This window comes from Mercurialis annua, linkage group LG8 (assembly GCF_937616625.2).
Source record: "Mercurialis annua linkage group LG8, ddMerAnnu1.2, whole genome shotgun sequence".
Taxonomy (NCBI): Eukaryota; Viridiplantae; Streptophyta; class Magnoliopsida; order Malpighiales; family Euphorbiaceae; genus Mercurialis; species Mercurialis annua.
In genome coordinates this window covers 19,123,341-19,195,429 of record NC_065577.1, presented here as the reverse complement: position 1 = coordinate 19,195,429, position 72,089 = coordinate 19,123,341, and the positions used below count along the sequence as shown (strand labels likewise).

At 37.6% G+C, this 72,089-nt stretch overlaps 2 protein-coding genes and 1 long non-coding RNA gene across 5 annotated transcripts; 1 reads left to right on the top strand and 2 right to left on the bottom strand.

Moving 5' to 3' along the window:
- Positions 1-30,590: 30,590 nt before the first annotated feature.
- Positions 30,591-32,648, bottom strand: LOC126661736 (uncharacterized). Its single transcript, XM_050355601.1, has one exon. The coding sequence runs from the start codon at positions 32,646-32,648 to the stop codon at positions 30,591-30,593; it is 2,058 nt and encodes a 685-aa protein (XP_050211558.1).
- A 42-nt stretch (positions 32,649-32,690) lies between these two features.
- LOC126661734 (uncharacterized) lies at positions 32,691-33,527 on the bottom strand. The gene has a single exon (XM_050355600.1). The coding sequence runs from the start codon at positions 33,525-33,527 to the stop codon at positions 32,691-32,693; it is 837 nt and encodes a 278-aa protein (XP_050211557.1).
- A 1,084-nt stretch (positions 33,528-34,611) lies between these two features.
- On the top strand, positions 34,612-38,669 carry LOC126661219 (uncharacterized). Of its 3 annotated transcripts, XR_007635555.2 has the most exons (4): positions 34,612-34,884; positions 35,417-35,525; positions 36,194-36,309; positions 38,294-38,669. It is a non-coding gene; the product is annotated as an uncharacterized LOC126661219 (long non-coding RNA). The 3 variants fall into 3 exon arrangements; XR_007635556.2 differs by lacking the exon at positions 34,612-34,884 and having other exon boundaries at positions 35,242-35,525; positions 36,177-36,309; XR_008789720.1 differs by lacking the exon at positions 34,612-34,884 and having other exon boundaries at positions 35,260-35,525.
- Positions 38,670-72,089: the final 33,420 nt, after the last annotated feature.

Sequence of the window (72,089 nt, the reverse complement as noted above, 5' to 3'; positions counted from 1 at the left end):
GTCTAAATCGCTAAAAAGTTGAATTGTTTGGATTTGTTTCGTAGTGTTTGTTAATGTTTGGCTTAAATCGCTAAAAAGGTGAAACATTTGGATTAGTTTCGTACCGTTTGTAAACGTTTGGTTTAAATCGCTAATAGGTGAAACGTTTGGATTTGTTTCGTAACGTTTGTAAACGTTTGGCTTATATTGCTCAAAAGGTGCGTAAAAAGGTGAAGATTAGCATGAAACTCTATTTAATTAATTAAATTCGTATTTTGACTTGCTAGCTAAGTAAAAAGGTGTAAAAAGTCTATTTTGGTGCCTAAAAGTGCTAAAAAAGGATACTAAGGTCCTATGGGTTTGGTCACGGTCAACGGATGCTGGTGTCATTCTACTACCAGGTTTCGGTGTCTTTCTACCGTATGATGACATTTTTCATCAGGCTTTGGCGTCTTTCTACCATTTATGGTGTCTTTATACCATGTCTCAGCGTTTTTGTACCGTGTTTTAGCGTCTTTATGCCATCTGGGGTGTCTGGCTCTTTTGGATCCCGTCTTCTTGGTAACTCTCCGGGTTTGTTCTGAACGCTCTGGTTTTTGTCTGAAGGCTCCGCGTCTTGTTTGAAGGCCCCGGGTCATGTCTAAAGGCTCTGGGTCTTGTCTGAAGGCTCTGGGTCTTGTCTGAAGGCTCTAGGTTTTTTCCGAAGGCTTAGGGCCTAGTCTGAAGGCTCCATGTCTTTTTTGAAGGCTCTGGGTCTTGTCTGAAGGCTCTTGTCTGCTTTGAAGGCTTCGGGTCTTGTCTGAAGGCTCTGGGTCTAATCTGAAGGCTCTGGGTCTTGTCTAAAGGCTCTGGGTCTTGTTTGAAGGCTCTGGGATTTGTTTGAAGGCTCCGGGTCTCATCTGAAGGCTTTGGGTCTTACTCTGAAGGCTCTGGGACTTATCTGGATTTTTGTTTGTCTGTTTTAAGGATTGTCTGTCATTCTTGGCTGTTCGTCTTCTGGAATGTCTGCATCTTTCTGGTTGTTCACCCTCTGGGGTGTTTGTATTTTTATGGTTGTTCCTCCTCTGGGGTGTTTGTATTATTCTGGTTGTTCCTCCTCTGGGTGTCTGTATCTGTTCCGTCATATGGCCATGTATCCTTAGAGGTATCTTTCTGGCATATCCTCAAAGGATTTGATTTTTCGTCTTTTAGTGGCTTGCGCCTTTTAAGAGAGCCATACCCTCATTTCTCACTTTGCATTCTTTTTCTTCTTTCTCTGCTCTCTAAATTTGAGCACTTGAGCTATGGCACCACCCTGGACTTTTAGGGAACCGTGCATGGATCTTGATCGCCAGGCTGACCGGCATTCTGCTCTACTAGAAGCGGATGAAGAGGTTCCACTCTTGTTTCATCTGGAGGGACACTTGTGTGCCAAGGCTCATTGCGAGGTGCGTTTTTCATCATTTTTGGCTTGTAGATAAACCTTTTATTGTCTGTATGTTGGAAATATGTCCGTAATATTGTCGAAAGTGGGCCTAGTCCCAAAACAATTATCCCTGAGAGGGAAAGAAGTGGCGGTGGCACTAGGTTATAGTGGCGCTGCCGCCACTATTTACTGGCGGGGCCGCCAGGATAAGCTGGCGGCGCCGCCACTGACACTGGCGCCATGACAATGGCGCCAGTGCCTTTGTGGCACTCGACTCTTGATGCGTTTTTTTGTCTTTTATGGTTCGATTCTTGATGATTTTGACTCTGTTTTGATCTATTTGTGCTTTCAGGAGCGAGACGTGTTTCGTATGTCAAGGAACTTTGTGGATGCGCGTATATGGTACGATGCTTTTCCTGCTATTGATCGTTCCCGAGTAGATGCTACGGGTTTTTTGCCGTCTTGCTAGTGGTCTGTTTACTGTGACAAGGATCTGTGACAGCGCTTCTCTGCGTGCGCTAATGGAGCGGCAGATGGGTACTACCCACACTTTTCATTTACCGGTTGCGGAGCTGACAGTGACTCCTATGGACTTTTCGCTGATCACTTGGATTTTTTTTGGAGGTGCGCCTGTGCCTTTCTGACAGTGGTTTGGGATTCTATCCTCAAAGGGATGCGTACATCTTCGAAATGTTGGGTTTTGTTCCGGAGATGAAGGGTCGCAGCATTCGGCATCCTGAGTTGTATGACCGTTACAAGGAGAGCTTTCCCTGGACAGGCGAGGAGGTTGATCTAATTTCCTTAGCTTTCATCTGTTATCTGTTGGGGTCTACTCTATTCTGCAGTTCAGGTGCGACTCTCCCACTCTGTGTGTTGCCAGCCTTAGTGGACTTGGACGTGGTTAGTTCGTATGATAGGGGTTCCGCTTCTTTGGCCTATCTTTACACCAGCATGGACCGTGTGGTCCGTGGAGGATCCCGTCTTTCACGGACGTGGCATGTTGTACACGTAAGTCGTTTTATCCCTTTCAGCTGCTTTGTGCTTTTGATTTCGTTCTCTCAATTAGTGTCTATTCTGTTTTTCATATCTGGGCCATCCAGATGGGCCTGCTGACCGGCTTTGGTGTTCTTTCGGGGTTAGGATACCCTATGCTGAGATTCTGGGACTTCTCTCGCACTTTGGCGCAGAGCCAGGGTGCTGAGTGCACAAGACGGATGAACGAGCTGGCATGGACTGATGTGAGTATCGAACTCTATTTTTGAACTACTCTGGGTATCTTTTGTAGTGCTGACCACCGTTCTACTGATTGCAGGTGGATGCTTTTTGGAACACTCCTCATGGAGTTTGTTGGCCACGGTTGGTACAGGGCGATGTAGCGAGATCGGGATTGCGTTATCTGATGCATGGCCCGAGTTGTAGGTCTTGGTTTCTAGGGGGAGCATGTTCTCCATTGGTGGGGTGGCCCACGTGTTCGTATGATCCCGGTTGGACCTCCTTGGTCTATGTTGCGCGGCAGGGACGTGGTATCGCCTGCGCTTCGACTGGATCTGAGGGGCTACCCTGTTATTGATTTGGTATCTGTCCCTCAACTGAGCTATTTGGATGATTTCGCGAGGCATCATCTTCTGGGGAGGCTTCCGTTGGACGAAGTACCGGTTGTTCAGGTTCAGCAGGCGGCTGTGAGGCCTCAGGTATATGTCATTCTTCTGGTTTTTTCCATTTCTGAGTTTTTCCTTCTTCTTGAGTTCTCCTTTTGGTATTCTCTCAGGGAGGTGTTAGGCGTGGGTCTCGTTCTGTCCGTGATAGGGTAGATGGTCTGGGGTCATCTAGTCGGGTCCCATCTGGTAGGCGAGCTGGTGCTGGTTACATAGTCTCCGGTTCGTTAAGTCAGATGCCGGAGAGATATGCACGGTACGGTGGCGTGCGTGGGCCTGTGCAGGACTTTGTTCCTTTGTGCTACATGACGCATTCTTTTGCGCCTGCTGACTGTACCCATGTGAGTATCTCCCGTTTCTGTTCTTTTGTTCGGAGGGTCCGTTTCCCCTGTTAGACTGAGCGTCTTCTGTTGGTTTTCAGGTGCCGGTGTCTAACGTGGCTCAGTTGGCCGATGCTGCTTACTACTGGCGTGATCGCTTGTGCACTGTTTCTGCACAGATGAGGGTAATAATAAATATGCAATATTTCTATCCTATATGTATGCATGTATGCAATCCTATAGCTCTGACTGCTCTCTGGTTTCTTCTGTAGTTGCGCATTGATGATCTGGAGGAGCAGGTGCGTGTGACAGGGGTGGGTCCGGCTGACAGCGACATCCCTCTTGGGTTCCCTGGCGGTGGAGGTGGACTTCGTGCTGGTGATCGTGGGCGTGGAGCCCGTGGCAGGCGAGGATCTGACATCCGTGGTGGTCGTGGAGACTTTGCTTCGTCTTCTTGTGGCCAGCAGTTTGGGTGCTATTCTGGTGACACGCCCTCTGGGAGCCGTTACGGAGACTCAGAGACCTTAGAGCATGACTTGGACTCTGATAGTTAGGCTTGTATTGTATGTTCGTTACGTTTTGAACGTTTTTCTTTTATTGATGATTGTGTAGGTCGTCACAATATTTCGTACATTCAGCGTTCTAGACGCTTTATTTCCATAGTCCTGTTTCGTTTGCCATGTTTGTGTAGGTTGTCAGAATATTTTGTACATTCAGCGTTCTGGACGCTGTACTTTAATAGCTCTATTTTGCTTGCCATGTTTGTGTTAGCCCTTTCTGGCCTCTCCATTTCTGCTTCTGGTTTCTGGTTGATAAGACTTGATGCCCCCGGTTCTCTGACTAGTTTGGAGACCTGACGCCCCCGGTTCTCTGGCTGGTGGAGACCTGACGTCCCTAATTCTCTAGTTGTTGTAGACTTGACGCTCCCGGTTCTTCTGGCTGGTTGGAGACCTGATGCCCCCGATTCTGCTACTGGTGGAGACCTGATACTCCCGTTTCTTTGGCTGGTTGGATACTTGATGCCCCCGGTTCTCTGGCTGGTGGAGACCTGACTTTCTTTGTTCTCTGGCTGATGGAGACCTGATGCCCTTGGTTCTATGGATGGTGGAGACCTGACATCCCTTGTTCTCTGGCTGGTGGGAGACCTGATGCCCACGGTTCTTCTACTGATGAGGACCTGAATTCCCCGTTCCTTTGGCTGGTTGGGGATCTGATTTCCCCCAGTGTTTCGGAACTTGGTGCCCGTAGTTTCGCGGCGATGTAAGGCTAGCGCCTGTGGTTTCTGGCTGATGGAACCTTAAATCTCTCGAATATCGGGATGAGGAATTCTTCTGTTCCTTTTGTGTTGTTGGGGAAGTATTCTGCTTCTCTATTGGAGGACTTTCATGCCCCATGCTATCAAATTTTTGTTTCTGGGTAGCGGAGGCATGTCGCCTTTTCTGTAATTCATATGGAGGTAGAGGCTTGTCGTCCGTTGATCCTTGGATTTCTGGAGTTTTCTTTTGAGGGTACCGGCCTCGAGGTTGTCATTTCTGGAGTGTATTCCTACGGATAGCGGTCTGGCGGCTGTCATTTCATGAGTTTCTGGTGCTGATTCTGAAGGTAGCGGTTCGTCGGTCGCCGCTTCTTGAGTTTCTGGAGCCGATTCCTGAAGGTAATGGTCTGACGGTTGTTGCTTTTGGAGCCTAATTTTGCAAAAATTGATCGTATTTTCTGCTTTCTTGTGCTTCTTAAACCCGAATTTGCAAAAATTGGTCCCATTTTTCATTTTCTTGAGCTTGTCTGTTGGAGACTCGGTATTGACCCCTCATTGAAGCATTCAGTTTTCTGGTGGAAGACTGGATGTTTCAATGAAGAGTCTTGCTCTTAATTCGCTCAATCTGGCTCCTGTTGGCTTTGGATAGATCGATCTATGATTTCCATGTTAGTTTATGCATGTTTCAACAATTACGTGGCGCTACTGGGAAGTGTATTTGATTATAATTATCATTTCGTTATTTTCCATTGTCTCAAATATTGTGCTCTAGGATTTATGATCGTTTGTTTGTCCTTTCTAGGTACATGTGCTGGTCAATAATCATGGCATGCATGCTTGATAAGAGACCTATATTGCTTACTCATTGAACAACCGGTACAATTGTGATATTTTATGTTTCAAGGGGCCATACCCCGGTCTTTAATTAGTCCTTGCGGATTTTCTGGATTGACTATTTTTTATGAGCGTCTTATGCGGCTCACAAGCGTCCAGAGGAGGTCTTGTAGCACACTCCTTCTTCTACTCTTAGATCTTCCCGCTCTCGTAGATAGGTGGGCTGCTGCTTTGTGGTGGACTTCTTTGTTGGTGGTGATTCCTATCCGGGCTAGATGTCCATTCTAACGTGTGCCTCTACTGCTGGACGCCTTTGAGTCGCGTAAACCTTCCGGTTTGTGGCCAAATCTTTTTATACCAAGAGACCTGTGAGAGATCTTTTGTGGTTACTACCCCGCAAGCCGCTATCCCTTTAAGATAGCTTTCCGGTTTTTCTCATGATTCAAGTAAAGTCTTTTGCGACAGAATTATCTCTAGAAGTTATTCACTTCTTTGTACCTGTTATTGAATGAGCTAACGACATAGCTCGATCTTATCAATGCATTCATATATGGCTATTGAAAATAACATGTCCATCAGGCAAGACATCACACAAATGAGCAAAATATATTATATCATTGACTCTGGATTTTTAATGAAAAGTTTGAAAATAATCAAATGCAGGGAAAACATTATAAATAGATCTCCTAGAGTCTGAGACTTGGGATGGGTCCCAGTATCTGTCTTGTTGGAGATGCGTTCGGTCCGAACGCTAATTCCTCTTGCTTCTGATGCTTGGTCTCTTCTTGAGGTCGACGTAGGATACTGAGTGTAGAGTTGAACTTGCCCTGAAATTCTGCTGCTTTATTCGTCTGTTTGGAAATGGTTGGAACCCTTTGCTGTTCCATTCGATTGATCTGGAAAGCTAAGACCTCCGTTCTCCCGCTTAGTTGTTCCAGATAGATGGGATCCATGTTGTCCCGTATGCTTGTCCTGGATAGATTATACCCTCGCCATCTCGCTTCGCTATTCTGAGTTACTAAAACTTCCACTGTTCCATTTGGTTGTTCTAGAAAGCTGAAACGTCCATTGTTTTATCTGGTGGAAACCCTGACCGGTCTATTTGACCGTTCTGGATTATTGATTTTGGAGTCATAGAAGACTCGTTCTAAATCTGCAGGACACCGGAAGCCTATTTTGACTCTGTAGAAGGCCGGAAACCAGTTCTAACTATAGAAGGCCGGATGCCTGTTTTGACTCAGTAGGAGGCCGGAAGCCAGTTCTGACTCTGTAGGAGGCCGGAAGCCTGTTCTGACTTTGTAGGAGGCCGGAAGCCAGTTATGTCTCTGTAGGAGGTCGGAAGCCCATTCTGATTATGTAGGAGGCCGAAAGCCCGTTCTGACTCTGTAGGAGGCCGGAAGCACGTTTTGATTATGTGTTAGGCCGGAAGCCTGTTGTGATTCTTTAATAGGCCGAAAGCCTGTTCTAACTATGTTCTGGGGTTGTGGACGGCCTGGTAGAAACCCCCTTCTACTCTGTTGGTTGTCTGGGTTGCTGATTTTGGAGTTATAATAGAGCCACTTTTCTGGTCCGTTTGATTGGGGTCGTGGTAGGACCATTCTCATTTGTTTGACTGATTGCTTGACATTCTGGTGTTGACTGGGTACTTGATAGAGCAGTCAGTAGTATGGCTGCAAGGTAAGGGGTTAGTGCATGATGCATGTTGTTGCTTTCACAAGGGGATAGTATGATGTGATGCATGAAATGCATGATATGCAGATGTATGAGATGCAGGGTTAGTTTTGAACACATAGCACGTAGCAAGTTTAGCACATAGAACAATTTCATATCACAGAGACACGTTGTTCCTTCCAACCTTATTTCTCCACACACGCGTTCCAGGTGAGGTTTATCCCTAGGTGGTTTGGTCTGGACCCTCGCACCGCAATGCAAGAGTCGGTGTTCCTGCAGAAAAGCTCTCTTCTAGAAATTCAAAAACAGATAGGCGGCATTTGTTTATGTAATAACTTTAAATCCCTTTCTGGAAGGAGTTAAGAACATGTAGGGTGGACGTGGAAGTCCGTTTTGAAATCTGGAATTTGATTTAGCCTAGCGGCTGTATCTAGTGAAAGGAGTTTTCACTAAACTGGTTATTGGAGGTTTGATTAAGCGAAGGTGTATCACTTAATCAGATTCGTTTCTTTTAGGTCTAGCCTAACTGGAAGTTTTGAAAATTTGACTTTGAAACTGGAAAATTTGTTAGGCAGGACCTAAGACTGAGATTGAAATAGTAGTTTTTGAAAATATTTGATTTAGAATCATTACATTGACAGTCATGCCTTAAGTACAATCATTATATTGGGTTGATCCTAGAGTGTAGTGTCTAAGCTGGAATGCATGTGGGCTGAGTCATTGGGTTTTGGTAGTAACTGGTTTAGGGCTCCCACAGACATATATACCTTTGATAGGTCTCCTCAATCACGAGTACAATCGACCAAGGTACTGGGTTGTGAGTGATACTACTCCGCATAAGACGTTTTGGACAGTGGAGTGCAAAGCCAGAGCATGAGAGCGGCTATGAGTATCGGGGCCAGATAGGGACTCCTAGATAGTATGTGAGAAGAGAAATTTCTAATGCAATGCAGTAGGTGCGAATATGTCTGGAAAATATAGTCGGTGATCGATAAGGCGCAAACCGTGCGGTTTAGGTCCATGGCAACCGTTTTTGAAAACAATTCTGAAAACGTTTTTATGTTTATGTAAAAACAGTTGATTTTAGTCCCTAGTGGAGTCGCCACTGTGAGCGGAGCGGTGTTCGGGGGCCGCTCGCCCAAGGCTTATGGCTGACTTCGCGATCTGGAAATGGTTTGAAAAATGGAGTCGCCACCTAGTTAAACTAGGAAATGCCTTTTAACCGACTGGATAGCCTTACTCGCCTCTGGTAAGACTATCGTGCCTCGCACCAAAGACAAGGGTTTGTGGACCTCCCCGAGTCTCATGTGCTTGGTTTATCTGTGACCGGCTTTATTTTCTGGACATATTCGTTTTATATCTCATCTCAACAATATATGTAGTTCACAGGATATGAAAGCTGTAAATAAACAGTGATGAAAGCAGTAAGCACATTTGACGCGCATATGACTCGATCTGGACTGACATTTGAGGCAAGTAGCAGGTACTCCTAAGCATACATCTAATCTTATAGGTTTCTAGCAAATAGCATACGTCTGGCTGGTCTGGATTGATTACATGCACAAAGCCTAAAACCGGATGTAGAAGTGTGACCGATTGATTTTGTTAGGTGAGTCTTGAAAAACTTATACAACCGTTACAACATTTTCATATAGTCCTACGATGTCTAAGTGATGGGCTGGATTTGCATTAATGGGCCAATTTTGAGTGATTAGTACTTTAACCAGTTATTATTGTATTTGGACGCTTTTGGAAAGCAGTAAACAGGGCCAGCATGCTCATGGGCAGTTGGATATACATACAAGGTTATAAATGCTTTTAAACCTCGTTGACTTTAAGTGCCTGGCACTCGCGCGGGTATTGACCATCGGTCTGATCAGAATGGGCTTTTAGTCAGATTACAAGAGTTGTGCGTCTTGTCGATCTGGTTCTACTGGTTCGATCCGGAGTCGATTCTGAGTTTGGGTTAGCCCAGAATCGGCACTAGAAGTTGCTGGTTTGCTGGGCCTCGGGCTCGTGGGCCTGGTTTATACACTATGTTACATATTTGGACTTCTGGGTTCGTTTTTTATCGGGTCTAGCTACAGAATATGATTCTACACTCAATTATCTACGTCTGGGTTAAAACTGGGCCTGATGTGGAGTCCGGATTGGCCTGAAACACGTTTTGAAGTTTGGATCGCGTTTGGAAGGATCTGGGAACAAGTCTGGGGAGCTAAGGGAGGAAGAACACGGCGCCGGTTCATAGTGCCGGAGCCGGTAGTGTGACATGGCAGTGGCGGCGCCAGCGGTTCGTCGGCAATTTCTGGGTCGTTTTTGTTTTGCTTCGTTCTCACTCGTTTTAGCTCCATTTTTCATGCAAAAGTAGTCAAAACAGCATAAACTCGAACAAGGAATCCAAAAAATACATAATCGAAGTGTTTAAAGCTAATCGATGCAACAATATATTCTGGGCAGCAAGTACGATTTTAAGGTTTTCATGGCAAAACTAGCTAAAATCTCTTAGAAACATGCATTCTAAGAGTTCTAAATTGATTGTTTTCTGGTATTGAACATTAAAAACAACTAATTGCAGTGATTAACATGCTTTTTCATCGAATTTTATAGTCTTTATTGAAATCATCAAATTGATTGATTAAGGCTATTATATGGCAAATAAGAAATTCTAAGCTAAACATGCATCCTAAAGTTCACATATAAAGCAATTATAACTATTATACATGAAAAATATGGCAAACTCAAAAGAACAATATTGAGGGTCCTCAGAAATACCGTTCTAAGTCCTTGGCTTGTTTTTTGGCGAAGTGGCTGCGGAATCTAGCTTCGAATCTGTGTAGGGCTTGCGTTCTTGGAGAATCAACATGTGTTTTGTGTTTTCAGAACTGGATCTAGTGTGTGTGTGTGTGAGGTGGCCGAATTCTACTGGTTGATTTTAGGGTTTGTGTGCCACCGTGTCTGATTGCTAGGGTTTGTGTGCCACCGTGTCTGATTTCTAGAGTTTGTGTTCCACCCTTAGCCTGGCTGGCTTAAGGCTGTATTTATAGGGATTAGGAGTGACCTAGGGATTAGTTAGAGTCTTCTAGGGTTTAAACGGTTATGTGATAAGTCATTAGGTGTCAAGATTAGCATGAAACTATATTTTATTAATTAAATTCGTATTTTGACTTGCTAGCTAAGTAAAAAGGTGTTAAAAGTCTATTTTGGTGGCTAAAAGTGCTAAAAAGGCTACTAATGTCCTATGGGTTTGGTCAAGGTTAATTTCAGTCCGTCAAACTTTCAAATTGGCCCATAAACTTCTAAGATATGGCAATTAGTCCAATTTCTAGACTTATATTACAATCTCTTGATATTTTTATGGGCTATTCACGCCAAATTACGTTTTAATCCTCCAAGTTTACAGCTGTGCACAGATTACGCCAGCTTGGATTCCAGCAAGCAAATCAAAAACTCGTCACCCGGACAGATATCTCTGGATATAATCATTGGACGCTTCAGTTTCTTATCACTTTATACCTGTCCGAAAAATAAGTGTCTAAAGCATGGATTTGTTTCGTAACGTTTGTAAACGTTTTGCTTACATTGCTAAAAACGTGAAACGCTTGGATTTATTTCGTAACGTTTGTAAACGTTTCGCTTAAATTTCTAAAAAGGTTAAACGCTTGGATTTGTTTCGTAACATTTGTAAACGTTTGGCTTAAATTGCTAAAAAGGTGAAACATTTGGATTTGGTTCATATCCTTTGTAAATGTTTGGCTTAAAACGCTAAAAAGGAGAAACATTTGAATTTTTTTCGTAATGTTTGTAGACGTTTGGCTTAAATTTCTTAAAAGTTGAAACGCTTGGATTTGTTTCGTAACATTTGTAAAAGTTTAACTTAAATTGCTAAAAAGGTAAAGCGCTTTGCTTTGTTTCGTAACGTTTGTAAACGTTTGGCTTACATTGCTAAAAAGATAAAACGTTTGGATTTGTTTCGTAGTGTTTGTAAACATTTGGCTTTAATCGTTAAAAAGGTGAAACGTTTGGATTTGTTTCGTACCGTTTGTAACCGTTTGCTTGAAATTGCTAAAAAGGTGAAATGTTTGGATTTGTTTTGTAACGTTTGTAAACGTCTGGCTTAAATTTCTAAAAAGTTGAAACGCTTAGATTCGTTCCGTAACGTTTGTAAACATTTGGCTTAAATTGCTAAAAAAGTTAAACGCTTGGATTTGTTTTGTTACGTTTTTAAACGTTTGGCTTAAATTGCTAAAAAGGTGAAACAATTGGTTTTTGTTTCGTAACGTTTGGCATAAATTGCTTAAAAGGTGAAACGTTTGGATTTGTTTTGTAATGTTTGTAAACGTTTGGAATGAATTGTTGGCGCAGCGGGACGTGAGGGTCCGAATCGTATATTTTAATTCAAAATTGGAATTCCAACAATTCGGATCCATAAATTGATCATATCAATAACAAATGGATCGTCGTATCATCTAGTAATTAAAGCACGCATCTAGAAACCGTAAGAAGAATACCTATGTCGATTCTCCACGATTCTTGTAGTCCCGATAGTACGGCGACCTCAAGCTCGTCCACACGAGTATGCGTCCGATTGAATCCTCGCCTTGAAGTAATTTGCAAGAGTTTCTCTTGCCGAGCAACCCTAAGCTCAAACTCTCGCCTCGATTACGTCTTTGCTGGGATGTATGAAAAACTTTCTCCAAGCTTTTCTGTGATTGATGACTACTTGAACTCCTTTAAATATGGTCTCTTAAGTGTGGTGTGTTTAGAATGAGCAAAGGCAACCTCTATTTATAGGGTAGAGCTTTGCTTAAGAATGCAACACCTCACATGCTAGGTGTCACACAACAAGCAAAGGTGTTGCCACCATTCGACACCTCACATGCTAGGTGTCACACACCAAGCATAGGTGTTGCCACCATCTGACACATCACATGCTAGGTGTCACACATCGAGCATAGGTGTTGCCACCATCTGACACGTCGGATGCTAGGTGTAACACACAGAGACATACATGACATCATCACGTGACATCATCATATGACATCATCGTGACATCATCACATGACATCATCGTGACATCATCACATGACATCATCGTGAGACATCATCACATTAACTTGGATAAAATACAATTAGGTGCCTACTAATTTATAACTCTTACAAATTAGTCCGTGATTTATACTTGTTTTTCATCTTAGATTAATTTCCGAGATATGCTAGTATCTATATGAAATCGATCTCTCGTAAACTCAATCGGTTGCACACCCTATTGTGTGTGACTAACTAGGTTCACATCTATATGGCAACGAGAGTCATAAGAAACGCCTTTCTTATATTAAATAATTAAATCCCATTAATTATTAATTCTCGTAGATCGTGAGTGACGTCTAGCAACATATCACGACCCCCAAATAGATATGAATGTTTCGATGCATTCTTTATGAACCAATGTTCATAATTACCGTACACTCAAAATTCCCTTCATCTAAGATTCCGATCTCGACTAGTGTCACGGTTAAGTCAAACACTGTTTGTCTTAATCATATGACCTCATCTCAGTTCTTATTCTTGATAAATATGACTTCCACTAGAAACAACTTTCTAAGTAAGTCATATACACCCGCGCAGGTTTTATCATCCATCAAGAACAATTTGAGATAGCATAGAATCTTTTCTCCGTTCATCCGGAGTGATAAATCCTCTCTTGGTTAAACCCCTATCTCCATATACAACTAACTAGAGCCAACACATCTCGCGACCCTAGCTCATGAAAGATCTAGGGATAAGGAGTATCAAACTCTAATCACCTATATACAAGATAGTGTAACTGCAAGTCAAAGGACATATGTACAATTATGAACTAGATGACATTAAATTGACTTTGATGAAATACCATGTATAAGTCATGTAGCGTCACTTGTTCGACCCACTCAACATCTTGAGTGTCCACATGTTTATCCTGATCTCCATCAAGTAGTATGAGACTCACTACTTCCTACAATTAGTAACTCCTTACTCAGGAGAATAAACAGAGGTGACAATCTTTCCGGGATAATACGATGCCCTTATTCGTAGGACCCCATCGATCATGAACTGTTATTTAGATCACATGTATAATAAAATCTGTAACTCATATTCTTAACACCTTAAGAATAGATTCTATCACAATGTGATAAGGACAATACGTAATAAATGAACACTTAGTTGATGAGACACTTAGTTCAATTAGAACATATATATCTTTGCCATACATGATCAAATGGCCCTAGGGCACATACTACTAACAATCTCCCACTTGCACTAGTGCCATTGACAACTATATCTAAGCCCTATCTTCGCAAGATGTAAATATTAATGACTCTAAGTCATGTAAACCTTAATGACTCTAAGTCATGGGCTTTGTTAGTGGGTTAGCCGTGTTATTGGCTAATGCTATCTTTTAGAGAAACAATTTTCTCTTTCCAACAATTTCATTAGATAATATGATAATGCCTTTCCTTATGTTCGGATAAATTGTGAGACCCGGTTTCTTTTGCTAGGGCAGTAGCACCATTGTGGTCGCAGAAAAGAGGAACTTTCGACTTAATGGAAGAAAACCGTACTTAGTTCAGTTACAAACTAATTTATCCAAACACCTTCTATTACGACATCTCATGTCATAATATACTCGGCTTCTATAATGGAGTATGGAGTTGATTCTCGCTTAGAACACTTCTAGCTTACTACTCCTTCATTATAGATAAATATGAATCTGGAGATAGACTCTCTATCTTCCATATCTGATTTATTAATCAGAATCTGTAAAACGGTCTACTTAAAACAAACTTTGTTCTCCATTAGTTAAGACCATATCTTTAGTTCTTCATAAGTACTTAAAGATATCCTTAACGATCATCCAATGTTCTCAACATGGATTTGATTGAAACTGATTAGTCCCACTAACCGCATAGACAAATTTCTAGCATTGTAAGTGACAACACATACGTCAGACTACCAATTGCCGAAGCCTATGGTATCTTTGCTAGATTCTTTCTTTCTTCAGAAGTCTTAGAAGACATTCCTATTCAAAGAAGAATTTCATGGCTAACTAGTATCAATCCTCTTAAAACTTTCATATTGAACTACTTCAATATCTTTTCTAAGAAGAGCCTGTAGGAGAAACCACTTATTCTCTTAGATCTATCTCCATAGATTCCAACACTGAGAATATAAGCTACTTCTCCGAGGACTTTGATGAAGTACGTATTAGATAAACCAAAGTTTTACAGAAGTTAACATTCCGATATTATTATATATTAGTAATATGTTATCTAGATACAAGATCACAAAAGTGAGTCTTCTCCCACTAACCTTCTTGTAAACATTGGGTTTATCATCGTTTTTAATAAATTCGTAACTCCTTACGGCTTTATCAAGACGACGAATCTCGAAGCTTTGTTTCCATCCACTAGGGATCATTTTAGCTTACACGCCTCGGAACCTTCTTCGGATTCAAAATCCTCGGCTTGTTCCATATAGATATACTCCTTAATTTAACCATTAAGGAATGTGGTTCTTACATCCATATGTCCAACCACAAAATCTGAATGTGTAGCCTTGGTAAGAAAAATCTTGATGGACTTAAGCATGGCTACCGGCGATAAAGTGTATTCACAATACAACTTCTTGCCTCTAGCAAAACTCTTTTGCAACAAGCCTAGCTTTAAAGGTAGCCACCTTTCCATTAGTACAAATTTTACACATGAAGGTCCATTTAATCCTTATCGGTATAATACCTTTGGATGGATCGACTAGCTCCCAAAATTTGGTTACTATAAATGGAATCCATTTCAGATTTTATTGCTTCAAACCATTTTTTAAGAATCTATATCATATATAGCTTCTAAATAAGTAGAGTGATCAACACTTGATCTTTTTCTCCATGACTAATCAACGCTTGTTTATCATGCGGGAAAACCATATCTCTCCAGTGGACGAGATACTCTATCTACTTGATCTTCGAGATGTTAATGTAGATACATCTTTTACTAACTCTAGCTCTTAGCGGGATTGATCAATCTTTATTGATTCATTCTGTTGTTGGTAACTAGATGACTCCTCATCTAATTCTATATTCGTTTCTCAGTCTCCCTCTTGAATAAATGCTTTATCAAGTAAGACTACCACCGATAAACAACGATTGTTTGTTCGGTTAGAATTTAGAAATAACATCCCAAACTTTCTTTACGATATCCAACATAGCCTTTCCATGATTGATTTTGATTCCAAATTTATCGGATATCAGTTTCCTGATATCTTCCGAACAAATCTTATCTTCCTTAAACTTGATTCCATACCTTATCTCATAGGGTATCTATGGAGCGAATTTAGTTGGAATTCAATTTAGAATTTTATTTGCGGTAAGAAGTGCATGACTCCATAACTAGATGGATAAATCACTATATAGCCCACTATTTATCATATCATGTCCCACATTGTACGATATTTAATTCTTGACAGACACACCATTCAACCATGGTGTTCCCAAAGAGTAAGTTGAAAAATAATACCACATTCCTTTTAAGAACGTACCAAATTCTGTACTCAAGTATTCTTCCCTTTTCGATCACATCGTAAAGTTTTAACACTTTTTCCAATTTGGTTTTCTACTTCATTCTTGAAGTCATTTGAACATTTCAAAATCTTCATGTTTGTTCTTCATAAGACAAACTTAACTATATCGATAAATCATCGATGTAGAAAATGAAGTATAAGTATCTACCTTGGTCCGTTTCTTTAAACGTACCATATACATCACTATGTATGATCTCTTAAACGGCTTTAGCTCTACCTCTTTGTCCCACAAAGAATAATCAGGCCATGTTGCCTTTAAGATACGACTCACAAATCGTAAGAGATGCAAAATCTTGATTGCTTAAGATTCCCATCCTATCTAACTTGTTATGTCTATCTTTTGCAATATGTCCTAATTATAAATGCCAAAGTTGTTTAGAAGTTTGATAACTTATGGTATTAATTTCCAAAACATCGTTTGCATTAAACATCTTTATTCAAGTCATAAAGAACATTTTGTACATATCCATACCCAACTCCGTATTATCAAACATAATACTACAAACATCCTTTGTAAATAGAAAATCAACTACCAAATATGTCATACAAATTCGGATATGATATTTCTATATATATTGGGTGAGTACAAAAAACTTGTTTAAGTACAACTTATGTTTATTTAAGAAAATTGAAGTTGATCCTATAGCTCTTGTCGCAACGCTTGCGTCATTCCCGAGATTTAAGATTACTTCATCATTTTCCTTTCTTTCTCACTTTTACTAAATCCGTAAAAGATAAACAAAGAATTAGCATCGGTATTCAATGCCCAAGCTATTAAATGAGCAATTGACATTGGAATATGAGATGGACACATTCTTGATGGAATTGTCGTTTCTCTCGTCATTGCCCTTTAAGTATTCACAATACTTAATGTAATTTCCATTTCAATGTCTTTCGGTTTGACAAAAGAAACACTTTCTTTTATTGACCGAACCGCCTTTTAAATATTCCAAATATTTCTGGCTATGACTTATACTGTCCTACATCTTAACAAACGAAAACACTTTTCTTTGTTAACCAATGTGCATTTCTTTTTCGCAAAAGCCTCGGAGGCATCTAAATATCTTAATCAAACAAAAATGATTTTAGACCACTAGCGGATTACTATCGTGAATGTCACTTTAAAGAATTCTATTTAATCTTATTATCCCTTAGATAGCAAAGATCTCTAATTAGTATTCGTGTTATTTTGTATATTTAAACCATAATGATTTGGTCTTCATCAAAATGGCCTCCCACTATCTTTTTCGAATCCTACACTTCCAAAATAGGAAACGTGAATCTTTGTTGGAAAAAGATTCAAGCGGGTGATTGAATTCTTATACTCATTTATCTTTCCCTCAAGTACTTAATGCTATTCTTGGGATCAAAATGATATATAAGTGAACAACTACTTGTTCATCATATCTCATATGAGGTTCAATCATTTCCGGCTCCTAATGCTTTCACCCTCAAGTACTTAATGCTATTCTTGGGTTCCCACATTAGTTAAGTTTAACCCATTGAATCAACTAAGATGTATCGATTTGAATAATATACGACTCAGGTACGCCTAATTGCCTTTCTCGCCGTATATTATATCGACTACACCCGCAACATCGCATGCTTAACAATAAACTCGACAACATCTCTTGACGATATCATCTCACCCCTATGTATCCATAGCCGACAAAATGGTAACTCAAAGCGTGTTAGTTTATTGCTCCAATGGAGAGCCATTGATAAATCAATTTAATGATTAATCAATATAAACTTAATCCTTTTACTTTTAGGAAGATTTCTTAGAGTTTCAAGTTATTCCGGTCTCACTAAGCCCACAACACATTGTAGCATGCATCTCATACATATTAAAGCTAAAATGAATCATGCAATCACACATGTATGATCATGGACTTCCTAGGTCTCATTCATTAGCCACAAAAGAATGAGCAAACTATTATTTGTTCCGCATGTTTTGTTGACGACAACATAATGCACAAGCGAGTCACGTATTGTGTTAAATAATCACATTAGAAAAATTCCCAGGATAGATTGGAGAGTCACGAGCGGACCACTTAAGTACCATTCTCCTAGACAGAATTTAATCAAATGTAATTAATGTCACAATACTGTTTGCTCGTTTTTGCAAACAAGACCTAAGCACTCGGAATTATAAATTACATGCCAATTAATAATTCCTAAGTCCATGATTATTAATACATGCATTCAATCGTAAATCTTTAATACTTGCTGATACGGTGGCTCCGATACCACTGTTGGTTCCCAGCCAATAGTGAGGTTGTGGACCAATATGGACTCGATCCTATCTCATAGGGTGACATCCATATGTATCTACCAAAGCACGCATCACATACGCTCTAGGGTGGAGAGCCTCACTTCGTCACACGATCATGAGTGAGAGTTCCCTAGAATCGGATAATCGGCACATCTCCATGATTGCATCTCCATGCACATTATCCTTTGCTCTTATACCACTGTTGGCGCAGCGGGACGTGAGGGTCCGAATCGTATATTTTAATTCAAAATTGGAATTCCAACAATTCGGATCCATAAATTGATCATATCAATAACAAATGGATCGTCGTATCATCTAGTAATTAAAGCACGCATCTAGAAACCGTAAGAAAAATACCTATGTCAATTCTCCACGATTCTTGTAGTCCCGATAGTACGGCGACCTCAAACTCGTCCACACGAGTATGTGTCCGATTGAATCCTCGCCTTGAAGTAATTTGCAAGAGTTTCTCTTGCCGAGCAACCCTAAGCTCAAACTCTCGCCTCGATTACGTCTTTGCTGGGATGTATGAAAAACTTTCTCCAAGCTTTTCTGTGATTGATGACTACTTCAACTCCTTCAAATATGGTCTCTTAAGTGTGGTGTGTTTAGAATGAGCAAAGGAAACCTCTATTTATAGGGTAGAGCTTTGCTTATGAATGCAACACCTCACATGCTAGGTGTCACACACCAAGCAAAGGTGTTGCCACCATTCGACACCTCACATGCTCGGTGTCACACACCAAGCATAGGTGTTGCCACCATCTGACACATCACATGCTAGGTGTCACACATCAAGCATAGGTGTTGCCACCTTCTGACACGTCGGATGCTAGGTGTCACACACAGAGACATACATGACATCATCACGTGACATCATCATATGACATCATCGTGACATCATCACATGACATCATCGTGACATCATCACATGACATCATCGTGACATCATCACATGACATCATCATGAGACATCATCACATTAACTTGGATAAAATACAATTAGGTGCCTACTAATTTATAACTCTTACAAATTAGTCCCTTATTTATACTTGTTTTTCATCTTAGATTAATTTCCGAGATATGCTAGTATCTATATGAAATCGATCTCTCGTAAACTCAATCGGTTGCACACCCTATTGTGTGTGACTAACTAGGTTCACATCTATATGGCAACGAGAGTCATAAGAAACGCCTTTCTTATATTAAATAATTAAATCCCATTAATTATTAATTCTCGTAGATCGTGAGTGACGTCTAGCAACATATCACGACCCCCAAATAGATATGAATGTTTCGATGCATTCTTTATGAACCAATGTTCATAATTACCGTACACTCAAAATTCCCTTCATCTAAGATTCCGATCTCGACTAGTGTCACGGTTAAGTCAAACACTGTTTGTCTTAATCATATGACCTCATCTCAGTTCTTATTCTTGATAAATATGACTTCCACTAGAAACAACTTTCTAAGTAAGTCATATACACCCGCGCAGGTTTTATCATCCATCAAGAACAATTTGAGATAGCATAGAATCTTTTCTCCGTTCATCCGGAGTGATAAATCCTCTCTTGGTTAAACCCCTATCTCCATATACAACTAACTAGAGCCAACACATCTCGCGACCCTAGCTCATGAAAGATCTAGGGATAAGGAGTATCAAACTCTAATCACCTATATACAAGATAGTGTAACTGCAAGTCAAAGGACATATGTACAATTATGAACTAGATGACATTAAATTGACTTTGATGAAATACCATGTATAAGTCATCTAGCGTCACTTGTTCGACCCACTCAACATCTTGAGTGTCCACATGTTTATCCTGATCTCCATCAAGTAGTATGAGACTCACTACTTCCTACAATTAGTAACTCCTTACTAATCAGGAGAATAAACAGAGGTGACAAACATTCCGGGATAATACGATGCCCTTATTCTTAGGACCCCATCGATCATGAACTGTTATTTAGATCACATGTATAATAAAATCTGTAACTCATATTCTTAACACCTTAAGAATAGATTCTATCACAATGTGATAAGGACAATATGTAATAAATGAACACTTAGTTGATGAGACACTTAGTTCAATTAGAACATATATATCTTGGCCATACATGATCAAATGGCCCTAGGGCACATACTACTAACATGAATCGCTAAAAAGGTGAAACGTTTGGTTTTATATATATCTTTACGAAACGTTTGGTCTTCATAAACGTTTGGATAAAATCGCTAAAAAGGTGAAACGTTTGGTTTTATTTTGTAACATTTGTAAACGTTCCTCTTAAAGCGCTAAAAAGGTGAAAGGTTTGGATTTATTTTATAACGTTTGTAAATGTTTGGCTTAAATTGCTAGCAATGTGAAATGCTTGGATTTTTTCGTAACAATTGTAAACGTTTGGCTTAAATTCCTAAAAAGGTGAAACGCTTGGATTTGTTTCGTAACTTTTGTAAAAATTTCGCTTAAATTGCTAAAAAGGTTAAACTCTTAGATTTTTTTTTCGTAAAGTTAGTAAACGTTTGACTTAAATTGCCAAAAAGGTGAAACATTTGGATTCGTTTCATATCCTTCGTAAACGTTTGGCATAAACCCTAAAAGAGGTGAAACGTTTGGATTTTTTCGTAACGTTTGTAAATGTTTGGCTTATATTGCTAAAATGGTGAAACGCTTGGATTTGTTTCGTAATGTTTGTAAACGTTTGGCTTAAATTGATAAAAAGGTGAAACGCTTGGATTTGTTTCGTAACGTCTGTAAATGTTTGGCATACATTGCTAAAAAGGTAAAACGCTCGGATTTGTCTCGTAATGTTTGTAAACGTTTCACTTTAATTTATTAAAAGGTTAAACGCTTGGATTTGTTTCGTAACGTTTGTAAACGTTTGGCTTAAATTGCTAAAAAGGTGAAACATTTGGATTTGTTTCATATCCTTTGTAAACGTTTGGCTTAAACCGCTAAAAATGTGAAACGTTTGGATTTTTTTGGTAACGTTTGTAAACGTTTGGCTTAAATTGCTAAAAAGGTGAAACGCTTGGATTTGTTTCTTAACGTTTGTAAACATTTGGCTTAAATTGCTAATAAGGTGAAACGCTTGGATTTGTTTCATAAGTTTGTAAATGTTCGGCTTATATTGCTGAAAAGGTAAAACGTTTGGATTTGTTTCGTAACGTTTGTAAACGTTTGGCTTAAATCGCTAAAAAGGTGAAACGTTTGAATTTTTTTTGTACTGTTTGTAAACATTTGGTTGAAATTGCTAAAAAGGTGAAATATTTGGATTTGTTTCATAACGTTTGTAAACGTTTGGCTTAAATTGCGAAAAAGTTGAAACGCTTTGATTCGTTTCGTAACGTTTGTAAATATTTGGCTTATATTGCTAATAAGGTTAAACGTTTGATTTTGTTTCGTTACATTTGTAAATGTTTGGCCTAAATTGCTAAAAAGGGGAAATGTTTGGCATACATTGCTAAAAAGGTGAAAAGTTTGGATTTGTTTCATAACGTTTGTAAACGTTTGAAATGAATTGCTAAAAAGGTGAAATGTTTGAATTTGTTTCGTAACGTTTGTAAACGTTTGGCTTAAACCCCTAAAAAGGTGAAACGTTTTGTTTTGTTTCATAAGGTTTGTAAACGTTTGGCTTAAATTGATAAAAAGGTGAAATGCTTGGATTTGTGTTGTAACGTTTTTAAATGTTTAGCTTAAATTACTAAAAAGGTGAAACACTTGGATTTGTTTCAGAACATTTGAAAACGTTTGGCTTAAATTGCTAAAAAGGTGAAACGCTTGGATTTGTTTCGTAACTTTTGTAAACGTTTGGCGTAAATTGCTAAAAAGGTGAAACGCTTGGCTTCGTTTTGTAACGTTTGTAAAGGTTTGGCTTCAATCGCTAAAAATTGAAACGTTTGGATTTGTTTTGTATCATTTTAAACGTTTGGTTTTGTTTCTTAATATTTGTTAACGTTTGGCTTAAATCACTAAAAAGGGGAAACATTTGGATTTGTTTCGTAACGTTTGTAAACTTTTGGCTTAAATCGGTAAAAAGGTGAAACGTTTGGATTTGTTTCGTAACGTTTGTAACGTTCTGCTTCAATCGCTAAACGTTTCACCTTTTTAGCGATTTAAGCCACACATTTCACCTTTTTAGCGATTTAAGCCAAACATTTACAAACGCTACAAAACAAATCCAAACGTTTCATCTTCTTAGCAATGTAAGCCAAACATTAACAAACGTTAGGAAACAAATCCAAGTGTTTAACCTTTTTAGCAATTTAAGCCAAACGTTACGAAACAATTCCAAGCGTTTCACCTTTTTAGCAATTTAAGCCAAACGTTTTCAAATTTTATGAAACAAATCAAAATGTTTTCCCTTTTTAGCGATTTAAGCCACACGTTTACAAAGGATACGAAACAAATCCAAATGTTTCACCTTTTTAGCAAATTCTGCCAAACGTTTACAAATATTGCGAAACAAATCTAAGTGTTTCACCTTTTTAGCAATTTAACCAAAACGTTTACAAACGTTACAAAACAAATCCAAGCATTTCACCTTTTTAGCAATTTAAGCCAAACATTTAAAAACGTTACGAAACAAATCCAAGTGTGTCACCGTTTTAGCAATTTAGGGCAAACGTTTACAAACGTTACGAAACAAATCCAAACGTTTCACCTTTTTAGCGATTTAAATGGAACATTTACAAACGTTACGAAACAAAACCAAACCCTTCTCCTTTTTAGCGATGCTAGCCAAACGTTTACAAACGTTACGAAAACAAATTCTAATGTTTTCCCATTTTAGCGATTACATCCAAATGTTTATAACGTTACGAAACAAATCCAAACGTTTCACCTTTTTTGCGATTTAAGCCAAGCATTTACAAACGTTACGAAATAAATCTAAACGTTTCACCTTTTTAGCGATTGAAGAAAACCGTTTACAAATGTTTTGAAACAAATCCAAACGTTTCACATTTTTAGAAATTTACGCCAAACGTTTACAAACGTTACAAACAAAACCAAGTGTTTCACCTTTTTAGCAATTTAAGCCAAACGTTTACAAACGTTACGAAAAAAATCTAAGCGTTTCACCTTTTTAGCAATTTAAGCCAAACGTATACAAACGTTACAAAACAAATCCAAGCGTTTCACATTTTTAGCAATTTAAGCCAAACGTTTACAAACGTTACCAAATAAATCCACACATTTCACCTTTTTAGCGATTTAAGGAAAACGTTTACAAACATTACGAAACAAAACCAAACATTTCGCCTTTCTAGCAATATTAGCCAAACGTTTACAAATGTTACAAAACAAATTCAAATGTTTCCCCATTTTAGCGATTTCAGCCAAACGTTTAAAATATTACGAAACAAATCCAACGATTTCACCTTTTTAGCGATTTAAGCCAAGCATTTACAAACGCTACGAAACAAATCCAAACGTTTCCCCTTTTTAGCGATTGAAGCCAAACGTTTCCCCTTTTTTAGCGATTGAAGCGAAACGTTTACAAATGTTACGAAAAAATTCAAACGTGTCACATTTTTAGCAATTTAGGCCAAACGCTTACAAACGTTACGAAACAAATCCAAGCGTTTCACCTTTTTAGAAATTTAAGCCAAACGTTTGCAAACGTAACGAAAAAAATCCAAGTGTTTCCCCTATTTAGCAATTTAGGCCACACATTTACAAACGTTACGAAACAAATCCAAGCGTTTCACCTTTTTAGCAATTTATGCCAAACGTTTATAAATGGTACGAAACAAATCTAAGCGTTTCTCCTTTTAGCAATTTAAGCCAAACGTTTACAAACGCTACGAAACAAATCCAAGCGTTTCTCCTTTTTAACAATTTAAGCCTAACGTTTACAAACGTTACGAAACAAATCAAAGCGTTTCCCATTTTTAGCAATTTAAGCCAAACGTTTACAAATGTTACAAAACAAATCAAAACGTTTCCCCTTTTTAGCAATTTAAGCCAAACGTTTACAAACGATATGAAACAAATCCAAACGTTTCTCCTTTTTAGCGATTTAAGCCAAATGTTTACAAACGCTACGAAACAAATCCAAACATTTAGCGATTTGAGCCAAACGTTTACAAACATTACGATACAAATCCAAATGTTTCGCCTTTTTAGCGATTTAAGCCAAACATTGACAAACATTATGAAACAAATCCAAATGTTTCGCCTTCTTCGTGATTTAAGCCAAACATTCACAAATGCTACGAAACAAAACCAAACGTTTAAAACGTTTCGAAACAAATCCAAATGTTTCACATTTTTAGCAATTTAAGCCAAACGTTTCACCTTTTTAGCAATTTAAGCCAAACATTTGCAAACGTTACGAAACTAATCTAAGCGTTTCTCCTTTTTAGCAATTTATGCCAAACGTTTGTAAACATAACGAAAAAATCCAAGTGTTTCAAATTTTTAGCAATTTAGGCCAAACGTTTACAATCGTTACGAAACAAATCCAAGCTTTTCATCTTTTTAGCAATATATGCCAAACGTTTACAAACAGTACGAAACAAATCCAAACATTTCACCTTTTTAGCGATTTAAGCTAAACGTTTATAAACGCTACGAAACAAATCCAAATGTTTCACATTTTTAGAAATTTAAGCCAAACGTTTACAAACGCTACAAAACAAATCCAAGCATTTCACCTTTTTAGCAATTTAAGCCAAACGTTTACAAACGCTACGAAACAAATCCACGCGTTTCTACTTTTTCGTGGTTTAAGCCAAACGTTTACAAAGGTTACGAAACAAATCAAAGCGTTTCACCTTTTTAGTGATTTAAGCCAAACATTTAAAAAGGATACGAAACAAATCTAAACGTTTAGCCTTTTTAGCGATTTAAGCTAAACGTTTAGAAATGCTACGAAACAAATCCAAACGCTTAGCGATTTAATCCAAATGTTTACAAATGGTACGAAACAAATGCAAATGTTTTGCATTTTTAGCAATTTAAGCCAAACGTTTACAAACGTTACGATACAAATCCAAACGTTTCGCCTTTTTAGCGATTTAAGCCAAACATTTACAAGCGTTACGAAACAAATCCAAACGCTTCGTCTTCTTTGCGATTTAAGCAAAACGTTCACAAACTCTACGAAACAAAACCTAACGTTTAAAACGTTACGAAACAAATCAAAACATTTTACCTTTTTAGAAATTTAAACCAAACGTGTAAAATGTTAGGAAACAAATCCAAACGTCTAAAATGTTAGGAAACAAATCCAAACGTTTAGCGATTTAAGCCAAACCTTTACAAACGTTACGAAACAAAAACAAGCGTTTCACCTTTTTAGCAGTTTAATCCAAGCGTCTACAAACGTTACGAAACAAATCCAAGCGTTTCACCTATTTAGCAATTTAAGCCAAACCTTTACAAATGTTCCGAAACAAATCCAAGAGTTTCACCTTTTTAATATTTAAGCCAAACGTTTACAAATGTTACGAAACAAATCCAGGCGTTTCACCTTTTTAGTAATTTAAGCCAAACGTTTACAAACGTTACAAAACAAATCCAAACGTTTCACCTTTTTAGCGATCTAAGCCGAACGTTCACAAACGTTACGAAACAAAACCAAATATTTCACCTTTTTAGCAATTTAAGTCAAACATTTACAAAGTAACGAAACAAATCCCAACGTTTCCCCATTTTAGTGATTTAAGCCAAACATTTAAAACATTATGAAACAAATCAAAACAGTCCACCTTTTTAGCGATTTATGCCAAATGTTTACAAACATTACGAAACATATTCAAACGTTTCACATTTTTAGCGATTGAAGCCAAACGTTTACAAACGTTACTAAACAAATCCAAACGTATCGCCTTTTTAGCGATTTAAACCAAACGATTACAAACGTTACGAAACAAATCCAAACGTATCGCCTTTATAGCGATTTAAACCAAACGATTACAAACATTGCGAAACAAATCCAAACGTTTCCCCTTTTTAGCGATTTAAGCCAAACGTTTACAATGATTATGCAACATATCCAAATGTTTCACCTTTTTAGCAATTTAAGCCAAACATTTACAAACGTTACGAAACAAATCCAAGGGTTTCACCTTTTTAGCAATTTAAGCCAAACGTTTACAAACGTTACAAAACAAATCCAAGCATTTCACTCTTTTAGTAATTTAAGCCAAATGTTTTCAAACATTACGAAACAAATCCAAGCGTTTCACATTTTAAGCAATTTATGCCAAATGTTTACAAACGTTACGAAACAAATCCAAATGTTTCCCCTATTTAGCGATGTAAGCTAAACGTTTAGAAATGTTACGAAACAAAACCAAACGTTTAAAATGTTACGAAAAAAATCTAAACGATTCACATTTTTAGCGATTTAACCCAAACCTTTATAAACATTACGAAACTAAGCCAAACGTTTATAACGTTACAAAACTAATCCAAAATTTTCACATTTTTAGCGATTTAGACCAAACCTTTACAAACGTTACGAAACAAAACCAAGCGTTTCACAATTTTAGCAATTTAAAACAAACGTTTACAAAAGTTGTGAAACAAATTCAAATGTTTCACCTTTTTAGCGATTTAAGCCAAACGTTTACAAACGGTACAAAATTGATCCAAATGTTTCACCTTTTTAGTGATTTATGCAAAACGTTTATAAACGCCATGAAACAAATCAAAACGTGTCACCTTTTTAGCGATTTAAGCCAAACGTTTACAACCGTTACGAAACAAATCCAAACGTTTCGCCTTTTTAGCAATTTAAGCCGAACGTTTACAATCTTTAGGAAATAAATCCAAACGTTTCCCCTTATTAGCGATTTAAGCCAAACGTTTACAAACGTTCCGAAACAAAACCGAACATTTAAAACGTTTCGAAACAAATCCAAAGGTTTCAAATATTTAACGATTTAAGCCAAATGTTTACAAATGTTACAGAACAAAACCAGACGTTTCATAGTTGCAGTGATTTAAGCCAAACGTTGATAAAAGTTACGAAATAAATCGAAACATTTCACTTTTTTAGCAATTGAAGCCAAACGTTTACAAACGTTACGAAACAAATCCATACATTTCACATTTTTGGCAATTTAAGCCAAACGCTTAAAAACGAAACAAAAACCTAGCATTTCACCCTTTTAGAAATTTAAGCCAAAAGTTTACAAACATAACGAAACAAATCCAAGCGTTTCACCGTTTTAGTAATTTAAGCCAAAAGTTTACAAACGATACAAAATAAATCCAACTGTTTTACCTTTTTAGCGATTTAAGCCAAACGTTTACAAATGTTACGAAACAAATTCAAACATTTCACCTTTTTAGCGATTTAAGCCAAACGTTTACAAACGGTACGAAACAAATCCAAACGTTTCCCCTTTTTAGTAATTTAAGCAAAATGTTTACAAATGCTACGAAACAAATCTGAATGTTTCACCTTTTTAGAAACGTAACGCAAACGTTTACAAACGTTACGAAACAAATCCAAGTGTTTCACCTTTTTAGGAATAGAATTTAAACCTTTACAAACGTTATAAAACAAATTCAAGCATTTCACCTTTTTAGCAATTTAAGCCGAATTTTTACAAACGTTACGAAAAAAATCCAAACGTGTCACCTTTTTAGCGATTTAAGCCAAATGTTTACAAAGGTTATGAAACAAATCCAAATGTTTCACCTTTTTAGCAATGAAAGCCAAAGGTTTACAAACGTTACGAAACAAATCCAAGCGTTTCACCTTGTTAGTAATTTAAGCCAAACGTTTACAAACGTTACGAAACAAATCAAAGCGTTTCACCTTTTTAGAAATTTAAGCCAAACGTTTACAAACGTTACGAAACAAATCCAACCGTTTCACCTTTTTAGCAATTTAAGCCAAACGTTACGAATCAAATCCTAACTTTTCACCTTTTTATCGATTTAGGCCGAACGTTTACAAACGTTACAAAACAAAACCAAATGTTTCACATTTTTAGCGATATAAGCCTATCGTTTACAAACGTTACAAAACAAATCCAAACGTTTCAAATTTTTAGCCATTTAAGACAAACATTTACAAACTTTACGAAACAAAACCAGGCGTTTCACCATTTTAGCAATTTAAGCCAAACATTTACAAATGCTACGAAACAAATCCAAGCATTTTACCTTTTTAATCATATAAGCCAAACGTGTACAAACATTACGAAAAAAATCCAAACGTTTCACCATTTTAGCGATTTAAGCCAAACGTTTATAAAGGTTATGAAACAAATCCAAATGTTTCACCTTTTCAATTTAAGCCAAAGGTTTACAAACCTTACAAAACAAATCCAAACGTTACACCTTTTTTGCAATTTAATCCAAACGTTTACAAACGCTATGAAACAAATCTCAGCATTTTCCCTTTTTAGCAATGTAAGCCAAATGTTTACAAACGCTACGAAACAAATCTCAGCATTTTTCCTTTTTAGCAATGTAAGCCAAATGTTTACAAACATTACGAAACATATCCAAGCGTTTCACCTTTTTGGCAATTTAAGCCAAACGTTTACAAACGTTATGAAATAAATCCAAGCGTTTCACCTTTTTAGTAATATAAGGCAAACGTTTACAAACGCTACAAAAAAATCCAAACGTTTCACCTTTTTAGCGATTTAAGCCAAACGTTTACAAAGGTTATGAAACAAATCCAAATTTTTCACATTTTTAGCCATTTATGCCAAAGGTTCACAAACGTTACAAAAACAAATCCAAGCGTTTTACCTTTTTAGTCATATAAGCCAAACGTTTACAAACGTTAAAAAATAAATCAAAACGTTTCACCTTTTTAGAAATTTAAGCCAAACGTTTACAAACGTTACGAAACAAATCCAAGCTTTTCACATTTTAGCAATTTAAGCAAAAAATTTACTAACGTTACGAAAAAAATCCAAGCGATTTACACCGAACGTTTACAATCGTTAAGAAACAAAACCAAACGTTTCACCCTTTTAGCGATTTTAGCCATACGTCACAAACGTTACGAAACAAAATTCAAACATTTCCCCATTTTTGTGAACTAAGCTAAACGTTAAAAACATTACGAAACAAATACAAACGTTTCACATTTTTAGCGATTTAAGCCAAACATTACAAAATTTACGAAACAAATCCAAATGTTTCACCTTTGTAGCGATTGAAGCAATTTAAGCCAAACGTTTACAAACGTTACAAAACAAATCCAAGTGTTTCACCATTTTAGCAATTTAAGCCAAACGTTTACAAATGTTACGAAACAAATCCAAGCGTTTCCACCTTTTTATCAATTTATGCCAAACATTTACAAACGTTACAAACAAATCCAAACGTTTCGTCTTTTTAGCGATTTAAGCCAATCGTTTGCAAACGATACGAAACAAATCCAAACGTTTCACCTTTTAAGCGATTTAAGCCAAACGTTTAGAAACGCTACGACACAAATCCAAACGTTTCCCCTTTTTACCAATTTAAGCCAAACGTTTACAAACGTGATGAAACAAATCCAAGCGTTTTTCTTTTTTAGCAATTTAAGACAAACGTATACAAACATTACGAAATAAATCAAAGTGTTTCACCTTTTTAGCAATTTAAGCTAAATGTTTACAAAGGTTACGAAGCAAATCCAAACGTTTCACATTTTTAGCGATTTAAGCCAAACCTTTACAAATGATACGAAACAAATCCAAATGTTTCACCTTTTAGGCGATTTAAGCCAAACGTTTACAAATGTTATTAAACAAAACCAAGCGATTCACATTTTCATGAACTTAAACCAAACGTTTACAAAAGTTACAAAATAAATCTAAGCGTTTTACCTTTTTAGCAATTTAAGCCAAACATATAGAAACGTTATGAAATAAATCCAAACGTTGCACCTTTTTAGAAATTTAAGCCGAATGTTTACACACATTACGAAACAAAACCAAACGTTTCACTTCTTTAGCAATTTAAGCCAAACGTTTACAAACATTACGAAACAAATCCAAACGATTTCTCTTTTTAGCGAATTAAGCCAAATGTTTAAAACGTTATGAAACAAATCCAAACGTTTCACCGTTTCTAGCAATTTATTCCAAACGTGTACAAATGTTACGAAACAAATCCAAACATTTCACCTTTTTAGCGATTGAAGCAAAACGTTTACAAATGTTACGAAACAAATACGAACATTTCACATTTTTAGCAACTAGATATTTGGGAACGTGCGCTGCACGTGGTATATTTATTTTATTTATATTGATTTTTATTTTGAAATTGTTTGACGTGTTTTTAATCTTATACGTATTATGATTTATATTTATAATTTTTGAACTTGATTTTTATTTAAATATGCATCATCATTTATATTTAAAATTGTTGCATGCATTTTTTTTTTATTATTTTGTTGTTTACATTTGATATTTTGATTTTTTAAAATAAATAAGCTAATATATAGAAAGAGTGTAATGTTAGCTATTAAGCTATTGTGTTATTTGTTTTTTTTTGTTATTAAATCTATTATATATAAACAAATATTTTTGTTATTGAGCTGAAATGTATATTTTTTGAGAAAAATGTACACTATTTTGATGGATAATAAATGAAACAATATTGTATTTCTAAGGAAGTTGAACTTCTTTATATACAACGTTTTTCGTATATATTCCTTTTGCTTTCTTTGTTTTTTCAGACTTCACAAGGACTTTAGTTGTTGGCAATGAAACTCCTCTAGAAAGTGCCACATATAATTGTCCGTGTGAGAAAACTGGTTCTGGCAAATATACTCCTACATTTTGAATTGTTTGTCCTTGAGCCTTATTTATAGTCATAGCAAAACAAAGACGCATAGCAAATTGTTTTCTCTTGAAACGAAATGGATATCCTTCATTTTCTGCCGGAGATAATGGTATCCTTGGTAGAAGCACTTGTTTTCCAGTATGTTGGCCCACTGTTATTTCAGCGTGTATGACATTATTACCAAATTTTTTGCATGCCATTCTTGTTCCATTACACAATCCATTTGAAGGGTCTAGGTTTCTTAACAGCATGATAGGGCAATTGACTTTCAGTTCTAACTTATGTGGAGGCAATCCATTCGGCAGTAAAGTATTTAAAAACTCCTCTTGATAGTAATTAGTTGTATCGTCTACCGCCTCATCAAAGCTATTATAGATTTTGCTTTCTCTAGGGAATAATGTTATCATCTTTTGGTTTAAATTGTCTACATATTCATTTTTAGTTGCCAATATTGCTCGATTTGTCATGAAATTTGGCGAGGTAGAATTTTCTTGCAATGACGGGTACACTGCATCAATAAGTGCATTTTCAGAGGCATCGTCATCTCCGTCTTTTATTACCATCTCTTCTGGTATCTTTATCAAGTTATCTCCTTTTGTTGGTTCTTCTCCGTTACCGATTCGAAGTAGAAAATTGCCAAAATCTTTGTCCGATTTGGCCCTCATATTTACCGTCAATTTCAACACCTCCATTTTTTCCCATAGATATGATTTTATGAGACTTGAGCTAACAGTTTCTTGTCTTGTTCCTTTAGGCACCACCGGAAGTACTTGTCTAATATCTCCTCCAAAGACAAAAACTTTTCCTCCAAATGGTTCTGTACTGTTCATAATATCCTTAACGCTTCTGTCAACAGTTTCTATTGCAAATCGTTTAGCCATCAGCGCCTCGTCCCATATTATTAGTGTTGCTTTCCTTAATAATTCGGCCTTGCCACTTTGTTTTGAAATCCCACATAAGCTGGACTCCGTAGGACTTAAAGGTATTGAAAATCGGTTATGTGCAGTTCTTCCTCCGGGCATAATTGCTGCTGCCACTCCAGATGTTGCTGTAGCTAGAGCTATCATTCCTTTTGAACGTATGTTAGCAAGGAGTGCACGATAAAGGAATGTTTTCCCGGTTCCACCTGGTCCATCAACGAAGAATGCTCCACTTTTTTTTGAATTTATTCTTGCAAGAATGACATTATATGCTTTCATTTGCTCATTATTTAGCTTATTTGTTGCGTCGAGGTCTTCTTGTGGTACTTCTATTGCCATCTCTTCTTCAATTTCTTTTGTCACGTTTGAGAAGATTTGGTCTGATCTTGCCTTTACTTTTGGTAAATCATAGTCTTTTATGTTTTTTCCCATGCTTTTTAAATAATAGTTGATGCTTTCAAGAGTAGAAGAAATCTGCATTTCAAGTGAATTTTCATGTATTTTTTTAAAATCTTCTGCCATGGCTTCATAATTATCGTCCCACAATTGTCTAACACTTGGAGGATCACAATACACTAATAATGTGGCAAATATTCTTCGTAGTTCTTTTGGCATTTGGTACTCTACATCTTCTTTCATGCATTCTGATGCACTGTTATCAGATTCCAGCAATCCTCTGTTCATTGTTGATTCCTTGAATGTTGAGTATGGAACACCGTTGACAGTTAGCAAATTATTAAATGATTTTGGTCCTCTTACATGACTCAACAAAATCCTCATGTAATATCTCTCGCCTTCAATTGGATTTGCTGCATTGACACGCCTTATCACTTTTTTATTTTTTCTTTTTGACCATATTCTTTCCATCCCGCTCCATGTATAATGCTCTGGGAATTCTCTGTATAATAGTTTTTCAGCATACTTGTCTGTTGTGCATGTATGAAAGAACTCTGTTAGCATTGTTTTTTTGTTGTGTTCGGAATCAGCAACGTATCGTAAGTCTTATCCCTTCCAAAATGCTACTGATTGCTTATTCGAGAGGTGCAATTGAAGATTTATAACAGCTGGATGCATTTGATTTAGTTCAAATTCATAAATTCTCCACATAGCCTCTTGCGCAGACACCCACCTTGCGTCTTGGAATTGTTTTATTTCATCTATTCGGTTAGCGTCTTCATCATGAGCTATATTTACAGCTACCCGATCATGCCCTTTGTATATATATTTGTACAAGTATTTTACTGCTTTATATCCCGAGCAAACTTCTACATTTACATGGCAACTATATCTGGTCAATAGATATGGGCTATACGGCACAACCCATCTGTTGTCCAATCCGCATTTTCTTGTCTTCACCTGTCGTCCGTTGTTTAGTCTTTTATATATAGGATAGCCATCTTTTCCTAGTGTTGTTTGCTGTGAGTACTGGCGCGGGTAGTGAAATCTGCATTTTCCTTCAATCATACAGGGGCAAGTAGGATTTTTTTTCCCACATGGGCCATGCATCATGTGCTTTGAAACCATTTCATACAAATCTGGATGCTTTTCTTTGTCGGGAATTTCCGCACTAATATATTTATCAAATTCATCAGGACTTGACGATTTATGATGAGGATGCAATATGATTAATATATGGGCATGTGGTAAACCTCTTTTTTGAAACTCTATAATATGGACATGAGCTGCTATTCGGCCAAAAATTTCTTTTTTATATAACAAATCCTTGAGATCTTGTAGCTTTGCTCGAAAAACTCTTGCAATCAAATCAGCTCTTGCTTTTGAAGTTTGATTTGGTTTTAACTCTTGTTTTATTTCTTCCCACTCGGGGTTGCATGTCATTGTTATAAATAAATCAGGTTTTCCAAATCATTGAACTAATGCCATTGCATCCATGTACCTTCGTCGCATGTCTCTAGGTCCTCCTATGAAAGATGCGGGCAACACTAATCTTTTCCCCACTTGATCTGCTCTAGTCTCGCCAGCTATTATGCTATCTACAATTCCGGAATATAACTCGGCTCTTATTTGCGATTGTTCCCTTCTTATATAATCAAGTCTTGTTGTTTCTATTTTGATGTACATGTCAACCGCATATTGCTGCAGCAGGCGATCGGCAAGAAGTAGTATTGGGAATTCTGCATCTCTTATTTGTAGTTTATAGCAGTAATATTCTCGGCACGACACATTTCCACGGGTATTTCGTTTGGCAATTTGATTCTCTCTCTCAATTATTTCAGAGGCTGATGCAACATTTTGAAAATTAATTTCGCTTTGTTGCAAGTTTGTTTTGTTTGACGGGTCATGTCTTTTAATATTCTGATGCCATCCACTTTCACCTTTTGGAAAGAGAAAGGGATACTGCAATGGATCGTAACAGCCGAAAAACTGCTTGATTTTGTAATTGTGTCCTGAGTGTGCATGAATTATTATTTCCCTTTCAAATGGAGCATTCGGGTTGTTTCCTTCCACCCAAATAGCTGCGACTTCGCTTGATGTAGGCGCATTATATACATGCTGATTTGATCTTACAGTTGATGCGATCCTAATTTTAATATTTTTGTGAGATTCATAGTTATTCAGACTTCGGAAGAATTGTGCATATGGGTTGTCTGCTAAAATGCTCATCAGTTTTTCCATGAGTTCTCTATTTAAATCTGCCTCTCCAACTGCATTCATTCGATTCTCTAGCTCATTGCTACTATCATAAAAGTATAGTTGAAAGTATCTCGGAATTCCGTCATGTGGAATTAAAGTTGGTAGTTCGTGATATATTTGTCCTCGAGCTCGAAATGTGTAAACTCCTTTTCTGTTTGAAGCTAACTCTTTGTCCAATTTGACTCCAAATGATGTGAATGCGAAAATACTATTGTATTGTCGGATGTTGTTTCTAAATTGGATTGCTTCCTCACAGTCTGAAGTGAATAATAATAATAGTTCTTCTGGAATTTTTGATGTTGCCAATTTTACTTTTCCATTCTGGAAGCAAAATGTCGGTGGCTCGTATTCAAATCTTTTAGCTCCGCAATAGCTACATGGAAGGACCTTTTTAAGCTTGTGTAGAGGCGAGCATACCGGTTCATATGACATTTCTCCATCATATTCAACCTTGTCCATTTGGGCTCTACATAACCATTCAACACGTGGTTTTTTTGAATTCGTTTGCTCATCATTACTCTCTATATCTGGCATTATATTTGTGAGTTCTCTTTTCTTGTCATTTTTAGTTTGGTTTTGAATTTCAGTCGGTACTTCTTGGTTAGATGAGCTGCTGCCATATGTCTCTGTGTTTGATGTTTTGTTTGCCAATCTTCTTTCTTTATTTTTTGTTGATTTCTTTTGGATGTATTCTTGTTTCTTTTCATAACTCAATTTTTTTATAGTTTCTCACCATATTTTTAGGTTGAATGTTGAATCTGTATCTCCTCGTATGTCTAGTGGCTATCATATTTTATAGTGGTATTTGTACAATCCATTAGGATTAGGAATTGGTTTTGTTTTAATGTACATTGTATATTTAGTTTTCTAATAATCATATATTTAGCAGGATATTTGCTTTTCCTAATTAGAATATGATTTCTGAAGCAATAGATTTATTTTATTTTATTTTTTAAATTTTTTAATGTTTTTTCTCTCATTGTGATTAAATATGATTATTTTATTTAAATTGGGATTTTTAAAACTAATGAGAAGTATTAAAAATGAAATCCAAACAAAATCGTGTGGGGCAGCCCAGAAATGGCGAACAATCTGCTTCTGCAGAAATGCGATATTACATCACCAAGCTCGATGTTGAGGAACAGATGCCGGTTCGACTCCAAATCAGGTCTGGAACAACAGGTACATCGTGATATCTCTTCCTTCAATTAAACCCTAATTTGTTTAAAAATTTGATTATTTTTTCGTTTGATCTAAAAATTAGCTGCTTTGTGTTCAATTCAATAATCATTTCATGCTATTTACTTCATGTAAATGATCATTCTCTTTAACTTGATTAAGTTGTAAATTTGGAACAGAGAACTGGGCATGATTTTCCTCAATTTCTTTTTTCAAATTTGATGTTTATTATCTTGTGGGTCTGATAGGAATGTGCTTATTTTGTTTGTAAATCTATTAATAGGGATTGCGTTCGAAAGAGTGCATTTACTTGGGTTTTGTTATTGTGATTTAATTTTTAGACAGAATAGTTTTTTTTGCTTTGAGATTATTTCAGTTTCTTTCTCTTATTTACGTAAATTACGTCGTTTTGACTGAGTTAAGTTGATGTGATTAGTTTCAGAGTAGTCTGTAGTATTTGTTGGTTGTTCTTATTTCAATCTGAATTTGTAGTTTTTGTGTATGTTTATTCACTTGTAATTTGATATATTGGAGGTTACCATGTAGTGAATGATTATGACATATTTTAGATTTTATTTGATACATATTTCAGTTTCAGCAATTGAATTTTAGAAAATATACTTATTTTGACATGTGGGTCTGATTAATTAATAGATTCATTGACTATACAGAGATAGTTAGCTTTTGAATTTTGAGAAAGAAGATTGATTATTTTAAAATCCTGGAAAAAGAAGAATCATGAGTATGCAGCTTTTGGAGAACCAACCCAGGAAACTCAATTTCATATGTAAGTATTATTATTATTATTGTTATTATTATTATTATTATTATTATTATTATTATTATTATTATTATTATCCTGAATGTTGTTGTTATTATGTCCTATTACAAGATTGAAAATATAAAATCCATCAAAACTAATAAGCACAAATAATTTGTAGTTTTTCTGGATTACTATTATCCTTAAGGCTCCACACATATTTTTCTTGCGTAGTTGAATTTCTTTGTCTTTGATTAGTTTGTTTATTTCCTTTAAAATTATTACTTGTGCTTTGTCCTTGATTAATTTGTTTATATCCTTGGTAATTATCATCTTAAGTATTTCATAGCCAATCTAAAATTTGGCACCTGCTTTTGATCATGTAAATTCATTCTAAAACTTGACAAAATAATACTTGTTTCTTAAATTATAAATATATATATATATATATATATATATATATATTAATTATTTGTATCTATGTAAAATAATATTATTAAAATTAAAAAATACAATTAAATAAAAAATAACATAAAGAGTCAAATATTTAATCTTTCTCGATCTTGAAAAAAAATACGATAAAACATATTTAATTTTTCTTGATCTTGATTTTCTTCTTTAATCTTGTATCTCCTTCAGCTTCAAGGACATCATCTTTTATTTCTATAACTTGATTATTGTCTTTAAATTTTTCCTTATCTCTGAGTTCTCTTGCTGAATTATTGTCTTCAACTTCTTGTACATCTGATGCAACCATTTGCTTCCTTGCATAATCAGCTTCCTTATCTTTTTTCAACATCACAAGAAAACGATATTGTTTTGACTGGCAAGACATCAATTTCCTGTAAAATTGTATATCTTCTTTTGGTCCGTCCATATTTAATTTCATATATTTAAACACCGGACATCCAATCAAGATTTCTGCATTATCAAATATGGTGTTATATGCTTCTTCGATTGAATCTGAGACAAGTAGTTTGAGCATATACCTTGGAGTATATTGAGGATTTTCATCATTACAATTGAAACATTTTAGATGCCCTTTGTTTGGATATATCTTTTTGCTGCACTTGTTACAAGAATTATACCAAGGATTGTTGCTATTTACAACCGATAATATAGTTGCCTCAAAGTAACATTGAATCTCTTGATACTTATTTTCTATTATTTCTTTCAATGTAACTTCTGAAACCTTTGTAAATTTATTAGGCGACGAAAGAAAACTTACTTGTTTGTTTACCAATATATTGGAATAATACGATTCACGTAGTTCATCCACTTCTAGTAAGTCTAAGTTTATCTCTATTATTGTAACTTGAGTTGTATTGAGTTGTAATTCTTCGGCATATATTTTTGCTTTGACATTGGATAAGGCTATTATTGGCCTCTGGTCCGAATTTTGAAGGAGAGATTCTACTTCACCACCTTCATTGTCAGCTAGATCTCCCCATAAAATTAAATTTAGTTTTTCCAATTTGTCATTAAGAAGAAGTATTTCTCTTTTTCTAGTTGGTATCCCCATTCTTGTTTGCACCGTGAAAGCAGATTTGACATGTTCTACAATGCCCAATATATCTACCATAGTCTTCTCATCAGATTTTTTTTCTACATCATTAAACGATGTAAAGTTAAATATTAAAACATCTCTTGGAATAATTATCGCACATTCGATGACAGTGGTATATAGTGTCAGAGACAGTTCAATTCTTTCATTCACATTAGGATAATGTGAATTAATTGCTTTAACCACTCCATTAGTGATCGTATAAGTCTTGCCTCTTTCTAAACAATCTTTGAACTTTTCCACCGCTTCATTGAATAAAATAGCTTGTATTTTGGTTCCTTTAATATCAACTAATATGATTTTTCTTTTTTTGTTAGAACCATTGTTATATGATTCTATTGACCCGCTTCGAATTACCATAACGCTAATAGACCATTCTTTTTGATATGGTTGAAGCAAATCAATATTATTTTCCATAGTAAATAACTAATGAATATATATTTGCAGGTTTTGGATCTTTAATTTGAAAGAAAAAGCTGAAGATAGGGAGGTAAAGAAGGTTTAAAAGTAGGAGCTGAATATGGGGAGGTAAAGAAGAAAAGTTGCAGGTTTTGGATTTTTAGTTTGAAAGCAGGAGCTGAATATGGGGAAAATACAGGAGATGAAGATGGATTCAAAGAAGAATTGAAAGTATGAGAGCTATGATATGATTATTTAATGAGAATGAAGGTTGTCATATTCTTGTATTTATAGTGGTAAATTTGTGCAACTCCTCTTAGGATTAGGAACACTTATTTGTTATAGATTCTTGTATGTTTTTAATATATCCTTTAAGGATTAGGAGTGTCAATTTGTATATTATGATCTTTTAGGAGAATTAGGAATGTCAACTTGAATGTTCATATCTTTAAGGAATATATAAAATATAGAGGGTATTTTTGTCCATAAATGGAAGTGTTCCCCCCGCGAATACACTTTTATATTAGTTATAGATTTAGACAAACATTTACAAACAGTACGAAACAAAAACCAAGCAATTCACCTTTAACAATTTAAGCTAAACGTTTACAAACGTAACGAAACAAATCCAGGAATTTTTTTAGCAATTTAAGCTAAACGTTTACAAAGGTTACGAAACATATCCAAGCTTTTCACCTTTTTCAGCAATTTAAGCCAAACGTTTACAAATGGTACGAAACAAATCCACGCATTTCACCTTTTTAGCGATTTAAAGAAAACATTTACAAACGCTACGAAACAAATCTAAACATTTCATATTTTTAGCGATTTAAATGTTTCACCTTTTTAGCGATTAAACATTTGGTTTTGTATCGTAATGTTTGTAAACGTTTGGCTTAAATCGCTAAAAAGATGAAACGCTTGGATTTGTTTCGTAATATTTGTAAACGTTTGGGTTCAATCTCTAAAAAGGTGAATCGTTTGGATTTGTTTCGTAGCATTTGTAAACGTTTGGCTTCAATTGCTAAAAAGATGAAACATTTGGATTTGTATCATAACATTTGTAAACGTTTTGCTTAAATCGCTAAAAATGTGAAACATTTGGATTTGTTTCGTAACGTTTGGATTAAATAGCTAAAAAGGTGAAACGTTTGGATTTGTTTTGTAACGTTTTAAAAAACATTTGGCTTAAATTGCTAAAAAGGTGAAACTCTTGGATTTGTTTCGTAAATTTTGTAAACGTTTGGCTTAAATTGCTAAAAAGGTGAAACGCTTGGATTTGTTTCGTAATGTTTCTAAACGTTTGGCTTTAATTGATAAAAATGGAAACGCTTGGTTTTGTTTCGTAACATTTGTAAGCATTTGTCTTAAATCGCAAAAAATAGGAAACGTTTGGATTTGTTTCGTAATGTTTTAAACGTTTGATTTTGTTTCGTAACGTTTGTAAACGTTCCACTTAAATTGCTAAAATGGTGAAACGTATGGATTTGTTTCGTAACGTTTGTAAACGTTTGGCTTCAATTGCTTATAAGGGAAACGTATGGATTTGTTTCGTAACATTTGTAAACGTTTGGCTTAAATTGCTAAAAAGGTAAAACATTTGGATTTGAATCATAACCTTTGTAAACATTTTGCTTAAATCGCTAATTAGGTGAAACATTTGTATTTTTTCATAACGTTTATAAACGTTTGGATTAAATAGCTAAAAAAGTGAAACGTTTGGATTTGTTTTGTAACGTTTGTAAACGTTTGGCATAAATTGATAAAAAGATGAAACACTTGAATTTATTTCGTACAGTTTGTAAACGTTTGGCTTAAAATTCTAAAAAGGCGAAACACTTGGATTTGTTTCGAAACGTTTGTAAACGTTTGACTTTAATTGATAAAAAGGGAAACGCTTGGTTTTGTTTCGTAACGTTTGTAAGCATTTGGCTCAAATCGCTAATAATGGAAAACGTTTAGATTTGTTTCGTAACGTTTAAAAAGTTTGATTTTGTTTCGTAACATTTGTCAACGTTTGGCTTAAATCACTAAAAAGGTGAAACGTTTGGATTTGTTTCGTAATGTTTGTAGACGTTTCGCTTAAATCGGTAAAAAGCTAAAAGGTTTGGATTTGTTTCGTAACGTTTGTACACGTTTGGCTTAAATTACTAACAAGGTGAAACGTTTGGATTTGTTTCGTAACGTTTGTAAACGTTTGGCTTAAATCGCTAACAAGGTGAAACTATTGGATTTGTTTCGTAACGTTTGTAAACGTTTGGCTTAAATAGCTAAAACGGTAAAACACTTGGATTAGTTTCGTAACGTTTGCAACGTTTGGGTTATATTACTAAAAAGGTGAATCACTTGGATTTGTTTTGTAACGTTTGTAAATGTTTGGCTTAAATTGCTATAAAGGTGAAACATTTGGATTTGTTTTATGACCTTTGTAAACGTTTGGCTTAAATCGCTTAAAAGGTGAAACGTTTGGATTTGTTTGGTAACGTTTGTATATATTTGTGTTAAATTTCTAAGAAGGTGTAACGTTTTGATTTGTTTCGTAATGTTTGTAAACGTTTGGCTTAAATTGCTAAAAAGTTGAAATGCTTGGATTTGTTTCGTAACCTATGGGTTTGGTCACGGTCAATTTCAGTCCGTCAAACTTTTAAATTGGCCGATAAACTTCTAAGATATGAAAATTAGGCCGATTTCTAGAATTAGATTACAATCTCTTTGGATTTTTATGGGCTATTCACGCCATATTACGTTTTAATCGTCCAAGTTTACAGCTGTGCACAGATTACGCCTGCTTGGATTCCAGCAAGAAAATCAAAAGCTCGTCTCCCGGACAGATTTCTCTGGAAATCACCATTGGACGCTTTAGTTCCTTGTCACTTTTTACCTGTCCAAAAAATAGGTGTCTACAGTTTGCCCCCTCTTTAACGAGAATTGACGAAGTAGGTCAATTTTTGCTAATGAAGAGACTTGCTGTTAGACGAGCGACAAGGATACTTGCCACCTTCGGAGGTTCTCGCTCGCCTGGTGGCGTTGTAATGCCCTAGCCTGAGCATTTCGTTGTGGTGCATGACTCTGGCCTCATGCACCTCTAGTTCTGGCCTACTCTGGATCTGGCTGGGAGTAGTTTTCTCAGCTGCCGTTGAGCCCGGGCTTCCTGAGTGCGTACTCCGTGAAATGGAGCTATAAACTCTCGCCGTCCAGAGAGTGGTTCGATGGCTTGAACCCTGGTAATAATCATGTCCGAGGCTTTCTTATACACAGACAGGATCCCTTGGCCGTCCTAAGGGCCACCTATATTGCATAGGTGTCTGGATTCCATTAATTATTCCACGCTTAACGGATGCTGGTGTCATTCTACTACCAGGTTTCGGTGTCTTTCTACCGTATGCTGACATTTTTCATCAGGCTTTGGCGTCTTTCTGCCATTTATGGTGTCTTTATACCATGTCTCAGCGTTTTTGTACCGTGTTTTAGCGTCTTTATGCCATCTGGGGAATCTGGCTCTTTTGGATCCCGTCTTCTTGGTAACTCTCCGGGTTTGTTCTGAACGCTCTGGTTTTTGTCTGAAGGCTCCGCGTCTTGTTTGAAGGCCCCGGGTCTTGTCTAAAGGCTCCGGGTCTTGTCTGAAGGCTCTGGGTCTTGTCTGAACGCTCAAGGTTTTTTCCGAAGGCTCAGGGCCTTGTCTGAAGGCTCCATGTCTTTTCTGAAGGCTCTGGGTCTTGTCTGAAGGCTCTTGTCTGCTTTGAAGGCTTCGGGTCTTGTCTGAAGGCTCTGGGTCTTATCTGAAGGCTCTGGGTCTTGTCTAAAGGCTCTGGGTCTTGTCTGAAGGCTCTGGGATTTGTTTGAAGGCTCCGGGTCTCATATGAAGGCTCTGGGTCTTACTCCGAAGGCTCTGGGACTTATCTGGATTTTCGTTTGTCTGTTTTAAGGATTGTATGTCATTCTTGGCTGTTCGTCTTTTGGAATGTCTGCATCTTTCTGGTTGTTCATCTTCTGGGGTGTTTGTATTTTTATGGTTGTTCCTCCTCTGGGGTGTTTGTATTATTCTGGTTGTTCCTCCTCTGGGTGTCTGTATCTGTTTCGTCATATCGCCATGTATCCTTAGAGGTATCTTTCTGGCATATCCTCAAAGGATGTGATTTTTCGTCTTTTAGTGGCTTGTGCCTTTTAAGAGAGCCATCCCCTCATTTCTCACTTTGTATTCTTTTTCTTCTTTCCCTATTCTCTAAATTTGAGCACTTGAGCTATGGCACCACCCTGGACTTTTAGGGAACCGTGCATTGATCTTCATCGCCAGGCTGACCGGCATTCTGCTCTACTAGAGGCGGATGAAGAGGTTCCGCTCTTGTTTCATCTAGATGGACACTTGTGTGCCAAGGCTCATTGCGAGGTGCGTTTTTCATCGTTTTTGGCTTGTAGATAAACCTTTTATTGTCTGTATGTTGGAAATATGTCTGTAATATTGTCGAAACTTTGTCGAAAGTGGGCCTAGTCCCAAAAAATTTATCCCTGAGAGCGAAAGAAGTGGCGGTGGCACCAGGTTATAGTGGCGCCGCCGCCACTATGTACTGGCGGGGCCGCCAGGATAAGCTGGCGGCGCCGCCACTAACACTGGCGCCATGACGATGGCGCCAGTGCCTCTGTGGCATTCGACTCTTGATGCGTTTTTTCGTCTATTATGGTTCGATTATTGATGATTTTGACTATGTTTTGATCTTTTTGTGCTTTCAGGAGCGAGACGTGTTCCGTATGTCAAGGAACTTTGTGGATGCGCGTATATGGTACGATGCTTTGCATGCTACTGTTCGTTCCCGGGTAGATGCTACAGGTTTTTTGCCGTCTTGCTAGTGGTCTGTTTACTGCGACAAGGATCTGTGACAGCGTTTCTCTGCGTGCGCTGATGGAGCGGCGGATGGGTACTACCCACACTTTTCATTTACCGGTTGCAGAGCTGACAGTGACTCCTATGGATTTTTCGCTGATCACTTGGATTTTTTTTGGATGTGCGCCTGTGCCTTTCTGACAGTGGTTTGGGATTCTATCCTCAAAGGGATGCGTACTTCTTCAAAATGTTGGGTTTTGTTCCGGAGATGAAGGGTCGCAGCATTCGGCATCCTGAGTTGTATGACCGTTACAAGGAGAGCTTTCCCTGGACTGGCGAGGAGGTTGATCTAATTTCCCGAGCTTTCATCTGTTATCTGTTGGGGTCTACTCTATTCTGCAGTTCAGGTGCGACTCTCCCACTCCGTGTGTTGCCAGCCTTAGTGGACTTGGACGTGGTTAGTTCGTATGACTGGGGATCCGCTTCTTTGGCCTATCTTTTCACCAGCATGGACCGTGCGGTCCGTGGAGGAGTATTTCAAGGATGTGGCATGCTGTACACGTGAGTCGTTTTATCCCTTTCAGCTGCTTTGTGCTTTTGATTTCGTTCTCTCAATTAGTGTCTATTCTGTTTTTCAGATCTGGGCCATCCAGATGGGCCTGCTGACCGGCTTTGGTGTTCTTCCAGGGTTAGGATACACTATGCTGAGATTTTGGGACTTCTCTCGCACTTTGGCGCAGAGCCAGGGTGCTGAGTGCACAGGACGGATGAACGAGCTGGCATGGACTGATGTGAGTATCGAACTCTATTTTTGAACTACTCTGGGTATCTTTTGCAGTGATGACCACCGTTCTACTGATTGCAGGTGGATGCTTTTTAGAACACTTCTCATGGAGTTCGTTGGCCACGGTTGGTACAGGGCGATGTAGCGAGATCGGGATTGCGTTATCTGATGCATGGCCCAAGTTGTAGGTCCTGGTTTCTGGGGGGAGCGTGTTTCCCATTGGTGGGGTACGTTTTCGTATGATCCCGGTTGGACCTCCTTGGTCGATTTTGCGCGGCAGGGACGTGGTATCGCCTGCGCTTCGACTGGATCTGAGGGGCTACCCTGCTATTGATTTGGTATCTGTCCCTCAACTGAGCTATTTGGATGATTTCACGAGGCATCGTCTTCTGGGGAGGCTTCCGTTGGATGAAGTACCGGTTGTTCAGGTTCACCAGGCGGCTGTGAGCCTCAAGTATATGTCATTCTTCTAGTTTTTTCCATTTCTGAGTTTTTCCTTCTTCTTGAGTTCTCTTTTTGGTATTCTCTCAGGGAGGTGTTAGGCGTGGGTCTTGTTCTGTCCGTGCTAGGGTAGATGGTCCGGGGTCTTCTAGTCGGGTCCCATTTGGTAGGCGAGCTGGTGCTGGTGACATAGTCTTCGGTTTGTTAAGTCAGATGCCGGAGAGATATGCACGTTACGGTGGCGTGCGTGGGCCTGTGCAGGACTTTGTCCCTTTGTGTTACATGACGCATTCTTTTGCGCCTGCTGACTGTACCCATGTGAGTATCTCCCGTTTCTGTTCTTTTGTTCGGAGGGTCCGTTTCCCCTGTTAGACTGAGCGTCTTCTGTTGGTTTTCAGGTGGCGGTGTCTAACGTGGCTCAGTTGGCCGATGCTGCTTACTACTGGCGTGATCGCTTGTGCACTGTTTCTGCACAGATGAGGGTAATAATAAATATGCAATATTTCTATCCTATATGTATGCATGTATGCAATCCTATAGCTCTGACTGCTCTCTGGTTTCTTCTGTAGTTGCGCATTGATGATCTGGAGGAGCAGGTGTGTGTGACAGGGCTGGGTCCAGCTGACAACGACATCCCTCTTGGGTTCCCTGGCGGTGGAGGTGGTCTTCGTGCTGGTGATCGTGGGCGTGGAGCCCGTGGCAGGCGAGGATCTGACATCCGTGGTGGTCGTGGAGACTTTGCTTCGTCTTCTTGTGGCCAGCAGTCTGGGTGCTATTCTGGTGACACGCCCTCTGGGAGCCGTTACAGAGACTCAGAGACCTTAGAGCATGACTTGGACTCTGATAGTTAGGCTTGTATTTTATGTTTGTTACGTTTTGAACGTTTTTCTTTTATTGATGATTGTGTAGGTCATCACAATATTTCGTACATTCAGCGTTCTGGATGCTTTATTTCCATAGTCCTGTTTCGTTTGCCATGTTTGTGTAGGTTTTCAGAATATTTTGTACATTCAGCGTTCTGGACGCTTTACTTTCATAGCTCTATTTTGCTTGCCATGTTTGTGTTAGCCCTTTCTGGCCTCTCCATTTCTGCTTCTGGTTTCTGGTTGATGGAGACTTGATTCCCCCGGTTCTCTGACTAATTTGGAGATCTGACGCCCCCGGTTCTCTGGCTAGTTGAGACCTGACGTCCCTAATTCTCTAGTTTTTGTAGACTTGATGCTCCCGGTTCTTCTGGCTGGTTGGAGACATGATGCCCCCGATTCTGCTACTGGTGGAGACCTGATGCTCCCGTTTCTTTGGCCGGTTGGATACTTGATGCCCCCTGTTCTCTGGCTGGTGGAGACCTGACTTCCTTTGTTCTCTGGCTGATGGAGACCTAATGCCCCTGGTTCTATGGATGGTGGAGACCTGACGTCCCTTGTTCTTAGGCTGGTGGGAGACCTGATGCCCACGGTTTTTCTACTGATGAGGACCTGAATTCCCCGTTCCTCTGGCTGGTTGGGGATCTGATTTCCCCCAGTGTTTCTGAACTTGGTGCCCGTAGTTTCGGGGTGATGTAAGGCTAGCGCCTGTGGTTTCTGGCTGATGGGAACCTTAAATCTCTCGAATCTCAGGATGAGGAATTCTTCTATTCCTTTTGTGTTGTTGGGGAAGTATTCTGCTTCTCTATTGGAGGACTTTCATGCCCCATGCTATCAAATTTTTATTTCTGGGTAGCGGAGGCATGTCGCCTTTTCTGTAATTCATATGGAGGTAGAGGCTTGTCGTCCGTTGATCCTTGCATTTCTAGAGTTTTCTTTTGAGGGTACCGGCCTCGAGGTTGTCATTTCTGGAGCATATTCCTACGGATAGCGGTCTGGCGGTTGACATTTCTTGAGTTTCTGGTGCTGATTCTGAAGGTAGCGGTCTGTCGGTCGCCGCTTCTTGAGTTTCTGGAGCCGATTCTTGAAGGTAATGGTCTGACGGTTGTTGCTTCTGGAGCCTAATTTTGCAAAAATAGATCGTATTTTCTGCTTTCTTGTGCTTCTTAAACCCGAATTTTCAAAAATTGGTCCTATTTTTCATTTTCTTGAGCTTGTCTGTTGGAGACTCGGTATTGCCCCCTCATTGAAGCATTCAGTTTTCTGGTGGAAGACTGGATGTTTCAATGAAGAATCTTGCTCTTAATTCGCTCAATCTGGCTCATGTAGGCTTTGGATAGATCGATCAATGATTTCCATGACAGTTTATGCGTGTTTCAACAGTTACGTGGCGCTACTGGGAAGTGTATTTGATTATAATTATCATTTTGTTATTTTCCATTGTCTCAAATATTGTGCTGTAGGATTTATGATCGTTTGTTTGTCCTTTCTAGGTACATGTGCTGGTCAATAATCATGGCATGCATGCTTGATAAGAGACCTATATTGCTTACTCATTGAACAACCGGTACAATTGTGATATTTTATGTTTCAAGGGGCCATACCCCGGTCTTCAATTAGTCCTTGCGGATTTTCTGGATTGACTATTTTTTATGAGCGTCTTATGCGGCTCACAAGCGTCCAGATGAGGTCTTGTAGCGCACTCCTTCTTCTACTCTTTAGATCTTCCCGCTCTCATAGATAGGTGGGCTGCTACTTTGTGGTGGACTTCTTTGTTGGTGGTGATTCCTATCCGGGCTAGACGTCCATTCTAACGTGTGCCTCTACTGCTGGATGCCTTTGAGTCGCGTAAACCTTCCGGTTTGTGGCCAAATATTTTTATACCAAGAGACCTGTGAGAGATCTTTTGTGGTTACTACCCCGCAAGCCACTATCCCTTTAAGATAGCTTTCCGGTTTTTCTCATGATTCAGGAGTAAAGTCTCTTGCGACAGAATTATCTCTTGAAGTTATTCACTTCTTTGTACATGTTATTGAATGAGCTAACGACATAGCTCGATCTTATCAATGCATTCATATATGGCTATTGAAAATAACATGTCCATCAGGCAAGACATCACACAAATGAGCAAAATATATTATATCATTGACTCTGGATTTTTAATGAAAAGTTCGAAAATAATCAAATGCAGGGAAAACATTATAAATAGATCTCATAGAGTCTGAGACTTGGGATGGGTCCCAGTATCCGTCTTGTTGGAGATGCGTTCGGTCCGAACGCTAATTCCTCTTGCTTCTGATGCTCGGTCTCTTATTGAGGTCGACGTAGGATACTGAGTGTAAAGTTGAACTTGCCCTGAAATTCTGCTGCTTTATTCGTCTGTTTGGAAATGGTTAGAACCCTTTGCTGTTCCATTCGATTGATCTGGAAAGCTAAGACCTCCGTTCTCTCGCTTGGTTGTTCCAGATAGATGGGTTCCATGTTGTCCCGTATGCTTGTCCTGGATAGATTATACCCTCGCCATCTCGCTCCGCTATTCTGAGTTACTAAAACTTCCACTGTTCCATTTGGTTGTTCTAGAAAGCTGAAACGTCCATTGTTTTATCTGGTGGAAACCCTCGCCGTTCTATTTGACCGTTCTGGATTACTGATTTTGGAGTCATAGAAGACTCGTTCTAAATCTGCAGGAGACCGGAAGCCAATTTTGACTCTGTAGAAGGCCGGAAGCCAATTCTAACCATAGGAAGCCGGATGCCTGTTTTGACTCAGTAGGAGGCCGGAAGCCTGTTCAGAATCTGTAGGAGGCCGGAAGCCTGTTCTGACTTTGTAGGAGGCCGGAAGCCCGTTATGTCTCTGTAGGAGGCCGGAAGCCCATTCTGATTCTGTAGGAGGCCGAAAGCCCGTTCTGACTCTGTAGGAGGCCGGAAGCACGTTTTGATTATGTGGTAGGCCGGAAGCCTGTTGTGATTCTTTAATAGGCCGAAAGCCTGTTCTAACTATGTTCTGGGGTTGTGGACGGCCTGGTAGAAACCCCCTTCTACTCTGTTGGCTGTCTGGGTTGCTGATTCTGGAGTTATAATAGAGCCACTTTTCTGGTCCGTTTGATGCCTAGGTTGCCGATGTTGGGGTCGTCGTAGGACCGTTCTCATTTGTTTGACTGATTGCTTGACATTCTGGGTGTTGACTGGGTACTGGATAGAGCAGTCAGTAGTATGGCTGCAAGGTAAGGGGTTAGTGCATGATGCATGTTGTTGCATCCACAAGGGGATAGTATGATGTGATGCATGAAATGCATGATATGCAGATGTATGAGATGCAGGGTTAGTTTTGAACACATAGCACGTAGCAAGTTTAGCACATAGAACAATTTCATATCACAGAGACACGTTGTTCCTTCCAACCTTATTTCTCCCACACACGCGTTCCAGGTGAGGTTTATCTCGAGGTGGTTTGGTCTGGACCCTCGCATCGCAATGCAAGAGTCGGTGTTCCTGCAGAAAAGCTCTCTTCTAGAAATTCAAAAACAGATAGGCGGCATTTGTCTATGTAATAACTTTAAATCCCTTTCTGGAAGGAGTTGAGAACATGCAGGGTGGACGTGGAAGTCCGTTTTGAAATCTGGAATTTGATTTAGCTTGGCGGTTGTATCTAGTGAAAGGAGTTTTCACTAAACTGGTTATTGGAGGCTTGATTAAGCGAAGGTGTATCAATTAATCAGATTCGTTTCTTTTAGGTCTGGCCTAAATGGAAGTTTTGAAAATTTTATTTTGAAACTGGAAAATTTGTTAGGCCGGACCTAAGACTGAGATTGAAATAGTAGTTTTTGAAAATATTTGATTTAGAATCATTACATTGACAGTCATGCCTCAAGTACAATCATTATATTGGGTTGATCCTAGAGTGTAGTGTCTAAGCTGGAATGCATGTGGGCTGAGTCATTGGGTTTTGGTAGTAACCGTTTTAAGGCTCCCACAGACATATATACCTTTGATAGGTCTCCTCAATCACGAGTACAATCGACCAAGGTACTGGGTTGTGAGTGATACTACTCCGCATAAGACGTTCTGGACAGTGGAGTGCAAAGCCAGAGCGTGAGAGCGGCTATGAGTATCGGGGCCGGATAGGGACTCCTAGATAGTATGTGAGAAGAGAAATTTCTAATGCAATGCAGTAGGTGCGAATATGTCTGGAAAATATAGTCGGTGATCGATAAGGTGCAAACCGTGCGGTTTAGGTCCATGGCAACCGTTTTTGAAAACAATTCTGAAAACGTTTTTATGTTTATGTAAAAACAGTTGATTTTAGTCGCCAGTAGAGTCGCCACTATGAGCGGAGCGGTGTTCGGGGGCCTCTCGCCCAAGGCTTATGGCTGACTTCGCGATCTGGAAATGGTTTAAAAAACTGAGTCGCCACCTAGTTAAACTAGGAAATGCCTTTTAACCAATTGGATAGCCTTACTCGCCTCCGGTAAGACTATCATGCCTCGCACCAAAGACAAGGGTTTGTGGACCTCCCCGAGTCTCATGTGCTTGGCTTATCTGTTACCGGATTTATTTTCTGGACATATTCGTTTTATATCTCATCTCAACAATATATGTAGTTCACAGGATATGAAAGCTGTAAATAAACAGTGATGAAAGCAGTAAACACATTTGACGCGCATATGACTCGATCTGGACTGACATTTGAGGCAAGTAGCAGGTACTCCTAAGCATACATCTAACCTTTTAAGTTTCTAGCAGATAGCATACGTCTGGCTGGTCTGGATTGATTACATGCACAAAGCCTAAAACCGGATGTAGAAGTGTGACCGATTGATTTTGTTAGGTGAGTCTTGAAAAACTTATACAACCGTTACAACATTTTCATATAGTCCTACGATGTCTAAGTGATGGGCTGGATTTGCATTAATGGTCCAATTTTGAGTGATTAGTACTTTAACCGGTTATTATTGGATTTGGACGCTTTTGGAAAGCAGTAAACAGGGCCAGCATGCTCATGGGCAGTTGGATATACATACATACAAGGTTATAGATGCTTTTAAACCTCGTTGACTTTAAGTGCCTGGCACTCGCGCGGGTTTTGACCATCGTTCTGATCATAATGGGCTTTCAGTCAGATTACAAGAGTTGTGCGTCTCGTCGATCTGGTTCTACTGGTTTGATCCGGAGTCGATTCCGAGTTCGGGTTAGCCCGGAATTGGCTCTAGAAGTTGCTAGTTTGCTAGGCCTCGGGCTCGTGGGCATGGTTTATACACTATGTTACATATTTGGACTTCTGGGTCCGTTTTACATCGGGTCTGGCTACAGAATATGATTCTACACTCAATTATCTACGTCTGGGTTAAAACTGGGCCTGATGTGGAGTCCGGATTGGCCCGAAACACGTTTTGAAGTTTGGATCGCGTTTAGAAGGATCTGGGAGCAAGTCTGGGGAGCTGAGGGAGGAAGAACACGACGCCGGTTCATAGTGCCGGAGCCGGTAGTGTGACATGGCAGCGGCGGCGCCGGCGGTTCGTCGGCAGTTTTTGGGTCGTTTTTGTTTTGCTTCGTTCTCACTCGTTTTAGCTCCGTTTTTCATGCAAAAGTAGTCAAAACAGCATAAACTCGAACAAGGAATCCAAAAAACACATAATCAAAGTGTTTAAAGCTAATCTATGCAACAATATATTCTGCGCAGCAAGTACGATTTTAAGGTTTTCATGGCAAAACTAGCTAAAATCTCTTAGAAACATGCATTCTAAGAGTTCTAAATTGATTGTTTTCTGGTATTGAACATTAAAAACAACTAATTGCAGTGATTAACATGCTTTTTCATCGAATTTTATAGTCTTTATTGAAATCATCAAATTGATTGATTAAGGCTATTTAATGGCAAATAAGAAATTCTAAGCTAAACATGCATCCTAAAGTTCACATATACAGCAATTATAACTATTATACATGCAAAATATGGCAAACTCAAAAGAACAATATTGAGGGTCCTCAGAAATACCGTTCTAAGTCCTTGGCTTGTTTTTTGGCGAAGTGGCTGCGGAATCTAGCTTCGAATCTGAGTAGGGCTTGCGTTCTTGGAGAATCAACACGTGTTTTGTGTTTTCAGGACTGGATCTAGTGTGTGTGTGTGTGAGGTGGCTAAATTCTACTGGTTGATTTTAGGGTTTGTGTGCCACCGTGTCTGATTGCTAGGGTTTGTGTGCCACCGTGTCTGATTTCTAAGGTTTGTGTTCCACCCTTAGCCTAGCTGGCTTAAGGCTGTATTTATAGGGATTAGGAGTGACCTAGGGTTTAGTTAGAGTCTTCTAGGGTTTAAACGGTTAAGTGATAAGTCATTAGGTGTCAAGATTAGCATGAAACTATATTTTATTAATTAAATTCGTATTTTGACTTGCCAGCTAAGTAAAAAGGTGTTAAAAGTCTATTTTGGTGCCTAAAAGTGCTAAAAAGGCTACTAAGGTCCTATGGGTTTGGTCAAGGTCAATTTCAGTCCGTCAAACTTTCAAATTGGCCCATAAACTTCTAAGATATGGCAATTAGTCCAATTTCTAGACTTATATTACAATCTCTTGATATTTTTATGGGCTATTCACGCCAAATTACGTTTTAATCCTCCAAGTTTACAGCTGTGCACAGATTACGCCAGCTTGGATTTCAGCAAGCAAATCAAAAGCTCGTCACCCGGACAGATATCTCTGGAAATAATCATTGGACGCTTCAGTTCCTTATCACTTTATACCTGTTCGAAAAATAAGTGTCTACAGCTTGGATTTGTTTCGTAATGTTTGTAAACGTTTTGCTTACATTGCTAAAAAGGTGAAACGCTTGGATTTATTTCGTAACGTTTGTAAACGTTTCGCTTAAATTTCTAAAAAGGTTAAACGCTTGTATTTGTTTCGTAACATTTGTAAACGTTTGGCTTAAATTGCTAAAAAGGTGAAACATTTGGATTTGTTTCATATCCTTTGTAAATGTTTAGCTTAAAACGCTAGAAAGGAGAAACATTTGGATTTTTTTCGTAATGTTTGTAGACGTTTGGCTTAAATTGCTTAAAAGTTGAAACGCTTGGATTTGTTTCGTAACATTTGTAAACGTTTAACTTAAATTACTAAAAAGGTAAAGAGCTTTGCTTTGTTTTGTAACGTTTGTAAACGTTTGGCTTACATTGCTAAAAAGATAAAACGTTTGGCTTACATTGCTAAAAAGATAAAACGTTTGGATTTGTTTCGTAGTGTTTGTAAACATTTGGCTTTAATCGCTACAAAGGTGAAATGTTTGGATTTGTTTCGTACTGTTTGTAAACGTTTGGAATGAATTGCTAAAAAGGTGAAACGTTTGGATTTGTTTCATAACATTTTAAATGTCTGGTTTTGTTTCGAAACGTTTGTAAAGGTTTGGCTTAAATTTCTAAAAAATGTGAAACGTTTGGATTTGTTTCGTAACGTTTTAAACATTTAGTTTTGTTTCATAACGTTTGTAAACGTTTGGCTTAAATTGCTAAAGAGAGGAAACGTTTGGATTTGTTTCGTAACGTTTGTAAGCGTTTGTCATAAATTGCAAAAAAGGTAAAACATTTGGATTTGTTTCGTAACGTTTGTAAACGTTTGGATTATATTGCTAAAAAGGTGAACGCTTGGATTTGTTTCGTAACGTTGGTAAATGTTTTGCTTGAATTGCTAAATAGGAGAAACCTTTGGATTCGTTTCGTAACCTTTGTAAACGTTTGGCTTAAATCGCAAAAAATGGTGACACATTTGGATTTGTTTCGTAACGTTTGTAAACGTTTGGCTTAAATCGCTGAAAAGGTGAAATGTTTGGATTTGTTTGGTAACGTTTTAAACGTTTGGCTTAAATCACTAAAATAGGAAAACGTTTGGATTTGTTTCGCAATGTTTGTAAAAGTTTGGCTTAAATTGCTAAAAAGGGGAAATGTTTGGTTTTGTTTCATAATGTGTGTAAACGTTCAGCTTAAATCACTAATTAAAAAGGTGAATCGGTTGGATTTGTTTCGTAACGTATGTAAACGTTTGGCTTAAATTGCTAAAAAAGTGAAACAGTTGGATTTGTTTCTTAACGTTTGTAAACTTTTGGCTTAAATTACTAAAAAGGTGAAATGCTTGGATTTGTTTCATAACGTTTGTAAAAAGTTTGGCATAAATTGCTAAAAAAATGAAAAGCATGGATTTGTTTCAGAAACGTTTGTAAACGTTTGGCTTAAATTGCTAAAAAGGTGAAACGCTTGGTTTTGTATCGTAACGTTTGTAAAGCTTTGGCTTAAATCGCTAAATATGTGAAACGTTTGGATTTGTTTCGTAAAGTTTTAAATGTTTGGTTTTGTTTCGTAACCTTTGTAAACGTTTGGCTTAAATAGATAAAAAGGGGAAACGTTTGGATTTGTTTCGTAACGTTTGTCAACGTTTGGATTTAATCGCTAAAAAGGCAAAACATTTCGATTTGTTTCATAACGTTTGTAAACGTTGGCTTAAATCGCTAAATAGGTGAAACGTTTGGATTTGTTTCGTAACGTTTGCAAACGTTTGGCTTAAATCGCTAAAAAGGTGAAACGTTTGAATTTGTTTCGTATCGTTTGTAAACGTTTGACTTAAATTACTCAAAAGGTGAAACATTTGGATTTGTTTCATAATCTTTGTAAACATTTGCCTTAATTTGCTAAAAAGGAGAAACGCTTGTGTTTGTTTCGTAATGTTTGTAAACGTTTGGCTTATATTGCTAAAAAGGTAAAACGTTTGGATTTTTTCGTAGCTTTATAAACATTAGGCTTAAATCGTTAAAAAGGTGAAATGTTTGGAATTGTTTCGTACCGTTTGTAAATGTTTGGCTTAAATTGCTACAAGGTGAAACGCTTGGATTTGTTTCGTAGCGTTTGTACACGTTTGGATTAAATTGCTAAAAAGGTGAAACGCTTGGTTTTGTTTTGTTACGTTTGTAAATGTTTGGCTTAAATTGATAAAAAGGTTAAACGCTTGAATTTGTTTCGTAACCTTTGTAAACGTTTGGCTTAAATTGCTAAAAATGCAAAACGTTTGGATTTGTTTCGTAACGTTTGTAAACGTTTTGCATCAATCGCTAAAAAGGTGTATCGTACTAAACGTTTGGTTGAAATCGCTAAAATGGGAAAACGTTTGGATAAAATCGCTAAAAAGGTGAAATGTTTGGTTTTGTTTCGTAACATTTGTAAACGTTCCTCTTAAATCGCTAAAAAGGTGAAATGTTTGGATTTATTTTATAACGTTTGTAAATGTTTGGCTTAAATTGCTAGCAAGGTGAAACGCTTGGATTTTTTCGTAACGTCTGTAAACGTTTGGCTTAAATTGCTAAAAAGGTGAAACGCTTGGATTTGTTTCGTAACTTTTGTAAACATTTCGCTTAAATTGCTAAAAACGTTAAACTCTTAGATTTTTTTCGTCAAGTTAGTAAACGTTTGGCTTAAATTGCTATAAAGGTAAAACATTTGGATTCGTTTCATATCCTTCGTAATTGGCATAAACCCCAAAAAAGGTGAAACGTTTGGATTTTTTCGTAACGTTTGTAAATGTTTGGCTTAAATTGCTAAAAAGGTGAAACGCTTGGATTTGTTTCGTAATGTTTGTAAAGGTTTGGCTTAAATTGATAAAAAGGTGAAACACTTGGATTTGTTTTGTAACGTGTGTAAACGTTTGGCATACATTGCTAAAAAGGTGAAACGCTCGGATTTGTTTCGTAACGTTTCTAAACATTTCACTTTAATTTCTTAAAAGGTTAAACGCTTGGATTTGTTTCGTAATGTTTGTAAACGTTTGGCTTAAATTGCTAAAAAGGTGAAACATTTGGATTTGTTTCATATCCTTTGTAAACGCTTGGCTTAAACCGCTAAAAATGTGAAACGTTTGGATTTTTTTGGTAACTTTTGTAAACGTTTGACTTAAATTGCTAAAAAGGTGAAACGCTTGGATTTGTTTCTTAGCGTTTGTAAACATTTGGCTTAAATTGCTAATAAGGTGAAACGCTTGAATTTGTTTCATAACGTTTGTAAATGTTCGGCTTATATTGCTAAAAAGGTAAAACATTTGGATTTGTTTCGTAGCGTTTGTAAACGTTTGGCTTAAATCACTAAAAAGGTGAAACGTTTGAATTTGTTTTGTACTGTTTGTAAACATTTGGTTGAAATTGCTAAAAAGGTGAAATGTTTGGATTTGTTTCATAACGTTTGTAAACGTTTGGCTTAAATTGCGAAAAAGTTGAAACGCTTTGATTCGTTTCGTAACGTTTGTAAATATTTGGCTTATATTGCTAAAAAGGTTAAACGCTTGATTTTGTTTCGTTACATTTGTAAATGTTTGGCTTAAATTGCTAAAAAGGGGAAATGCTTGGTTTTTGTTCCGTAATGTTTGTTAACGTTTGGCATACATTGCTAAAAAGGTGAAATGTTTGGATTTGTTTCATAACGTTTGTAAACATTTGGAATGAATTGCTAAAAAGGTGAAATGTTTGAATTTATTTCGTAACGTTTGTAAACGTTTGGCTTAAATTCCTAAAAAGATGAAATGTTTTGTTTTGTTTCATAACGTTTGTAAACGTTTGGCTTAAATTGATAAAAAGGTGAAATGCTTGGATTTGTTTTGTAACGTTTTTAAATGTTTAGCTTAAATTACTAAAAAGGTGAAACACTTGGATTTGTTTCAGAACATTTGAAAACGTTTGGCTTAAATTGCTAAAAAGGTGAAACGCTTGGATTTGTTTCGTAACGTTTGTAAACGTTTGGCGTAAATTGCTAAAAAGGTGAAACGTTTGGCTTCGGTTTGCAACGTTTGTAAAGGTTTGGCTCCAATCGCTAAAAATTTGAAACGTTTGGTTTTGTTTCTTAATATTTGTTAACGTTTGGCTTAAATCACTAAAAATGGGAAACATTTGGATTTGTTTCGTAACGTTTGTTAACTTTTGGCTTAAATCGGTAAAAAGGTGAAATGTTTGGATTTGTTTCGTAACGTTTGTAACGTTCTGCTTCAATCGCTAAACGTTTTACCTTTTTAGCGATTTAAGCCAAACATTTCACCTTTTTAGCGATTTAAGCCAAACGTTTACAAACGCTACAAAACAAATCCAAACGTTTCATCTTCTTAGCAATGTAAGCCAAACATTAACAAACGTTAGGAAACAAATCCAAGTGTTTAACCTTTTTTGTAATTTAAGCCAAACGTTTACAAACGTTACGAAACAATTCCAAGCGTTTCACCTTTTTAGCAATTTAAGCCAAACGTTTTCAAATTTTACGAAACAAATCCAAACGTTTTCCCTTTTTAGAGATTTAAGCCACACGTTTACAAAGGATACGAAACAAATCCAAATGTTTCACCTTTTTAGCAAATTCTGCCAAACGTTTACAAACATTGCGAAACAAATCTAAGTGTTTCACCTTTTTAGCAATTTAACCAAAACGTTTACAAACGTTACAAAACAAATCCAAGCATTTCACCTTTTTAGCAATTTAAGAAAAACATTTACAAATGTTACGAAACAAATCCAAGCGTGTCACCGTTTTAGCAATTTAGGCCAAACGTTTACAAACGTTACGAAACAAATCCAAACGTTTCACCTTTTTAGCGATTTAAATGGAACGTTTACAAACGTTACGAAACAAAACCAAACCCTTCTCCTTTTTAGCGATGTTAGCCAAACGTTTACAAACGTTACGAAAACAAATTCTAATGTTTCCCCATTTTAGCGATTACATCCAAACGTTTATAACGTTACGAAACAAATCCAAACGTTTCACCTTCTTTGCGATTTAAGCCAAGCATTTACAAACGTTACGAAACAAATCTAAACGTTTTACCTTTTTAGCGATTGAAGACAACCGTTTACAAACGTTTCGAAACAAATTCAAACGTTTCGCATTTTTAGAAATTTACGCCAAACGTTTACAAACGTTACAAACAAAACCAAGTGTTTCACCTTTTTAGCAATTTAAGCCAAACGTTTACAAACGTTACGAAACAAATCTTAGCGTTTCACCTTTTTAGCAATTTAAGCCAAACGTATACAAACGTTACGAAACAAATCCAAGCGTTTCACCTTTTTAGCAATTTAAGCCAAACGTTTATAAACGTTACCAAATAAATCCACACGTTTTACCTTTTTAGCGATTTAAGGGAAACATTTACAAACATTACGAAACAAAACCAAATGTTTCGCCTTTCTAGCGATATTAGCCAAACGTTTACAAATGTTACAAAACAAATTCAAATGTTTCCCCATTTTAGCGATTTCAGCCAAACGTTTAAAACATTACGAAACAAATCCAACGATTTCACCTTTTTAGCGATTTAAGCCAAGCATTTACGAACATTAGGAAACAAATCCAAACGTTTCCCCTTATTAGCGATTGAAGCCAAACGTTTCCCCTTTTTTAGCGATTGAAGCCAAACGTTTACAAACGTTACGAAAAAATCCAAACGTGTCACATTTTTAGCAATTTAGGCCAAACGTATACAAACATTACGAAACAAATCCAAGCGTTTCACCTTTTTAGAAATTTAAGCCAAACGTTTGCAAACGTAACGAAAAAAATCCAAGTGTTTCCCCTATTTAGCAATTTAGGCCAAACATTTCCAAACGTTATGAAACAAATCCAAGCGTTTCACCTTTTTAGCAATTTATGCCAAACGTTTATAAACGGTACGAAATAAATCCAAACATTTCTCCTTTTTAGCGATTTAAGCGAAACGTTTACAAACGGTACGATACAAATCCAAGTGTTTCACCTTTTTAGCGATTTAAGCCAAATGTTTATAAACGCTACGAAAAAAATCCAAACATTTCACCTTTTAGCAATTTAAGCCAAACGCTTACAAACGCTACGAAACAAATCCAAGCGTTTCTCCTTTTTAACATTTTAAGCCAAACGTTTACAAACGTTACGAAACAAATCAAAATGTGTCACCTTTTTAGCGATTTAAGCCAAACGTTTACAAACAGTACGAAACAAATCCAAACATTTCACCTTTTTAGCGATTTCAGCTAAACGTTTATAAACGCTACAAAACAATTCCAAATGTTTCACTTTTTTAGAAATTTAAGCCAAACGTTTACAAACGCTACGAAACAAATCCAAGAGTTTCACCTTTTTAGCAATTTAAGCTAAACGTTTACAAACGCTACGAAACAAATCCTCGCGTTTCTACTTTTTCGTGATTTAAGCCAAACGTTTACAAAGGTTAGGAAACAAATCAAAGTGTTTCACCTTTTTAGCGATTTAAGCCAAACATTTAAAAAGGATACGAAACAAATCTAAACGTTTCGCCTTTTTAGCGATATAAGCCAAACGTTTAGAAATGCTACGAAACAAATCCAAACGTTTAGCGATTTAATCCAAACGTTTACAAATGGTACGAAACAAATGCAAATGTTTCGCATTTTTAGCGATTTAAAACGTTACGATACAAATCCAAACGTTTCGCCTTTTTAGCGATTTAAGCCAAACATTTACAAGCGTTACGAAACAAATCCAAACGCTTCGTCTTCTTTGCGATTTAAGCCAAACGTTCACAAACTCTACGAAACAAAACCAAACGTTTAAAACGTTACGAAACAAAGCAAAACATTTCACCTTTTTAGAAATTTAAACCAAACGTGTAAAACTCTACGAAACAAAACCAAACTCTACGGAACAAAACCAAACGTCTAAAATGTTAGGAAACAAATCCAAACGTTTAGCGATATAAGCCAAACCTTTACAAACGTTACGAAACAAAACCAAGCGTTTCACCTTTTTAGCAGTTTAATTCAAGCGTCTACAAATGTTACGAAACAAATCCAAGCGTTTCACCTATTTAGCAATTTAAGCCAAACCTTTACAAATGTTCCGAAACAAATTCAAGAGTTTTACCTTTTTAGTAATTTAAGCCCAACGTTTACAAATGTTACGAAACAAATCCAGGCGTTTCACCTTATTAGTTATTTAAGCCAAACGTTTACAAACGTTACAAAACAAATCCAAACGTTGACAAACGTTACAAAACAAATCCACACGTTTCACCTTTTTAGCGATCTAAGCCGAACGTTCACAAACGTTACGAAATAAAACCAAACATTTCACCTTTTTAGCAATTTAAGTCAAACATTTACAAATGTAAAGAAACAAATCCCAACGTTTCCCCATTTTAGTGATTTAAGCCAAATATTTAAAACATTATGAAACAAATCCAAACAGTCCACCTTTTTAGCGATTTATGCCAAATGTTTACAAACGTTACGAAAAATATTCAAACGTTTCACATTTTTAGCGATTGAAGACAAACGTTTACAAACGTTACGAAACAAATCCAAACGTATCGCCTTTTTAGCGATTTAAACCAAACGATTACAAACGTTACGAAACAAATCCAAACGTATCGTCTTTTTAGCGATTTAAACCAAACGATTACAAACATTGCGAAACAAATCCAAACGTTTCCCCTTTTTAGCGATTTAAGCCAAACGTTTACAATGCTTCTACAACATATCCAAATGTTTCACCTTTTTAGCAATTTAAGCCAAACATTTACAAACGTTACGAAACAAATCCAAGGGTTTCACCTTTTTAGCAATTTAAGCCAAACGTTTACAAACGTTACGAAACAAATCCAAGCGTTTCCCTCTTTTAGTAATTTAAGCCAAATGTTTTCAAACATTACGAAACAAATCCAAGCGTTTCACATTTTTAGCAATTTATGCCAAATGTTTACAAACGTTACGAAACAAATCCAAACGTTTTCCCTATTTAGCGATGTAAGCCAAACGTTTAGAAATGTTACGAAACAAAACCAAACGTTTAAAATGTTACGAAAAAAATCTAAACGATTCACATTTTTAGCGACTTAACCCAAACCTTTATAAATGTTACGAAACTAAACCAAACGTTTATAACGTTACAAAACTAATCCAAACTTTTCACATTTTTAGCGATTTAGGCCAAACCTTTAAAAACGTTACGAAACAAAACCAAGTGTTTCACAATTCTAGCAATTTAAGCCAAACGTTTACAAAAGTTGTGAAACAAATTCAAATGTTTCACCTTTTTAGCGATTTAAGCCAAACGTTTACAAATGGTACAAAATAGATCCAAATGTTTCACCTTTTTAGCGATTTACGCAAAACGTTTATAAATGTTACGAAACAAATCCAAATGTTTCACCTTTTTAGCGATTTAAGCCAAACGTTTACAAACGTTACGAAACAAATCCAAACGTTTCACCTTTTTAGCGATTTAAGCCAAACGTTTACAAACATTATGAAAAAATCCAAACGTTTCCCCTTTTTAGCGATATAAGCCAAACGTTTACAACCGTTACGAAACAAATCCAAACGTTTCGCCTTTTTAACAATATAAGTGGAACGTTTACAATCGTTAGGAAACAAATCCAAACGTTTCCCCTTTTTAGCGATTTAAGCCAAATGTTTACAAACGCTACGAAACAAAACCGAACATTTAAAACGTTTCGAAACAAATCCAAAGGTTTCAAATTTTTAACGATTTAAGTCAAACGTTTATAAATGTTACAGAACAAAACCAAACGTTTCATAGTTGCAGTGATTTAAGCCAAACGTTGATAAAAGTTACAAAATAAATCGAAGCGTTTCACATTTTTAGCAATTTAAGCCAAACGTTTGCAGACGTTACGAAAAAAATCCAAATGTTTCACCTTTTTAACGATTTAAGCCAAATGTTCACAAACGTTACGAAACAAAACAAAACGTTTAACCTTTTTAGTGATTTAAGTTAAATGTTTAAAATTTTACGAAATAAATCCAAATGTTTACCAACATTACTAAACAAAAAAAACGTTTCCCATTTTTAGCAAATTAAGCCAAACGTTTATAAATGTTACGGAACAAATTCAAACGTTTCCCCTTATTTGCACCAAAATTAAAAATATGGCTAAAAGGCCGTTAATCCCATATTCTTTTTCAAAAGATAGAAAAACTACTGTGAACAATTTCCAGAGGTTGGCTATAGAAGTATAATACCCGTATTTTTATAAGTCACGTGTAAACCTTTTATTAGCCGGGAATTTGTAAATTAAATTTAAGCATAAATTTAATTTATAAGTATCCCTAAAAGTATATAGTAATAATAATAGTTTTAAATTTAAATCGAGGATTTAAAATTTAATAAAGGGATATGAAAGTGATTAATATAACAGAAAATACGAATGGAGTCATAAGATAAAAATATATTGATAATTAATATGTCAATATACCACTCTAATTGGAGAGTTTAATATTTCAGATAAAACCCCGAAATTAATATGTCAAAATTTGAAAGTCTCGACGTGTTATTAACGAATATAAGTTAATATAAAGGTAAGGAAAAATGCTTCCTTTAGTCCTTGGATTCTTTACTTTAATTAGTTTTAGTTATAAACTAATTAAGTATTATTCGTTAGTTCAAATTGAAATAAAACAATTTATTAGTCCGGAGCGATTAATTTTGGTGTCATTATTCCCGAAATAATTTGACGAAACTATTGTCAAAATTTCATGAAATTTGGACGTAGAAAGTTTAATCAAGTGTGACTGATTTGGACCTAATAAATCTTTCGGAATTCATTAAAAATAAAATATATGTCGGATAAGAATAAAAATTATATTTTTATTCTTTTTATATTTTATTAGATTTTTGGGTAAATTTTCACGAAATTCGGAAGTCGTTTCTGTTTAAACTAGGACGATTATTTAAGAATTTGAGTTAAAGTGATAAATTAGCCAAACTTATATAAACATTTCATTTTGATGTAAATAAGCATCAGAACACATTTTATCAAAACAAAAAGAAAGCTTCACCTGCTTCCTCTCCAGACGTGCGACGAGGTAGGTTACGATCTGTTTCATCCGTTTCTCGATTTTAGCTCCGTTTCTTCGACGATTACTCAAATAATCGAGATATTAAACCTGTATTAAAAGTTTCTTTTAATATATTTCGATATATTTTGAATATATATTCGTTTATAAACGGTTACCGTATCAAACGATCGATTTATACGTTCGAATTACGTTTGGATTTTGTGTACGTGTAGTAGGGCGTTTTTGGCATTTTTAGAAAAAGGAGCATGTCGGAACAGCCCGGGAATCAAATTCCCGGGGCTGACTTGCTGTGCGCCCGCACAGCAAGTTGCTGTGCAAACGCACAGCCAGCCACGTGCGAACGCACATTGGCTTGCCAACAGGACTTTTTCAAGGATTATTCCGTACTTTTTCGGCGGACTTTCGAGGGGCGATTATAAGATATTTTCGCCTAGTAACTCAACGTGTATTCCGACCGAATCTAAAACATTTTAAATAAATGTTTTTAAACCTAAAGTTAGGTGTTTTAATATGATATTTTGAAAAAGTAAAGGTAAACGTTTAAAAAAGACTTTAAAAGAGTTAAAGTCGACGTTTAACCAGTTTAAAAGATTTAACAATCGGCTTTGCTAAATAATTAGTATACGACTATGAATTGTTTTGACAATCAAGTCTATACTATTACATGATTTTATTTAGGTATTGTTATGCCTAAAAGGACTTCTAGAGCAAAGTCTAATTGTTTTCTTGAGATGAAAACTGTTCAAATGGTTTTAAAAAGAAAGAGACAATACGTGCTATGTGTTATATGCTAGATTAAACCTAGGCTGCTAGACCTAGATGTTTATATCAGAAATAGGTATTGATGTGTTTCCTTATGTGTTTTGTTTGTTTGATCCGACTAGCTATCCAGCAGTCAGATAAGGACTCCAGGGAGTCTGTCACGCACACGACGGTGCTAAGTAGTAACTTAGCAGTACTGTGAGTTTACGTGTTTACCTTTAAATATATGTATTAAATTATTTTAAATCCATAAATCGCAGTAGTATAAACTAGCCGCGAGAGGTCCATTGGAACGAGCTACCTATTGGGCGGCAATAGGGCTGCGTAATCACCGACACCGATTTCTAGATGTACTTCTGTCGAGGTATAGAGGTATGTCTGTCATGTAAGTCATTGGAAAAGTAAATGCCCTGACTTAACGGGTAAATCCTGAGACGACAGTAATACAGTTACGGTCGCGGGTTAAACCGCGATGGCAATTTCATGATTACGGTCCATGTACCAGAGATATAGAATTGGACAGCAATGACTCAGGTCACGGTCCTTCGTTTGTTGTCTATAAGCTCGTGACGAGAGTGTGTCCGTTAGGACAGTTATGGATTAGGGTTTCATATGGATGGATGCATTGGTAATGTCTACTCACTCAGAAATATTTATATTTCTGACCCCGTTGCTGTTTCCCTATTTTTAGGAAACGAGCTTTAAGGTCAGTCGAGCCACGTAATACCCCAAAATATTTTAAGATAATTGCGTCGTGCCACGTGTCGAGATTTCCGATAAATTAAATTAAGGAGAATTTAATTTAATTATATCGGGAATTTAGAATAAATTTTAATAAGTCATTTAGCGGGATTTGATGATTTAACTTCTGAAATTAATATAAAATAAATTATTAATCCCGTGACGGATTTTATTTCGCCAAAGTCCGCGAAATAATTTATAGTATTTATGGTAAAAGTTTGAAGTCGATCGGAGACTGTTTAAAATTTGGACGCGAATAGGTTTTGGACTAAATTGAAACTTTTGAAAAGTTTCAAGGACCAAAGCGTACTTTAGCCAGGATATATATAAAGTTGAGATGAAAGAAAGAAGGAACCAGATCCTTCTTCTCCTTCTTCGTTTCATTTCTTTCAAACGGCGATAACGTACAGTTCGTCGCGCGGTTTCCGTTTCTCGTCCGTTTCCGACGTTTAATAGCTCGAATTGATCGTATTCACGAGGCGAATCACGGTAAACTTGACGTTTTATCGTTTAAATGGATATATTTTGAGTTATATCGATTCAAAGTTTTAGGCCACGAAACGATTTTATCGTTTATTCGATTATAGGATCGTATTTGGGTGTTTTCAAGTTAGAAATAGCGTTTTGGTTACGTTTTGAGCGTTTTGGCGCGTTGAAGCTCGTCGTAATCGACTCCCGGGCGAAGGCTCATGGCTGTGTGTTGTACAGCCGAACTGTGCGAACGCACAGCAGGACTGTGCGAACGCACAGTCAGATGACCGTGCGGACGCACAGTCACACCGTGCGGACGCACAGTCACACCGTGCGGACGCACAGTCCCCTGTGCAATCGCACAGGCAGACGCGCGTACGCATAATGTTTTCGTCAATCGACTTAGATTTTTTCGAGAAAATTATATACGCGCAAATCGAGATTTAAAATGGGCTAATATTCAATTAATCACCGACTAATTAGAGATGTTAACCTAATGAGGTTAAAAGAGGATTGAATTAAAAGTGATTTACGATCCTTTAATGAGTTAGATACCGTTTATCCGAATTTACATGAGAAGCACGACGGTTAACAAAAGTTCAGTGTGTCGAGTCTCGAGTCTAGAGTCAATCTTAGAATAGGATTCTAATACAAGTCAAATGTTTTAAAATTATTTTAGATCCGGCGAGGCAAGAAGCAGCTGGACCAGTAGTTCGGGAAGTTTGACGTTCTAGACCCTCGACGTATTTTTGGGTAAGCGTTTTCTGTGAGTTTATACGATTTTCTTTTAAAGTATTTATTTAAGCAAATATTTTATACTGCTTTATATTTGTTTTACATGATTGCGATGCGAATTCTTTTTATGAATTGCATATGCTTGATTTAAAACCAGTATTGATCCGATGGAACGTGCTACCTATTGGGCGACAATAGGACTGCATGATCACCAGTTTTGATGTGACTCAGTTGGGAGCTGATGATGATTATGAAATTTACGATTAGGTTTATGATTTTGATACGAGTGAGCACTCGGCTACGGTGTAGTCTGGAGTCCCCGTATCTATTGCCTGGGCCACCAGCGAGTTGGACTCGCAATATGATAATAATGATTATGTTGCTTGATTGATGATTAATATGTTTGAGGATCAAGGTTTCAATCGGATCCTGTACTTGGCTGCATATGATTGATTGCGGTTTTATGTTTTATTAGAATACTTATTAGTAAATATATGAACTCACTCAGTATATCCCAATATACTAACCCCTCACAGATTTCCTTTCAGGTTAATGACGCTTTGAAGCAACGGACTTCTATCCTACTTTCAGAAGTCTGTATTTTTGAGTATGTAAAGAAACATTACTTTACTCTTAGAGCTGCAGTAGATAAGAGTTTTGCAATTCAACCTGTAATATATAGTTTTCAATAAATATAACTTTAATGTTTTCAAGTTTTAAATGTTTTACGCTAGCTGCGTTTTCGTATTGTGACTGCCAGAGGATATGTGTGCCTGGCATGTGTGCTTCTGCATAACACGTGTTTATGTAAGTCATGCATGACGTTTACGTTTCGCGAAAAATTATTTTACATTTTTAGGCTTGCTACGGGTTTTGGAGCAACCACTCCCATTCCCTAGCGCCGGTCTCGGCCCTGAGATTGGGTCGTGACAATGTTGGTATCAGAGCATGGTCCAGTTACCATTGCTTATGTCAGAAGAGTGATTGATTTTCCTAGGATTCTACTACAACACATAAGACTCGAGTTTTGTCTTTATTAAGTATTCGTTTGATATTCAAACTTTCAGCTTTCCCTCTAGGATGTGAGTCTGTCTTACGTATGTGTTCGCATGTGATGAGATGCGTGTTTAATACGATATGCATTTGCAAAAATATGCGATTATGTGGCTAAGTAACGCTGTTTGTCTTGGTCAGGATGTCTGACCAACGACAAGAAGTAGAGCGAGCTGCCGCTGCAGCACGAAACATTATAGAAGGGGCGCATGACGTCCATCTAGAAGCTCAAGATGAGTCTTCTGTTCAGGGTGGAGGAGGTGGTGGCCAAGAGGCCCAAGCGCAGGCACCTGGAGTGCAAGCGCAAGCCCAGCAACCTAATGTTGTGGGTTTTGATTTGAACCAGTTTCTTACTGGAATTGCAGCTATGCAAGCTAATCAGGCTGAGGTGCAGAACATGCATCGTGAACAACTGCAGCAACAGCAGCTATGTAATGTTGCTTTCACTGATCGAGATATCGTCTTGGCTTATATGCGCCTTAAGCCAACTAAGTTTGACGGCTCAGGCGATGCTCTCGATTTCCTCGAAGAAGTAGAACGTAACGCTCGACGCCTGCAAGCTAATGAGAGACAGACCATCATTACGGTGGAAATGTCAATGAAAGGACCCGCGAAAGATTGGTTTCAGCAGCACATTCAGCCAACCATGGATACTATGACCTGGGCTGAATTTGCAAACCACTTTAGGGAATACTTTTTACCATATGCGGTGACGGAGAGTTATCGTAGTCAATGGTTGACCCTAAGTAGAGGCAATCGGTCTGTGCAAGAGTATGTGACGGAGTTTACCAGAGTGAGTAGGTTTGCACCAGACTTGACTACGGACCCAGCCAGAGTGAAATCAAGGTTTGTAGAGGGTCTAGGAGCTGAATTTGTGAGTCTGACGTCTGATATCGGAAGAACCCTAGTGCAATTGATCGATAGCGCTAGGCAGATGCAAATTTCTCTGATCCGTTTTGGAAAGATTCCTGATCCTTCCAATGTTGCACCTGTGAGGAATGATGTGTTCCGCAGCGTACAGAGCGCACCTACCCAATCATCTGTTAGGAGTTATTCTCGACCCCCATCACGGCAGCAAAGAAATAAGAAAGCTCGGTATGGAACCAGAGTCAGTACTTCAGGCACCGGAATTAGTGCCTGATCGATGAGTGATATGGGAGGTGGAGTGCCATTATGTCTGAACTGTAATAGAAGGCACTACGGCGCGTGCTACATTGCTAGTGGAGCATGTTTCAACTGTGGTCAATAGGGCCATTTTGCTAGAGATTGTCCGAGGCAGATGCCCCAGGATTCGATGACTACTGTGATGTAGCCTTCTTATCAGCAGCAGAGTACTGCACAGCAGGCAGCATCAGGATACGATCAGACAGGAAGTACCTTCACGGGCCAGAGAGGCCGTGGTTACGCAAATCGAGGAGGCAGAAATGGCGGAGGACGTGGTACTGGCCAGACTTCGCAGGCTGGCGGGAGTCAAGCCAGGTTCTTTGCACTGAATCCTCAGGAGGCTCAGGCTTCCAATGCTGTGGTGCAAGGTACCTTTCCTATCGCTTCTCAAGACGCACTAATTTTATTTGATCCGGGCGCTACGCATTCGTTTGTTTCGCCTAGTTTCGCTAGTAATTTAGGAGTGCAACAAGCGTATCTTAAGAATCCCTTGTCCGTAGCTACCCCAGTCGGAGAGAGTGTGGAAATTAGTATTGTTTATCCGTCTTGTCCCGTGATAGTTCAAGGATGAGATTTGTTAGTCGACTTGATCTTACTTGAGGTATTAGCTTTTGACGTTATATTAGGAATGGATTGGCTAGCTCAGCACTACGCCAATGTGGATTGCCGGAAGAAGACGACGACATTAAACAAGCCTGGAATTGAAGCGGTTTCGATTCAGGGTGACAAGATGGAATCTCCTACGAGTTTCATTTCAGCTATTAAAGCTTGTCGCATGTTAAAGAAGGGATGTCAAGGATTCTTAGCGATAGTACAAGACGTGGAAAAGAAAAGCGTAAACTTAAGCGACGTACCAGTGGTTTCAGAATATTCAGACGTTTTTCAAGAGGAATTACCTGGATTACCCACAGATCGTGAGATTGAGCTTTGTATCGAATTGGCTCCTGGTACGAAGCCAATATCGATACCCCCTTATCGGATGGCGCCAGCAGAGCTCAAAGAACTTAAGGATCAACTAGAAGAATTGTTTGATCGTGGTTTCATCAGACCTAGTGTATCCCCGTGGGGTGCACCAGTGCTATTCGTGAAAAAGAAGGATGGATCGCTTCGATTATGTATCGATTATCGACAGCTGAACAAGGTAACGATTAAGAATAAGTATCCGTTACCTAGAATCGACGATTTGTTCGACCAGTTACAAGGAGCGAAGTACTTCTCCAAGATTGACCTGAGATCAGGCTATCATCAGCTGAAGATTCGCGACAAGGATATTCAAAAGACTGCCTTTCGAACTCGATACGGACATTACGAGTTCCTCGCTGTGTCATTCGGATTGGCGAACGCCCCGGCAGCCTTCATGGACTTGATGAATAGAATATTCAAACCGTACTTGGATCAGTTCGTGATCGTATTTATCGACGATATTTTGATCTTTTCACGTTTAGAAGAAGAGCACGCTCAACATTTGCGGATAGTACTACAGACGTTAAGAGAGCACCAGCTTTACGCCAAATTCTCTAAATGTGAATTTTGGTTAACGGAAGTGGCTTTCTTAGGTCATGTAGTGTCACAAAGTGGCATTAAATTTGACCCAAAGAAGATTGAAGCTGTGATAGAATGGAAACGGCCTGAATCAGTTACGGAAGTTAGAAGTTTCCTTGGTTTAGCGGGATATTACAGACGATTTGTACAGGACTTTTCGAAGATCGCTGTACCTTTGACGAAGCTAACTCAGAAGAACGCAAAATTCAACTGGACGGATCAGTGTGAGCTCAGTTTTCTGAAACTGAAAGAGTGTCTGACGACGGCACCAGTTCTAGCATTACTAGAAGGAACGGAAGGATTCACAGTTTACTGTGATGCGTCAAGAGTTGGACTAGGATGTGACCTTATGCAACATGGTCGAGTAATAGCGTACGCGTCGCGACAGCTTAAGAAGCACGAGACGAATTACCCGACGCATGATCTGGAATTAGCAGCAGTGATTTTTGCGCTGAAAATCTGGAGACATTATTTATATGGCGCTACGTGCGAGATATTTACGGATCATAAGAGTCTCAAGTATATTTTCGACCAGCGAGAGTTGAATCTCAGACAGCGAAGATGGATGGAGTTATTAAAAGATTACGACTGCACGATACAATACCATCCAGGCAAGGCCAACGTCGTGGCAGATGCATTAAGCAGAAAGTCAGCAGGAAGTCTCGCGCACGTTACAACGACATGGCGGAGACCATTAATCAACGAGATTCATAAGATGTTTGGCCAAGGGTTTGAGTTCGAGATTTCATCTCTCGAAAACCTAATGGCTCAGCTAACGATACGATCGACATTGATAGATCAGATCAAAGACTTGCAAGCGGACGACCCTCAATTGAAGCATTTAATTGAGGAAGTTCAACAAGAAAAGAGTCAAGATTTCAGTATCGTCAATATAATGCTGAAGTATGTTAATAGAATGTGCGTTCCAGATGTGGAAGACTTGAGACAGAAGATCATGGAAGAGACTCATGGAACGATGTATGGCGTTCATCCTGGTTCCACGAAGATGTATCACGACATCAAATCAACGTATTGGTGGAGCGGAATGAAGAAAGATATCGCAGAGTTCGTGGCGAAATGCCCGACTTGTCAACAAGTCAAGTTGGAGCATCAACGGCCTTATGGATTTCTTCAGCCGTTGCCCATCCCGGAGTGGAAATGGGAGCAGATCACGATGGATTTCGTAGTCGGATTGCCCAAGACGCAGAAAGGTTTTGATTCCATTTGGGTAATCGTGGATCGTTTGAAGAAGTCAGCGCACTTCATTCCGATCAAGACGACGTATTCTACAGCAATGTTGGCAGAGATTTATATCGATAAGATCGTGAGTCTACACGGAGTTCCCGTGTCAATCATTTCAGATAGAGGTTCCGTATTTACCTCTCATTTCTGGAAAAGCTTACAAGACGCGTTAGGAACGCGATTGAATTTCAGCACTGCGTTTCATCCTCAGACGGATGGCCAGTCTGAACGGACGGTTCAAACATTAGAAAATATGCTTCGACTATGCGTATTAGACTTCAGAGGTAGTTGGGATACGTACCTACCTCTAGTCGAATTTGCCTACAACAACAGCTATCATTCGAGCATCGAGATGGCTCCATACGAAGCGTTATACGGGCGTAAATGTCGATCCCCTATTTGCTGGGATGAAGTCGGCGAACGGAAGCTCACCGGAGCAGAGATTATCCATATTACGTCCGAAAAAGTACCGTTGATAAAGCAGCGTTTGAATACTGATTCTAGTTGACAGAAGAGTTACGCGGACCCCAAGAGGAAAGATATCAAATTTCAGATCAGAGATTACGTGTTTCTCAAAGTGTCACCGATGAAGGGAGTTATTCGTTTCGGAAAGAAGGGTAAGTTGGCTCCGAGATATATCGGACCCTACCAGATCGTAGAACGCATAGGCTCAGTTGCTTATAAGCTGGATTTGCCATCAGAGATGTCGCAAGTTCATCCTGTATTTCATATTTCCATGCTTCGGAAATATGTACCAGACCCTTCTCGAATAATTCAACCGCAAGTGGTGGATGTGAGCGAGGAACTGACTTATGAAGAACGGCCAGTGCAGATTGTTGATACGCAGATACGACAATTGCGAACAAAGAGAATCCCGATGGTGAAAGTCCTATGGAGAAGTCAATTTATAGAAGAATGCACGTGGGAGACAGAAGAAGATATGAGGCAGAAATACCCATATCTGTTTACTCAAGGTATGTGGTTAAGTTTTAAATTTGAGGACGAATTTATTTTAAGGGGGGGTGAATGTAATAACCTAAAATATTTTACGATTATTACGTCGTGCCACGTGTCGAGATTTCCGATAAATTAAATTAAGGAGAATTTAATTTAAGGATTAATTCCTAAAAAAATCACGAACTTTACACAAAGTTTCATTTTAATCACGACCTTTAAAAGTTGCCAATTAAAGGCACGAACTTTCATTTTGTTTCAAATCTATCATTTCAGTGTATTTTTGTTGACTAAATTCTTCAATAAATCATTAATGAAAGACCCAAATTATAAATCGACATTAAATCTTATTATCTTTTAGTTATAGTATATAGGATTAGGAATTTTTGGTTCGATAAAATACATCGAATTTTACTTTGGCGATAGATTTGAAACAAAATGAAAGTTCGTGCCTTTAAATGACAACTTTTAAAGTTCATGATTAAAATGAAACTTCGTGTAAAGTTCGTGATTTTTTTAGAAATTATCCCTTAATTTAATTATATCGGGAATTTATAATAAATTTTAATAAGTCATTTAGCGGGATTTGAGGATTTAACTTCTGAAATTAATATAAAATAAATTAGAAATCTCGTGACGGATTTTATTTCGCCAAAGTTCGCGAAATAATTTATAGTATTTATGGAAAAAGTTTGAAGTCGATCGGAGACAGTTTAAAATTTGGACGCGAATAGGTTTTGGACTAAATTGAAACTTTTGAAAAGTTTCAAGGACCAAAGCGTACTTTAGCCAGGATATATATAAAGTTGAGATGAAAGAAAGAAGGAACCAGATCCTTCTTCTCCTTCTTCGTTTCATTTCTTTCAAACGGCGATAACGTACGGTTCGTCGCGCGGTTTCCGTTTCTCGTCCGTTTCCTATGTTTAATAGCTCGGATTGATCGTATTCACGAGGCGAATCACGGTAAGCTTGACATTTTATCGTTTAAACGGATATATTTTGAGTTATATCGATTCAAAGTTTTAGGCCACGAAACGATTTTATCGTTTATTCGATTATACGATCGTATTTGGGTGTTTTGAAGTTAGAAATAGCGTTTTGGTTACGTTTTGAGCGTTTTGGCGCGTTGAAGCTCGTCGGAATCGACTCCCGGGCGAAGGCTCGTTGCTGTGCGTCGCACAGCCAAACTGTGCGAACGCACAGTCTGCCAGGAATGTGCGAACGCACAGTCCCCTGTGCAATCGCACAGGCAGACGCGCGTACGCACAATGTTTTCGTCAATCGACTTAGATTTTTTCGAGAAAATTATATACGCGCAAATCGAGATTTGAAATGGGCTAATATTCAATTAATCACCGACTAATTAGAGATGTTAACCTAATGAGGTTAAAAGAGGATTGAATTAAAAGTGATTTACGATCCGTTAATGAGTTAG

Bases quoted from the DNA above. Each gene is read 5' to 3' on its own strand.
- LOC126661736 (XM_050355601.1), bottom strand. From the start codon at position 32,648: ATGCTAACAGAGTTCTTTCATACATGCACAACAGACAAGTATGCTGAA.
- LOC126661734 (XM_050355600.1), bottom strand. From the start codon at position 33,527: ATGACATGCAACCCCGAGTGGGAAGAAATAAAACAAGAGTTAAAACCA.